The sequence below is a fragment of the Bufo bufo genome, chromosome 6, assembly GCF_905171765.1.
Source record: "Bufo bufo chromosome 6, aBufBuf1.1, whole genome shotgun sequence".
NCBI lineage: Eukaryota > Metazoa > Chordata > Amphibia > Anura > Bufonidae > Bufo > Bufo bufo.
The window spans coordinates 297,366,777-297,427,724 of record NC_053394.1 but is presented as its reverse complement, the minus strand read 5'-3'; the positions used below and the strand labels follow the sequence as shown (position 1 = coordinate 297,427,724).

General features: G+C 43.3%; 1 protein-coding gene across 1 annotated transcript; it reads right to left on the bottom strand.

Moving 5' to 3' along the window:
* Nucleotides 1-1,087: 1,087 nt before the first annotated feature.
* On the bottom strand, nucleotides 1,088-23,011 carry LOC121006122 (keratin, type I cytoskeletal 19-like). Its single transcript, XM_040439063.1, has 8 exons — nucleotides 22,447-23,011; nucleotides 16,192-16,274; nucleotides 14,393-14,549; nucleotides 10,615-10,776; nucleotides 8,775-8,900; nucleotides 7,003-7,223; nucleotides 5,267-5,301; nucleotides 1,088-1,610 (listed from the first exon to the last, which is right to left on the bottom strand). Exons 1-8 carry the CDS (start codon nucleotides 22,852-22,854, stop codon nucleotides 1,498-1,500), a joined length of 1,305 nt encoding a protein of 434 aa, XP_040294997.1. The 5' UTR covers nucleotides 22,855-23,011; the 3' UTR covers nucleotides 1,088-1,497.
* Nucleotides 23,012-60,948: the final 37,937 nt, after the last annotated feature.

Genomic DNA, 60,948 nt, shown 5'->3' with positions numbered 1-60,948 from the left:
AAAGAGTTTTGCAGGGTGACAGAAACCCTTTAAAGGTTTACACTCTTCCTCTGGGAAGGTCATCAATATCAAATGGGTGGTGTTCTGATACCCAGCACCCTCACAGATTAGTTGTTTTTGGTAAATAACAGCTGAAAGAAAAGCAGAGGGTTCTGTCCACTGCGTATTTTCTGACATTGGGGTGCTGCAGCTCAGCTCCCATTCACATAGGTATGGCCACTGCACAGTGGACAGAGACGTCTGTTTCAGGCTCCATCCACTGTTTTGTTTCTGGCACCGGCAACTGCTAAATACAGATGATCTTTGGGGGTGCTGAGTGTCAGATCCCTACCAATCTCATATTAATGACCTACCTGGAATGAAAAACCCCTTTAAGTGTGGATTTGTTATTGAGAAATTCCAGGGTGTTTTTGCCTACGATTATTTTGCCACACAGTTGTATTCTCTTAGTCATTGTTGCCCAATAGTTGATTTTTATCGGATTTATGATTCAATCTATAGTTAAAGGGATTCTGCAGTTTTTTTTAAAATGATGATCTATCCTCTAGATAGATCATCAGCATCTGATCGGCGGGGGTCCGACACCCGGGACCCCTGCCGATCAGCTGTTTGAGAAGGCAGCAGCGCTGGCAGTAGCGCCGCAGCCTTCTTGCTGTTTACCGCAGGCCCAGTGACTTCACGACTAGAATCACTGAGCGGGGCTAAGCTCTGTTAATTTGAATGGAGCTTAGCCCCGCCCAGGCCATTGATACTAGTCGTGACGTCACTGGGCTTGCAGTAAACAGCGAGAAGGCCGCGGCACTACTGCCAGTGCTGTTGCCTTCTTAAAAAGCTGATCGGCAGGGGTCCCCGCAGATCAGATGCTGATGATCTATCCAGAGGATAGATCATCAGTTTAAAAAAACAGCAGAACCCCTTTAAGCATTTTTAGTGAACTTCTATGTTTAATCTTTATTAAAGAAAAAAATACTTGACACAGCTTGTTTATGATGTATTTATTTATTGAGTGTCAACATTATTATTATTAAAGAGAGTATGTCATGTGGAAAATCAATTTCAAAGTAAGCATACCTCCATGTAAGGTAGAGGACACAAAGCATAATCATACCTTTCTAGTAAAAATCCAGCCCTCTTATCCTGAGAAATGCTTCTTTTTAAGCAAATACACTTTTCAGTGCACCATGGGTGGGGCTGCTCCATTAGGTGCACCTGGCTTTCTTTTACATCATCATTACAAGCCCTGAAACTTTAGGAACTGTCAACAAGAGGGAGAGGTGCTGGTCGAGTTATGGCAGAACAATGGTGGAACAAACAAATAGGCCTCACCCATGGTGTACCAAAAACCTTGTTTGCATAAAAGTTTTTCTCAGGATCAGAAGACATTTTCACAAGATAGATATATTTATGTTTCAGGACACATACCCTACATGGCGATATGCTTACTTTTAAACCAATTTTAGAGGTGACAGACTCCCTTTAAGAGTGAAATTCATCTTCTTATTTATATACACTTGGTAGTTTCTCCTCAACCTCCCTAACTTCGGTGGCCACCACCTTTCCGTCAATCACCTCTTCTACAATAGTCTTTATCTTTCGGCTTCTGTTCATTTCTAGAAAGAGAAGAATAAGAAATAGTGGATGTACAAATTATGAATGCCTAAAAACAAGCTTTAATCTGTACCTTATATAGGTAAATATATAAATCAATTGTAAAAAAATGTAACATAAAATAATGATAAACTAAGAATAATTAAACATAGAAGTTTATGCTCAGCAGCACTTCATGCACAGAAAGTTCCAAGATTTAATCAAATTGGGGAACAGCTATGGGTTGGAGCAATGGTGTTACAGCTCAAATAAGGTTAAGCAGTGTCAAACTTGGCTCCTTGGGGCCACCAGAAGAAATTATCCTCGGGGCCACCAGAAGAAATTATTTTCGGGCCCAAGAGCTACTTTATATCATGAATAAAGTCTGTAGAGGGGGAATATTAATTACCAATATTTATGCAAATATCAATAATTAATATTCATAAATAAGAGGAATAGTCTAGTGATGACTCTGCCTATTTATACCTTAAATAAAGAATAATACTTTCACTTTGCCTTACGCTAATCACTAACTAGCTGCAAGCGCCTAACTGAGCTAGCTACCGCTAATAACCACACGTTACACAGTAGGTATAATACAAATAATACAAGATATTTATTATCACCTACAGTACACAATACAGACCATAAATACAGCACTAAATACACTATTCAATCCCAAGTTCCACCCACAAACTAACTAATAAGCAGCCCACCTACACACATTAGCAGCCCACCCCACCTGGCTCTAACACTATCCCTAAGGGAACGGTGGCACTGCAGGGATGAATGCAGGCCACAGACACAGGGTTGTAGGGATAAATACAGGCAGGGATACAGCAGGGGTTGTAGGGGTTAATGGTAGGACATCAGGGATAGGGGTATATCAGGGATAGGGGTATATAATAGGGGTAGGTTGGGGCTACAGGTAGTTGGTGGTATGGGGCAAATAGGGGTAAATCAGGGTACTTTGGTGGGATAGGGTTGATAAGGGTTGGTGTAGGGTAAAATCGTTGGTGGTATATGGAGGGTTGGTGGTATAGGGAGGGTTAATAAATAGGGGTTATAAAGGGGTCTGTAGGGGCTACCGGTATAGGGTAGGTATTCGTTGGTGGGATAGGGTAATATGGGGAAGTAATATGGGGAAGTAGGGGTTAATCGTTGGTGGGGTAGTGGATACTCAGCCCATCCAGGGAATTCTCGTTGTCCAGGGGGGATGGCCTCTTGAGGGGGGCGGCTCGGCTCTTCTCCCTAGTGCAGGGGCCGCAGGATATTTATATCCGGCGTCCCGCACTGCCGCACCACCATCAGGGACACGTGGGCCGGCGCAGTGAGATGACGTCACTGCGCCAGCCCGCGCATCCCTGCACGAGTGTGTCGGGGCTGCGCCACTTTCTGACAGGCGGGAGAAGTCTTTGATCTCCTGCCTATAACACTTTGCATTCCGGGCAGCGCGATACTAATCGCGCTGCCGGAATGCACATAATAGAAGGAGGGGAGGTTTCTCGCTTCCTTCTATCATGCATAATTATCTCCAGCAGCCCTGGGGATAATTACTACAAAGGACTCCGATTCTATTGAATCTGAGTTCTTTGAAGCATGCAGGATGACCGGACTCTTGTCCGGTCATTCTGATGCAATTAACCGGATTGCATCAGTGTGAATGCTTGGGGCACATTCACACTGATGCCTCTGGTTTCAGGTGACATCAAATGGGGCCTATGGACTATGAGGGGACTCTAATTTATAAGGGGGCATATGTATAAGGGGGCACATCACATAAATATAAAAGGGCCATGTAAGGGGGCACATATATATATATAAAAGGGCCATATAAGGGGGCACATATTCCCCACAGGGGCCACAATGAGCCCCTGTGGACTACTAAGGGCAGATGTGCGCACATCATCCTATAATGTGCCTGTTAATGCATGCATATATATTATACATGCATGCACGTGTTTGCATGCATATATATATATATACAGTACAGACCAAAAGTTTGGACACACCTTCTCATTCAAAGAGTTTTCTTTATTTTCATGACTATGAAAATTGTAGATTCACACTGAAGGCATCAAAACTATGAATTAACACATGTGGAATTATATACATAACAAACAAGTGTGAAACAACTGAAAATATGTCATATTCTAGGTTCTTCAAAGTAGCCACCTTTTGCTTGGATTACTACTTTGCACACTCTTGGCATTCTCTTGAGGAGCTTCAAGAGGTAGTCCCCTGAAATGGTTTTCACTTCACAGGTGTGCCCTGTCAGGTTTAATAAGTGGGATTTCTTGCCTTATAAATGGGGTTGGGACCATCAGTTGTGTTGAGGAGAAGTCAGGTGGATACACAGCTGATAGTCCTACTGAATAGACTGTTAGAATTTGTATTATGGCAAGAAAAAAGCAGCTAAGTAAAGAAAAACGAGTGGCCATCATTACTTTAAGAAATGAAGGTCAGTCAGTCAGCCGAAAAATTGGGAAAACTTTGAAAGTAAGGGCTATTTGACCATGAAGGAGAGTGATGGGGTGCTGCGCCAGATGACCTGGCCTCCACAGTCACCGGACCTGAACCCAATCAAGATGGTTTGGGGTGAGCTGGACTGCAGAGTGAAGGCAAAAGGGCCAACAAGTGCTAAGCATCTCTGGGAACTCCTTCAAGACTGTTGGAAGACCATTTCAGGGGACTACCTCTTGAAGCTTATCAAGAGAATGCCAAGAGTGTGCAAAGTAGTAATCCAAGCAAAAGGTGGCTACTTTGAAGAACCTAGAATATGACATATTTTCAGTTGTTTCACACTTGTTTGTTATGTATATAATTACACATGTGTTAATTCATAGTTTTGATGCCTTCATAGTCATGAAAATAAAGAAAACTCTTTGAATGAGAAGGTGTGTCCAAACTTTTGGTCTGTACTGTATATGCATATGTCTCAACCCTTCCTCAACAAAGTCTAATAGGTTTTGAATCAAAGAAGTAGGCTATAGTGACAAAATATCGCCAAAATCAGCTTCAAATGTTTTGTTTTTTCTTCTCCTAGACCTTTGGGGCCCACTATGGCTCCACAGACTGGTTCAACCAGCGGAGCCTCTGCTACTCTGATCAGCCAGTTTACTGAGAGAGTAGTGGATGCATGGAATAGCCTTCCTGCAGAAGTGGTAGCTGCAAATACAATGAAGGAGTTTTAGCATGCATGGGATAGGCATAAGGCCATCCTTCATATAAGATAGGGCCAGGGGCTATCCATAGTATTCAGTATATTGGGCAGACTAGATGGGCCAAATGGTTCTTATCTGCCGACACATTCTATGTTTCTATGTTTCTGTCTGCTAATGTGAAGGATCCCTTGGAATCTTCTTCCTCTCCTCCTTTCCCTTTTTTGGTTGTGATCATAGTGAGTTATTAAGCTGAATTCTGACTTCTGGGTCGTGGAACCCCACTGTTGCAGAGACTAAAGGGTATCAGATCCCTGGTGCTGGCTCAAAAACAGAATCAGAATGCGCCCCACTTCATAGAGGAGAACATAAGCTTTCGAAGCAGCTGAATGCACTTTCATTTGTCCCTTTTGTTCTTGGGCAGCTAAGCCTCAGCCAGAGAGACGTGGAAGTGGCTGTCTTATCTCTTCTTACTTAGAACACATGCATGCTCAGCTGAATAATATGCATATTATTACCTTTTAGTCTCTCTTCTTCCTCCAATGTTACTATGCTGGTAATGAAAGACAAATATGGAAAACATATATTATTATTTTTTTTTTTTTTAATGTATTGTTGTGACATGCAGCAGATATAGGCATTGGTATTACAGTACTTCAATTCCATTGAGTTCAACATTTCATTCCTATAAAGCCCAATTGGTAAAGACTAGAGGTGACCCAATTTCTTGGAATTCATTTGGGTCAAAAATCAGTCAATGAAATTTGATTTGGGTCTAAAATCGATTCTACTGTACCTGTATCAGAGGTACCCAATTGCCTAGCCTTGACTTCTCTAGTCTTGCGTCTTTGCCATGTGCTTCAGTAGCTGGTGCAGGCGGAGTACAGGAGAGAGGATTGTCAGAAGTTCTCCTCTGTAATGCGCAGGCTAGTAAAGCGCACGGCAAAAGCACAACACTAGAAGTCAGGGCCAGATGTGATGACGTTTACACTGCCTGGCCGTGTCAATCAAAGTGCAGAGGGCATGGCAGCAGCAGGGAGGATGCAGCCTCTAAGAGTAACGACAACGCCTCCGTTGCTCCTAGAGGCTAATTTGCATATATAAAAAGTTTTTTACTCTGAAAAAAAAGCCACAGATGCTAGCTTGTGCTGATCTGTGCACATGTCGCAGGTTAGCCTGTTTCACTACAATGATTCTTGTGACAGAAGCATTTTAAGCCTAATACAGGTGCATTAACAATTTGTACCATTGGAAGTGCATAGTGGAATACATGTGCTGCTGGTGATACTGGGAAATATGCCTATAAAACACTTATGAACTATAGAAGCTTTGCAACAGGATTTTGGACAAAAGAGGCTAGTTCCTACACTGAGAAAAAGAGTTCTGTCTCTTTAAATGATCGTTGTTCAGTCCAAGGCCTGAAGTTATAAATGGCTCCATCAGCCCTGACTCTGAAGGTGGATTTTTACGGGGCGAGGAGAAGCCAATTGTCGGGAAGGAAGCGTTCCTTCTTGACAGTCAGACGCTCACAGCGATCACCTCCACAGTATGAGAACGAGCGATTGCTCATCCTCATACAGCTGCATTGATTCTAGGCAGCAGATCGCTGATTAGATAGCATCATGTGCTGCCCAGAAATGATGATTTACTTGCAAGCACTAATGACAATTTCACGGGGGATATACCTTTAGACGGGCAGATTGTCGTGAATGAGCATTTGCAGGAACGTTCATTCCTGATGATCTGCCGAATATCGTCCCATCTAAATCTACCATAAGACATACAGTACACTAACTGCTGTCCCTATGCTATCCCTAAAGATAAAACCTGACTTTCCGCCAAGTAATTCAACCTACCTAACTAAATAGATCTTCTTCACAATCCCCACACTGTCTTTAAGGTGCCCGGCGTGTGTGTGTTATAAATGTCAGAGACACGGCAGATACACTCTACCACATCAGTGGTGAACTTGCAATTTTACACTATTCGTCTGAAGCGAATTGCCAAAACTTTGGATTAATTTGGAAGAATTTTTGTGAAATTTGTGATGAATCGGATTCCATAAAAATCTATTCGCTCATCTCTTGTGAAAACCAAGGAAAAAACCAACCTTGAAGAACTTCAGGATATGAAAGAATGGTATTAGTTTGAAAACCTCCTGGCTCATGATGACCTTGTGCTCAGTGGAAAGTCACCTAACATACTTCTCTTTGGAGAATAGTGAATTCTACAAGTTTTGTCAGTCATATCTCACCTTGTTTCCTCCCCTTCAAGTAGACGACGGTAAGTGGCTATTTCCATTTCCAGGCGGATCTTTATATTCAGAAGAAACTCATACTCTTGAGATTGGCGTCCTATGTCTGTTCGGATCTGTAGCAACTGAGCTTCAGTGCTGGTGATCAATCCCTGTATTTGGGCCAGTCTAGCTGCATACTGAGCATTAATATTTTCAAGAGTGGCACTTAAAGCATTTTTCTATGGAAGAAAGATATCAGATGTTAATAGTTTGAATAATATCCTTGGGAAGAACAATGGAGATCCAAAAGATTCTAATACATTCCAGTAGAGATTCCATTTTTTATACTGGGCTGGATTTCAACATTCCTGATCCTTTGTTCCCATGGCAGAGGTGTCTGACAGTGACTTACAGTATGTGTCTCTTCCTATTGAAACTGCGTGATTGGTAGAGTTGAGTATGCAAGTGTATGGGAAGGTTTAGAAGAATATCTGCAAGCCAAATGAGCATTGAGCAGACAGTTATTGTATGTGTATGGACAGTTTTTTATGACTGTAGAACATCTCTATTAAATTCACAATCGAGTCAAGCTACATTACATAACACACATCTATAGATACTGTAATAGCAATAGGTTTCACATCACAGAGTCCCAAACAGATCACTGAAAAGTTTATTCGGATTTGCTTCGGCAGAATAGGTCGACCAATTTGATTCAGGTCTGAATCGATTCTGCCTGAATTAAAAAGGGCTTGTATGACACTCTAGGGTCTCTTAGGATAGTTTGGGATTTACCTCAAATTTCTGAATTTCGAGTTGAATCTGATTTAACATTGATTTGCGGATCTTTGGTCACAAAATCTCAAAACTTATATATTAGACTAGGCATGGGAGCTGGCTATATAGTGTTAAATAATAGTATATAACAAGTGTTAAAAGATTTTCAGAAAGAACCATATATGCAAATTAGGGGTGTAGCTATAGTGGAAGCAGGGGAAGCAGCTGCTATGGGGCCCAAACTCAGAAGGGGCCCACCCCGGAGGAGGACTAAAAGATTTTATCGTCGGGGCCCTGTCATTAGAATTATCTATCTAGTATTATATACAGTGGCAGTATATATTCTATCTAGTATTATATACAGTGTCAGTATATACATTGAAATGACATACAGTATATATGTGTACTGACAGAGTGGCTACCGGGCTTTGTCTGAGACAGCAATATTGACTAGCCACAATATACAGCTATTTCTAGTTATGCCTCTGATGCCTATAATACAGAGGCTGAAAGGAAGCTTAATGTGGCCCTGAAAAAAAATAAACATGGCCCCATGTTGTAGGCAGGTCCAAATTGACAAAAGGCGGGACAACTCAAGTAGGCAGGGGCAGCAATACCATATTGCTGCACAAAATACTGCTCCAGGACGATACACTGCCTCAACAGAACCAGGTTCCACAATGCATCCTTAAATAATGTCCCAGTAGCACAAAATACCTCCTTAGAAGCTGCCCCTCTGTGGTGGTCATTGCCAGCTGCCATATACTGTCCGTCTATTCCATTTGCCTCAGGATGGTAATACAATTGAATTCAGGAGGGCACCTGCAGCCGCCAACCAGGTACACGATAACTTTACACTTTGAACATTAATTAACTCTGGGAGTGTCAGATCATTACTTGCCTGGCTGGCGGCAATGAGGAGAGCTCAAGCGTCCCTCTGGGCATTAGCCCACTGAGAGGTTTCCCTGTAGGGTCTATGGAGCTAAAATCAATCCTAATGCTATGACCCGTACCTTGCTCAATTCCGACTGTAGCTCGATTTCCAGACCTTGTACGCTGCGTTGCATCTCTGTAATTGTGACCTTGGTTTGCTCCAGTTCAGTTGAATCGGTTACAATCTGAACATTTACACTTTCAAACTAAAAAACAAAAACAAAACAACAATGCAAATTAAAGAGAATAACAAATATTTCTCAATAAGTCTTTGTGGAGGAAGTTGATATGAAACATGATCTCCTGTATTTGGATGTTGAATTTGAGTCTTCTATGTAAAGTATGTACTGTGACTGTGCTACTGCCGCTGAGGGCATGAGGACCTGGTTAGTCACATGAGTTTAGCTGTGTTTAGCAGACAATCTAGAAATGAACTTGAAGTTTCATCATACTAAATGCAGTGACCCAGGGGATCACTGCTATAAGTTAATTGTTTTTCAAGAGTTAAATGTTGTAATTTAAAGTTAAAAGAACTTATCTGTTTATGCTATGTAAGCCAAATGGTTGTGTATGGGCGACAAACAGTTAACTCTGCCAGTGTTAGTCAAGTTTCCAGTGTGATGGGCTGGCCTCACCGCCTGGCTAATGGTGAGTCTTAGTTGTGAAGAGCTAGAAGCAAGACCTACATGTGCGAGCTCCTTCCAAGTAGGCCCAAAGAGAAGCCTCATCAAGGAAACACCATTCCTGAGACTGAAAAGGTGCCAGAAAACAACTTAACTGAAAGACTAATCCAGTATACCAAGAATAGAGTACCTTTAAGCTGTTCTTGTTATGTAATGTTGTGTAAAGTTATTTATTATGGTAATGCCTTGTAATGTGCCAGCATATTTCTGTAAGGATCTTTCAGGTTAATGATCCTGACTCAGCCCCTGTGGGAAATTAGAGGAGGGACTTAGTTAAGCCTTTAGCTCAGTCTAGACCTGAGGAAGTGAGAGAAGCTACATATGCTCACTGCATAGAAAACTAGGCCCGATTTCCCGATAACTGGAGTATTGGATAGCAATGACTCTCTTGTTCATCTCTGAACAAGAAAGTCATTGCTATCCAATACTTAAAGAGACAGAGAGAACAAAGATCTGAGAAGATCCAGAATCTACATGAGTCAGTCAATAAGGTATTTGCTGTTTAAGGTTGATAATGAATTTACTGCAGTGAGAGGAACATTGCTGAAACACCCTTCACTCTTTGACACAGTCCTGGCCAACCATGTCTCAAACTTGTATCCCTTAGATGGAATTTACATCCACTATTGCAGGAATAATATTGACAGCCTTAGATTTTGTACACAGAGAGAAAAACTTTGGAGAGATAGAGCGAAGAAGTACTATAATCACTAGGATATGCCCCCATTGTCTGATAGGTGTGGGTCCCACCACTGGGACCTGCACCTATATCGAGAACGGAGCAGGGAGCGCTATGACTGGAGGACCCCAGATTTCCCGGGGTTCGTCCACCACCAAGCGCTAATCCCCGCCTCTCCCATAGAAGTGAATGGGAGCATGACTCAGCAATGTAAATGACTCAGCAAAGCACAGAGCACAGCAATGTCACTGCTCTCTCTCTCAGAACTGCAAAAAAACTGCAGAAAATGGCTGCTGGGGAGGTTTCTTATATAGTAAGGGGTAGGCAACTTTCCTATTGGTTGCTCGGGATGTTGCTAAGCTCTGACAAAGATATTGCAGCCTTCTCATTGGCAGGAGGGTACTGATGAAAAAAAATCTAGAATATTCGCAAGTACAAAGATATAGCACTATATTCTACACCTTCGCGAATTCTCGAAGTGCCGATATTCCCGATGATAATTCGCGATTAGAATATCCGTGATCAACACTATTGGGTAGCTGCTGCATACAAACTTACCTGGCTTTCATAATGTTCCTTTGTCTCTTTCCTTGTCTTTTCCACAACACTTTCACATTCTACTCGCATATCATTCAATATCTTGGCCAGATCCACACCAGGAGCTGCATCCACTTGTACATTGACTGCTCCACCAACATGATTGCGGAGAGCAAGAACCTCCTGTACACAGAGAAACAACATATTTTACAAATGACATGACATTTCCCGCTCCAGAACATTTATAACAACCGAGGAACCTATATGCAGATATGTGCATGACCTGTTAATTATGCACCATTTTTACACTCTGTGGTTGCTATAAGAAAAAAACAAGCCGCTAATGTTTTACATTTAGAGACCCTATCCTGATTATGTCTTACACCAGGGTATGTTCTGTTGCACTTAAAAAACGATGCACCTTTGATAGCACTACTAAGTCAGGACCAGTTTTTATCTTCTAGATTAAAGGGTTTAAAGCTGAAACTGTAAAGTTATGCCTATGTTTTCAGTCATTGTCCGCAAGCAAAAACGTTGAAAGTGGTGGATTACTGAATATAAGGGGGGCGATTGACTAATTAAAATGTGTTAGAATTCTAGTACTTTGCACCATATTTAATAAGTTTTAGGGTGGGTGCACATCACGTTTTTCCCATCCTTAGTTTTAACGCATACAAAAAACCATGCCATACAGAATTATACCATACAGTGGCATTCGTTCACCATAGAGTTCCATTGTAAAAAAGCATGCGGTTTTTATACCATTGTAAAAAAAAAATATACAAGAATGTTGTGTGCTGTATCCCTTTTTTTGTAATGTATACGTCAAACGGAGGCATAAAACGTGATGTGAACCCATCGTTAGTTCGTTTTTTGACTCATCTAGCAACAGAGTGGCTTAATGGGAAAAGGGGTGAGGTTTATGGGAAAGCAGCATGGTTTAAGATGCAACAATATGCAGCAAAGTTCTGGAGCGAAGTAAAGGTGCATTTACACACGCAGAGCTAAAGCCGATTGTCGGGAAAGAATCGTTCATTCCTGATATTCAGCTGCTCATTCAATGGAGGTGAAGCTCTGCATTTATATGCAGCAATCACCTCCACAGTATAAGAATGAGGAATCGCTATTGCGATCTTTCGTCCTCATGCAGCTGATTCTGGGCATCAGATCACTGTTTAGACCAGGGATGGCCAACCTGCAGCTCTCCAGCTGCTGTAAAACTACAACTCCCACCATGCCCTGCTGTAGGCTGATAGCTGTAGGCAGTGTGGGCATTCTGATAGTTCTAGATTTGCAACGGCTGGAGAGCCTCGGAAGGGCCACGGAACGGAGTAACTGTCCGCATCTTTTGCGGATCCATTGAAATGAATGGTTCCGTATACGGACCGTATACGGAATCAAAATACGGCCCGTATACAGAACGCAAAAAACGTTCATGTGCATGAGCCCTTAAGTGGCTCCCTCACAGTACTGCCCTCTCAAGTGCTCCCTGACAGTGATGTCCACCTTAAGCGTCCCCCCACATATTATAATGCCTTCATAAATGCCCCTTCACAGATATGCTCTCTTCAGTGCCCCCAAAATTCTGCAGCGTGTGACCCCCATGGAGTGATTCCTCGTACTCCCCTTACTCACATTCCCGCAGTGTCAGCTTCCTTATCCAACAGAGATCTAGCGCTGGCAAGTGTAATGCAATGATGTCTGCTGCGCTGAACCATAGACAGCACAGTGCAGAGCAGACATTGCTCTATGTTATGCTCTCTGTGGCAGGTGCAATGACATCATCACTCCTGCCAGCATTCAATCATGAGCGGCAGGGGAACAGTAAAGAATGGAGTGTCTTGAGGTCACAAAGTGGCAGTAGTAGAGAATAGGAGACATGAAATTGGGCCTCTGGATGCAAAGTGACTGCCCTTGTTGCACCAAGGGATTAATTAAAAAACAGCTATTTTCTCAACATTGCGGCCACTCATGGAGACGAGACCAACAACATTACGCTCAGCTAACAAGTGTACATCTCGTGTATCAGCTGGATTAATGCTGAAATATGTGGTGACAGATTACCTTTAACCTGCCCCAATGCATACGAAGAAGTTACAAAGCTCATTATATAATCATTAAGCTTTGTTAAGAAAAAATGTAAATGGACTTAAAGGGTTTATCCCATGACTAATGTAAAAAAAAAAAATCAGACATCATATAGTACATGATAATCTCTTCCTAATAAAGCTAGAACCAGCCCTGTACCTCGCATGGACCCAGAGATCTCCACACTCACTGCTCTGCTAGATTTATATCAAGCTGACAGCTCAAGGGGAGTGTGTTTTCTGCTGCAGCTAAGGGGGCGTGTCTCAGCTCTACCTATCACAGCTCAGGAGGCAGTTGAAGGATGAAACTGAGCATGTGCGGCCTTTTCAGTAAGCAGGTCAAAGAAATACAAAAAAATAAAACTGCAGGTGGCACTATGCAGATATGCTTTATTGAATAACTCAGTGGCTAGGCAACATTTTTAATTACATGCTGTTACAAAGGACTCAGATCCAGGTGCTTGTTTGAAAGCCGCAGAATATTTTTCATGGGACAACCCCTTTAACAGTGACAGCATGAAATAGTTTGACAAAATTCTATAAATTGATTCAGACCATAACTTGCTGTATTATTTGAAGGGAATCAGAAATTATATGAAACTAGCAGAAGGACTTCACACGGGTATATTTCATCTATTTCATTTAATGTTTGTGTGTGTTGTTAAAAGATATCGACAGTATCTCCCATAACAGTGACCTCTACAGCACACCGTCCCTTTAACACTGAACTCCACAGTCCCCCACCCCTTAACACTGACCCCCCACAGTGCCCTGCCACTTTAAAATGGGACCTCCACAGCAGCCCATCCCCTTAACTTTAACCTCCACAGCAGCCCGCCCCTTTAACAGTGAGTTTCACAGCACCGCACCCCCTTAACAGTGACCTCCACAGTACCCCGCTGCCTTAACAGTGACTTCCACAACAGTTGCTCTTTTAATAGTGGCCCCTTCCCCCTTAACAGTAACATCCACAGTGAATGCCTATTTAACAGTGACTTCCACAGTGCCTGCACCTTTAACAGTGACCTCCACAGCGCCCTGCCCCTTTAACAGTGACCTCCACAGCGCCCTGCCCCTTTAATGCTAGAGCTACATGAAGACATGTGTTGCGCAACATTTTGTCTCAACAATATTTTTAATGATAGGCTATGGTGTCGCGTCACAGTCGCAGCATTTCACATGTCGTAGTGCAACACCATAGACTATCATTATAAAAATTGTTGCGCGACATTGGTGCGACACATGTAGCAGTGTAGTTGTGCCCTATGTGTCGTGCGACTTATTGTCGTCGTGTAGCCCTAGCCTAAAGCTGACCTACAGCAGTGAAGAAAAATGGCTGAGTTGTTATGGAAACCTGGAGTAAAGCTGTGTGTATGTGGAGACTATGGGCCTGCGAGCTTCTATTGGCTGATAAGGGACATGTGACCGTGTGTATGGCAGTTGGGATATGAAGAGAAAGACTTGCAGGCTTGTATTGGCTAATGCAGATACTTTTTGGGGAATATCTCAGGAACAGTACGTGCTAGAGAGCTGTGACCCCACAAGATTTCTTTCCAGGCAGCAAGGGATGTGTATTCCAAGTTTCGCTCAAATGGATGGTTAGTTTTTGAGTGATCACGGAACATACACACACACACACATATATAAGTCCTTCTTTATATATATAGATTATGTGCAGTTTTAACAGTAATGTCCTTATAAAACAAACTCACCTCTTCATGGTTCTTCTTGAGATAGCCCAACTCTTCTTGCAGTGACTCAATCTGAAGCTCAAGGTCACCTCTAGTCAAACTGAGGTCATCAATAACTTTACGTAGTCCCATGATGTCTTTTTCCACCCCAAACCTCAGAGCCTGCTCAGTTTCAAACCTACAAAGCATGAAAATCATAGGTTAACCAAAACCTTCATTGCCATCAAACATTTAGTATCATTGAAATGGAGAACTCTTGGAAAAATTGTATTGTTGGAAATCTCACAACTAATGGAACTGGATTGACTTTTTGAGAGACATATCTGTTTGTTAGCCCTATGATGCACAGTTAGCACGTAGGCAGATTTGTGCATAAAGTGGGAAGTGGTCACTGGATTAGCTCACTTTAATATGCCAGACAAACAAGCCACACCATCAGCTGATTGCCATGAGTACTTTACAGGAGTGTTCCTTTAATTTTGTAGATTAGATTTCATGCTTCATGTGGCACGGCATGACTGGGACTTTAACCAGTGCAGTGACGTCAAGTGAGCTGGTGCTTCACGTGCCAACTGTAACGTAATCTGCAACCATTTGATGGAAAATGTACTCATCATTTATTTATATTAGATTCAGCTCATAATTTATTAGGTATTGTCAGCTCTGTAGAATTCTAGAATATTGATAGAACATGTATTCCTAGCTATAATGTATTTAATGTTTGTCCGCCTAACATTGCATCAAGAGAGTACTCTCCCTCTATGCAACCTAAAGGCCCATGCACATAGCCAATGCCATGTTACCTATCTGTGTTGTCCAGATTATAATACAGTACCCACAGCCTGCTATGGGTCCACGGTGACTTTAATGTGCCACTATGTATAAAGACACACATAGGAATTTTTTGTGTAACTAATGGTGAATTTACACGTCCAGATAATCGGTTTATTGGGAACAAACGTTCCTGTGAACGCTCGTTCCCGACAATCTGCCCATGTAACGGTGCCGAAGATCACTCGCTCGTTCATCAGGTAACACTATCATTTGTGCAGGCACGCCTATTATCGTTTCTGGGCAGCAGATTGTGCTGTATAAATAGTGATCTGCTGCCCAGAAACAATGCAGCTGTATGAGGTTAGGCAATTTCAATAGCGATCCCTCTCCCTCATATTGTGGAGGTGATCGCTGCAGGTAAATACATCGGTCATCTCCACTGAACGAGCAGTCGACTGTCGGGAAGGAACACTCCCTTCACGACAATCGGATTTAGCTCTGCGCATGTACCTGCACCGTAAGACACAGAATATTCCATAAATGTCTGGTCTGAGAAGTTTCCATCTCTGGAACCTCCAATTGTCAAGAGGATAGAGGTCTCCTGACCTCATTTCCACAAGGCAAGGAGGCCAGTGATGACTGCATCCAGACAGAGGAAGGATGAAGAGATGACCCTGCAAGCTTATGGGAAACAAGTGTATTCATCTGTTTCTGTAACTTCTATGCATGGCCACCTCCACCTAATTCAGTGATGGCTAACTTCAGCCCTCCAGCTGAGGTAAAACTACGACTCCCAGCATGCTCCCTTCATTTCTATGGAGTTCTTAGAACAGCCAAGCAACTGTACTTCTTGGGAGTTGTAGTTTTATCACAGCTGGAGTGCCGGAGGTTAGCCATCACAGACCTAGTGAGACCCCAGTCTCTCGATACATCGGGTTTTGTGGAAATGCCTTAAATGTTGAAGATGGGGAACCCGATCAAAACTAGAAAACTGCACAAGGTGCATCTGGATCCAATATCATGAGAAATAGAGAAGACTTGCTTACTTCAGTCTGAAGTCATCAGCTGCCAATTTAGCATTGTCTATCTGCAGCAGAATTTGAGCATTGTCCAAGGTAGCATTCAGTATCTAGAAGAAGGCAATAAACATTCAATTCCTTGTAACCATAACATTTTCTTATTTCAGTACATTGGATACACCTGGGTTTGGTCAAAAATAACAAATGACAATTTAAATGATATAATGAGAAGGAATGAGTCAGTTTACCCAAATGATTTGCAGAAAAGTAAGTTTGTAGGTTTAAAGGGATTGCCTGCTTTGATTCCTATCAAATGGGTTGTTTCCTGTAGGCAATCCCTCACCATATACCTTAGGGTAGCTTTACACCTCCATTTATCAGATCCGGCAGGCTGTTCGGGCAAAAAAACAGCCTGTTGGAGTTCACTATAATGGGATACAGCCACTTTAAGATGAAATGACAGCTTTTGGCCAGACAAAAACATTGTATGCAATGGTTTTAGTCTGGCAGAAAACCGGCACTTATGCCGTAAACCAGCTGGAACCCCACTGGATCCCATTATAATCAATGGGAGCCAACGGTGAACAGTGGTATCCGGCTAGACTGGATCCCCTGAACTCCAGCATGTGTGAACCTACCCTTAGGGCATGTGGACATTGTTGATGACCTCCATCTGTGACCCACAGTAGAAAGGCCTGGCTCTCTGACAGACCTGGCCCATTAATGTATTATGAGTTTGGCTATTCATATGGATAGATGCTATGCAGTACTACAGATGACATGTATGACCAGCTACACAAATCTCTGGTGACCATCTGTAATGAATGGAGTATCAGGTGATCACTGGGATGGATTTACTTTTAAAGGAGTGGTTAAGGTTAGACAAAGTCTGTAATATGGATTTGACTATAAAACTGAGATGATGAAAAGTATTCAAAGATGGTTTGCAAAGGCTAGAGTCAATATCACCATTAATAACATTGATTGACTTCAGCACCAAGAAAAACCCAGGCAGATACCAGATTAAGCACACTCTTGTCAATCAAAGGTTGTGGTAGACATAGGGACCCACAATTGTTCCCCATAGTTCCATAATACATCTGCAGACAGTCCTGACTAGGATCAACAAATTAAAAGTGTTGTATCATAGTAGGCAAAAAGGGATGCTTTATTTTAGAAACAGCGCCATTTTGGCCCATGGGTTGTGTCTGGTAGTGCAGCCCGACCCCAGGTTAATGGAGTACTAGTAGCAGCTTATGGACAAAACTGGAAAAAAAAAGGTTCTGTTTTACATAATATACTGCACTTCACTAATCATAATCCTGAGAATATAAAAATTTTCGAGGTCAGGATTTCTGCCAAAAAAAGATCATCTTAAAACAGTAAATCAAATTATTTTGATTTGAAACTATTATAGTTTATTCGGTTGATCTGATGAAAGCATCTCTTGGAGCTGAGAAAGCGTGGAGACCAGTAATGACAATGCGAAGACAACCCCTGCCAAAGATGAAGTGTATCTGTGTGATATCTGAAATATTGGCAGGCAGCTAATTACAGTGCAGAGCCCGTATCGTTGATGCAAATATAAATGAAACCGCCGCGCTTCTGACAACAACGCTTTCTTACTTTCCCACTGTGCTATTTGTGGCAGGGCCGGGGTGAGGTGTAGACGGGTGGGTTACTATTTCTCAAATTTTCTTCTTTCCTTTCACAATGATCTTTTCACCGTGCTGTTCCCTCCCTTAATTGCTCTGCTCTTTGAATGCTACTTCCTTGTGTTTGATCATATATCAAAGTGCTGCCTATCCACCCCATGGGCCATGTGTTACTCATGTAATGCTGCTTCTGTACCATGTCATTTTATATGGGAAAACACCATCGTCATCAGCGAATTATTCTCAGGTATTGTATATGAAAAGTCATGTCGGAGTGTCATTGACGTAACCATTAATTCCATTGCGTAAGTAGTCAGGTCTAATTAGCTTAAATGGGTATTCCAGGATTTTAATATTGATGGCCTAAGCTCAGGAGAACAACTTTAAGAATTGGAGAACACCTTCAAGAATTGGTGGACTGTAACTTCCATCTCATATAAAACATTAAAGGGGTTGTCCTAAAATAAATAGCATTTTAACAGGTTTCCATAGCCTGTTTCCACTATAGAAAGAATCATACTTGCCTGCCCCAGCCGCTCCGTTCCTGCTTGCTGGCTTCTTTGTGTCCATCTTCCTATCTGTGGCTTGTTTATTTCCGCCATGGCATGAACATGGTCACTTTCTCTGCTGCAGCCAACCACTGGCTTCAGTGATAACGTGTGTCTCTTGTGGAAGCGTCACCGCTGAAGCCAGTCATGCCCATGCAGGAGAGGAAGGAAACATGCTGTGGACCAGAAGATGGACATACAGGAGCCAGCATGCAAGAGTGGAAGGGAGCAGGCTACCGACACCTGTGAAAAGTTATTTATTCTTAGACAAGACCTTTTAAGGGGGTTTCACCCTGCTAATACATTTCCCCTGCAAAGAAAGAAGGTTAAATGACAAAATGTTGTCTGTCTATAGCCACCACTAAACTAAAGGGAGCTCTGGAGCTTAACATATTGAGGAAAATGTATTAAAAGGAACGGGTCACCATGTAAATGAAGTGTAAACTGCAGGCAGTATGTTAAAAAGCAGAAGGAGCTGAGCAGATTGATGTATAATTTTATAGTCAGTGTAGTTTATGACTCCTATACTTAGGAGTCATGTGGGTGATTCTATTCACTGATTGTCAGCTATCTCTGTGTGCTTAGTCATGAAGAGCTAGCTATCAAACACTGATAGGACATGACTCCTAAATATAGAAAGAGCAGAGGTTTTAAATGAATAGATTATAATCTACGCTGACTATAAAACTATATATCAATCTGCTCAGCTCTTCCTGCTCTATAATATGCTGCCTGCAGATTGCACTTCATTTTCATGGTGACAGGTTCCCTTTGAATCCACGTTTTGCACATGCCTTTTAATAATGGTGGTGTATCTTGGGCAGTCTGTGTGCCAGAACTGAAATCTATGTGTGCCAGGAACAAAATCATACCAGTTTTCTAGTGAGTGGCACCGACTAACTACCTTGTACCACCCACTAAAACATAAAAACTATAAATCTAAAAAATAAAACCATATGCAGTAAGCTCCTAGACACCTAGCGGCAGCAATGCCAGGAACTGGCCCGGCAAAAACCACTGTGTCATTACAGTTACTATATTCAATGGGGCCGATGCACATTCTGGTACCTTCCGACAATGCTCGATCCAGAGAGCTCTGGTAGGCTGTTCTCTGCCGGAACAGCATTCCGCAACTCCTGCCGGCAGTGTGAAATTAGCCTCAGCAAAGAAAGTCTCCAAACTGGATACTCGAGAAACCAAATAGAGAAAAAAAATCTTGCTCAGTCGAAATCCAATAATCAGCTCAAAATTGGGATTATATATATATATATATATATATATATATATATATATATATATATATATATAAATATATATATTATTATTATTATTTTTTTAATTAAAAAAAATAAGTTTACTGTGTTGGATTAGTCAAGTCTCTCTTCTATGGTTTTTAAGAATTATTGATTTTAGTAGATGATAGATCAGTGTGGCAGTAATGTACGCACATTTCCATGTTTGTGTGAAAGATAGTTATAATAGAGCAGGTAAAGGTCATACAATTGTGAATGACTTAAGTTTCAAATCTTCTCTAGCTAAGTTCATTTATAGTGATTTATGCCATGCACTGGACTGCATGTGGGTCAAAGGTTTGTACAGGTGTGTACAGGAAGCTACCAGGTGACTTCATCAGCAGCTTTACTAACCATATAAGGTTACAAAAGATTGAAGAAGAGGGTGTGACTCTTGGGTGTACAGGGACACAGGTCATATAATACATTTTCCCTGTATTTCTAATCTGGTTGATTTTAATTCTTCATTAGATAAATCGGCCATTTGTAAAGGAGCTTTCCAGGGCTGTCACTAGTGCTGCACCTCAACCATAGCTAAGCCCCCAATTCAATGAGGCTGAACCAGCACCAGACAGAGGCACCTGGATTATGAACGTAAGTGAAGAGCTGTGGCACTCCCATGAGTATTGTGCCCTACTCCATTCAACTGGTTGGTGGTGGTTCCAGCCTCTACTGCATACACAAGAATAGGCCATCCATGGCAAAACCTGGAAACTATAAATTATGCACTTATTCTGCCACATCATTGAGGCATTTGGGTTGATCACTGTAAGACATTTAAATGAAAAGTATTTGCATGAGTCTAAAATGACTTTCTAAGAAATTGACCATAATGTCTATATATTTAGCTGTGAAATTAGGTTGAAGGATCTACCACTATGGATAACTGTATTTCGTTGCCCTGTATTTACATGTGGAATGACAACAAAGTTGAATCAAATCAAATCAAATTGTGGACTCTATATAGCAAAATAGTATAGTAAATATCTATCTCTCCTTTATCCATATTCTGCTTTAATAGGTTATAGCCAGTATCCATAAACTAGGGCAATTATTTTATACAATATGGATCTTCTATAACAGCTAGGATATTGTCCTGACCCATATTATTACTACTACATTTTATGCCATCACTTTTTATTGTGTGTCGTGTGCCATACCCTTCTAATCTGTTCTTATTAGCAAATATTGCTTGTAGCCAACAGGTTAATTGCTGATAAACATGCCCTAATATACCTGCAATAGATTCTCTATTTATAACACAAGTCTGTGCCAAAATTTCAGCTTAACGTCATGAGGTGGTTATTTTCATATTGTGAGTTGCCTCCATTTGGATCTTGTCCAAACTATTGCCATATGTTGCCTATCTCTTTCAGCCACATGCAAAGACCAAGCCTTGAGTAAGGCCAAGCATAGAGTCATGTTCCACTCAAGAAGTTTTTCTGCTTGTATTAGCAGAGGCACTGTATAGCTAAGGGACTGGTGGTGGCATATATTGAGAGGAAGCACCAACAAACACTGGGCTAGGGTAGTCAACGGAATCATTGCCTATAAAAGTATAGCTACTCCCTCACAATAGTTCCATAGTATAGTATGTCATGTCGTTTTTAGTGTCCAGATAACCATTGACAGACTACAGTATATACCTTCATTTTTATCTACATATATAAGGACTTTGGAAGAATTCACCCGCCAGTATTTTACCTATTCCGATTATTAATATATTATTGTCATAGCTATATATCATGTATCCACCACAATTATAATCACTCTTTTATTTTGTATGTGTTTTGAGATGTATTCCCTAATGTCAGTAGGATGGTAAGTCCATGGGCATCAGCTTTACCAATGACCTTAGAGAAGCTGGTTCTATGTTCTACTATGTTGAGCTGGTATCTAAAACACTCATGGTTGTTGACAATGGAACAAAATGACCAGATCTGTTCTGAACAGGACCATTTAAATCAATGAGGTTGCACTTAAAATGATGGTCTAAGATCACACAAGACACTAATGTGATCTTCTTAGGTATATCTATGACATAACAGAGTGGATTTTCAGTTAAATGTGAATTAACGGTATCTGTACTATTAAAACGATCTCATAGTAAACTCATTAGAAAATATATGTGTGTGTGTGTGTGTGTACAGTACTACTGTATGACAAACCAACCATCCAATACTGGAAACATTTTTATGGCCAGACCTTAAAGTCTATTACCACTATATGACAGCATATGCATAAAGGGGTTGTAACGCATGAAAGAAAAAAAGTGGTACGGTATTTTTCCAGAACCTTGTCTATAGGCTGTGTCTAGTATTGTTGCTCATACCCATTTACTTGAATAGAGATGAGTTGCAATATAAGACACGGCCAAACATCAAGAGGGGCATTATATCTGGAAAAATAACCAACCCTGTTTTCTAATCCCATACAAAGCCTTTAGTAAGCCATCTGCCCATTCTTTCCAGGCGAGATCCTTACTAATTACAGTATTATTTTAAACTCCATTCTACAGCTCAGTAGCATTCTCAGTGATTAATTGCTTAATTAATAATTTATGGCGTTTATTCAGGAACTACTGGCAGTATTATGCCAAAATCAACATGACAGACATGAAAAGACTTTCTTTGTTAAACCCTATGTACCTTTTGTTGCTCATTTTTCAAGAGATGGGCGGCTGGAACATGTTTGCATTTTATGAGCCATAATTATCTTTTTTTTTTAAAATGTCATGATTGTTTCATTCATTTTAAAGTGGAATTATATGAAAGTTTAATATCTCACCTGGCTTTTCAGCTGTTCAATCGTTTGGTAATAATTATTGTAGTCAGCCTCCACAATGCCAGAGTTTTTGCTGTACCACTCCTTAATCATCAGCTCTAGCCCTCCATTTTCCTTTTCCAGGGATCGTACTTTGTCCAAGTAAGAAGCTAAACGATCGTTCAAGTTCTGCATTGTCTGCTTCTCATTTCCAGCCAGTAGGACATCACTGTTGGTGGTAATCTGAAGGCTGCTACCCAAGGAACCACCAAAGCCTGAACTGGTTGAGATTTTAGTTCCATATCCACCAGCACCACCATAAACACTTCCAGCATATCTTGTGGATGCCGATTTGCTATAGCTTCCTGAAGAATATACTGGAGATCTGTCTACAGAAGTTGTTCTCTTGTAGTTGACTACACTGTAAGACATGGTGAGGCTTAACTTGACAGATAGTCTATACAGACTTGAGAAATGACTGATGCCTGGAAAAAGGTTACCGTGTGTATAATTCCTTATATCCAAGAACTACAGCTCCTCCTCCTCCATAAAAGCACAGTATACCTCCATTGCTGATAAGAGAGGCATGAAAAGCTAAGCAAATAAAACCTTTGAATCCTATAAAGCACATGCCTTCAGGTTCATTTGCGGAACTTAGAAAGTCATCTCACCTTGTTGTGTGTCTACAAATCTTCAGTAGTTGACTTACATAAATTCTGCTTGGTGCTTTCCCTGCATAGGCCATGTATTTCATTGTTTAATTCTTAGACTGAAAATTCTGAGGAAGTGACCAGACTGCAAATATAGAAGAAGTCAATCTTCGTTTTCGTCATTTGTTCCACAAGCATTCAGTCGATATGGCTATGAAAACCGTCATGGCTCAAAGCTCTTATAGACCTGTTATGTTTGGTTTTAGAATTAGAACTGAACACATTCATAACATATACTCCTTAAAGGGGTTGTACAAAATTAGAAAAACCCGGCTGGTTTATTACAAAATCATGCCCCACTTGCCCATGGGCTCTGTCAGGTATTGTAGCTCAGCTAACATTTAGGTTAATGGTGTAGTACCAAACACAGCTAATGGACTATGATGGCATTTTTTTCTGGAAGAAACTAGCCACAATATTCTAAACCAATTAATCACATCATGTCATCATTGCAAAGATTACTGAAACTGGGATATGTACTATTTTGCAGTTGTTCCTCTGGACACAGAATCATATGACAATTATAATGGAACAATGAGCCCCCTATACCTCTAGCACAATGGCAAGCTGGTGAGTGGAGGAGTCCCAACTGACATTGTCCCTAACCGATGTCAAGAGCAGTGGGAAGCTAGAGAGGACACATTTCATAAAGAAGTCTTTGAGATGGCAGCAGAGAGCTAGCCCCAAAAAAACTGTTTATGGATCATGTGTATAGCAACAGACTCCCATATAGCCTTGAGTAACGAGTAGGGATGAGCGAACCCGAACTGTATAGTTCGGGTTCGTACCGAATTTTGGGATGTCCGTGACACGGACCCGAACCTGAACATTTTCGTAAAAGTCCGGGTTCGGGTTCGGTGTTCGGCGCTTTCTTGGCGCTTTTTGAAAGGCTGCAAAGCAGCCAATCAACAAGCGTCATACTACTTGCCCCAAGAGGCCATCACAGCCATGCCTACTATTGGCATGGCTGTGATTGGCCAGTGCAGCATGTGACCCAGCCTCTATATAAGCTTGGGTCACGTAGCGCTGCACGTCACTCTGCTGATACAAGCGTAGGGAGAGGTTGCAGCTGCGACGTTAGGGCGAGATTAGGCGGATTAACGCCTCCAAAAGACTTCATTCAGTGATCGATCTACAGCTGTGGATCATTGAACTGCTTCTATTCAATTGCTCAGTGTTTTTAGGCTGCCCAGAGCGTTTTTCAGTCACTTTTTTCTGGGGTGATCGGCGGCCATTTTGTGGCTTGTGGTGCGCCAGCACAAGCTACCACCAAGTACATTTAACCATAAATAGTGTGGTTATTTTTTGCTATATCCTACATCAGGGTCAAGCTTTCATCAAGTGCATTTAACCATCAATAGTGTGGTTATTTTTTGGCCATATACTACATCAGGTGCAGGTTGAGCCTGTGTCACCCAAGTGCATTTAACCATCAATAGTGTGGTTATTTTTTGGCCATATACTACATCAGGTGCAGGCTGAGCCTGTGTCACCCAAGTGCATTTAACCATCAATAGTGTGGTTATTTTTTGCTATATCCTACATCAGGGTCAAGCTTTCATCAAGTGCATTTAACCATCAATAGTGTGGTTATTTTTTGGCCATATACTACATCAGGTGCAGGCTGAGCCTGTGTCACCCAAGTGCATTTAACCATCAATAGTGTGGTTATTTTTTGGCCATATACTACATCAGGGGCAAGTTGAGCCTGTCACCCAGCGCCTAAAAAATAGGCCTGACATTTATATTCCTCCAAATCAGTAATGTTTTAGCTGGTCAAGTTATTTTTAGTGACCGTAAAAGCACAGTTTTTGTTCTGGGTTGAAAAACAATTCCCAAATTTGCCATTCTCAAAATTAGTGGTTTCTGCTGTATCAGGCCTACTTTAAATCTATCCCTAAAAGGGTATATTAGATTCAAGGTGCTGATAGGGTCATTCTGAAAAACTTAACACACACGCTACAGTGCAGATCCAAGTCTAATTCTGTGATTAAACGTATACCTGTCACACAGCGCCTAAAAAATAGCCCTCACATTTATATTCCTCCAAATCAGTACTGTTTTAGCTGGTCAAGTTATTTTTAGTGACCGTAAAAGCACAGTTTTTGTTCTGGTTTGAAAAACAATTCCCAAATTTGCAATTCTCAAAATTAGTGGTTTCTGCTGTATCAGACCTACTTTAAATCTATCCCTAAAAGGGTATATTAGATTCAAGGTGCTGATAGGGTCATTCTGAAAAACTTAACACACACGCTACAGTGCAGATACAAGTCTAATTCTGTGATTAAACGTATACCTGTCACACAGCGCCTAAAAAATAGGCCTCACATTTATATTCCTCCAAATCAGTACTGTTTTAGCTGGTCAAGTTATTTTTAGTGACCGTAAAAGCACCGTTATTGTTCTGGGTTGAAAAACAATTCCCAAATTTGCAATTCTCAAAATTAGTGGTTTCTGCTGTATCAGACCTACTTTAAATCTATCCCTAAAAGGGTATATTAGATTCAAGGTGCTGATAGGGTCATTCTGAAAAACTTAACACACACGCTACAGTGCAGATACAAGTCTAATTCTGTGATTAAACGTATACCTGTCACACAGCGCCTAAAAAATAGGCCTCACATTTATATTCAGCTAAATCTGTCATTACTGGTGTGCCTGTATTAGTGTAATACGGTACCTAAATAGATAGCCAGACAGTGTTAGGTGTCTGTAAAAAAAAGGCCTGAATTTTAATTCAATACATTGGCCCGAATAATATTTTTCTTATTGTGGTGAACGGTAACAATGAGGAAAACATCTAGTAAGGGACGCGGACGTGGACATGGTCGTGGTGGTGTTAGTGGACCCTCTGGTGCTGGGAGAGGACGTGGCCGTTCTGCCACAGCCACACGTCCTAGTGTACCAACTACCTCAGGTCCCAGTAGCCGCCAGAATTTACAGGAATATTTGGTGGGGCCCAATGCCGTTCTAAGGATGGTAAGGCCTGAGCAGGTACAGGCATTAGTCAATTGGGTGGCCGACAGTGCATCCAGCACGTTCACATTATCTCCCACCCAGTCTTCTGCAGAAAGCACACAGATGGCGCATGAAAACCAAGCCCATCAGTCTGTCACATCACCCCCATGCATATCAGGGAAACTGTCTGAGCCTTAAGTTATGCAGCAGTCTCTTATGCTGTTTGAAGACTCTGCTGCCAGGGTTTCCCAAGGGCATCCACCTAGCCCTTCCCCAGGGGTGGAAGAGATAGAATGCACTAATGCACAACCACTTATGTTTCCTGATGATGAGGACATGGGAATACCACCTCAGCACGTCTCTGATGATGACGAAACACAGGTGCCAACTGCTGCGTCTTTCTGCAGTGTGCAGACTGAACAGGAGGTCAGGGATCAAGACTGGGTGGAAGACGATGCAGGGGACGATGAGGTCCTAGACCCCACATGGAATGAAGGTCGTGCCACTGACTTTCACAGTTCGGAGGAAGAGGCAGTGGTGAGACCGAGCCAACAGTGTAGAAAAAGACAAAGAGGGAGCAGTGGGCAAAATCAGAACACCAGCCGCCAAGAGACTCCGCCTGCTACTGACCGCTGCCATCTGGGACCGAGCAACCCAAAGGCAGCTTCAAGGAGTTCCCTGGCATGGCACTTCTTCAAACAATGTGCTGATGACAAGACCCGAGTGGTTTGCACGCTGTGCCATCAGAGCCTGAAGCGAGGCATTAACGTTCTGAACCTTAGCACAACCTGCATGACCAGGCACCTGCATGCAAAGCATGAACTGCAGTGGAGTAAACACCTTAAAAACAAGGAAGTCACTCAGGCTCCCCCTGCTACCTCTTCTGCTGCTGCCGCCTCGGCCTCTTCTGCTGCTGCCGCCGCCTCGGCCTCTTCCTCCGCCTCTGGAGGGACGTTGGCACTTGCCGCCCAGCAAACATGTACCACCAACACCACCACCTGCGTCACCAAGCATCTCAACCATGTCACACGGCAGCGTTCATCTCTCCATCTCACAAACATTTGAGAGAAAGCGTAAATTCCCACCTAGCCACCCTCGATCCCTGGCCCTCAATGCCAGCATTTCTAAACTACTGGCCTATGAAATGCTGTCATTTAGGCTGGTGGACACACACAGCTTCAAACAGCTCATGTCACTTGCTGTTCCGCAGTATGTTGTTCCCAGCCGGCACTACTTCTCCAAGAGAGCCGTGCCTTCCCTGCACAACCAAGTATCCGATAAAATCAAGTGTGCACTGCGCAACGCCATCTGTGGCAAGGTCCACTTAACCACAGATACGTGGACCAGTAAGCAAGGCCAGGGACGCTATATCTCCCTAACTGCACACTGGGTAAATGTAGTGGCGGCTGGGCCCCAGGCGGAGAGCTGTTTGGCGCACGTCCTTCCGCCGCCAAGGATCGCAGGGCAACATTCTTTGCCTCCTGTCTCCTCCTCCTCCTACTCAGCTTCCTCCTCCTCTTCTTCCACCTGCTCATCCAGTCAGCCACACACCTTCACCACCAACTTCAGCACAGCCCGGGGTAAACGTCAGCAGGCTGTTCTGAAACTCATATGTTTGGGGGACAGGCCCCACACCGCAAAGGAGTTGTGGCGGGGTATAGAACAACAGACCGACGAGTGGTTGCTGCCGGTGAGCCTCAAGCCCGGCCTGGTGGTGTGCGATAATGGGCGAAATCTCGTTGCAGCTCTGGGACTAGCCGGTTTGACGCACATCCCTTGCCTGGCGCATGTGCTGAATTTGGTGGTGCAGAAGTTCATTCACAACTACCCCGACATGTCAGAGCTGCTGCATAAAGTGCGGGCCGTCTGTTCGCGCTTCCGGCGTTCACACCCTGCCGCTGCTCGCCTGTCTGCGCTACAGCGTAACTTCGGCCTTCCCGCTCACCGCCTCATATGCGACGTGCCCACCAGGTGGAACTCCACCTTGCACATGCTGGACAGACTGTGCGAGCAGCAGCAGGCCATAGTGGAGTTTCAGCTGCAGCACGCACGGGTCAGTCGCACTGCGGATCAGCCCCACTTCACCACCAATGACTGGGCCTCCATGCGAGACCTGTGTGCCCTGTTGCGCTGTTTCGAGTACTCCACCAACATGGCCAGTGGCGATGACGCCGTTATCAGCGTTACATTACCACTTCTATGTCTCCTTGAGAAAACACTTAGGGCGATGATGGAAGAGGAGGTGGCCCAGGAGGAAGAGGGGTCATTTTTAGCACTTTCAGGCCAGTCTCTTTGAAGTGACTCAGAGGCCAGGTACAAATGTGGCCAGACAGGGCCCACTACTGGAGGACGAGGAGGACGAGGAGGAGGTGGAGGAGGATGAGGATGAAGCAGGTTCACAGCGGGCTGGCACCCAACGCAGCTCGGGCCCATCACTGGTGCGTGGCTGGGGGGAAACGCAGGACGATGACGATACGCCTCCCACAGAGGACAGCTTGTCCTTACCTCTGGGCAGCCTGGCACACATGAGCAAATACATGCTGCAGTGCCTGCGCAACGACAGCAGAGTTGCCCACATTTTAACGTGTGCGGACTACTGGGTTGCCACCCTGCTGGATCCACGGTACAAAGACAATGTGCCCACCTTACTTCATGCACTGGAGCGTGATAGTAAGATGCGCGAGTACAAGCGCACGTTGGTAGATGCGCTACTGAGAGCATTCCCAAATGTTACAGGGGAACAAGTGGAAGCCCAAGGCGAAGGCAGAGGAGGAGCAAGAGGTCGCCAACGCAGCTGTGTCACGGCCAGCTCCTCTGAGGGCAGGGTTAGCATGGCAGAGATGTGGAAAAGTTTTGTCACCACGCCACAGCTAACTGCACCACCACCTGATACGCAACGTGTTAGCAGGAGGCAACATTTCAATAAGATGGTGGAACAGTACCTGTGCACACACCTCCACGTACTGACTGATGGTTCGGCCCCATTCAACTTCTGGGTCTCCAAATTGTCCACATGGCCAGAGCTAGCCTTTTATGCCTTGGAGGTGCTGGCCTGCCCGGCGGCCAGCGTTTTGTCTGAACGTGTATTCAGCACGGCAGGGGGCATCATTACAGACAAACGCAGCCGCCTGTCTACAGCCAATGTGGACAAGCTGACGTTCATAAAAATGAACCAGGCATGGATCCCACAGGACCTGTCCATCCCTTGTGCAGATTAGACATTAACTACCTCCCCTTAACAATATATTATTGTACTCCAGGGCCCTTCCTCATTCAATCCTATTTTTATTTTCATTTTACCATTATATTGCGGGGCAACCCAAAGTTGAATGAACCTCTCCTCTGTTACGGGACCTCTCTCCTCTGCCTGGGTGCCTGGGCGTAAATATGTGACAGTGGCCTGTTCCAGTGGTGGGTGACGTGAAGCCTGATTCTCTGCTATAACATGAAGACTGATTCTGTGCTGACATGAAGCCAGATTCTCTGTTACGGGACTTCTCTCCTCTGCCTGGGTGCCTGGGCCTAAATATGTGACAGTGGCCTGTTCCAGTGGTGGGTGACGTGAAGCCTGATTCTCTGCTATGACATGAAGACTGATTCTGTGCTGACATGAAGCCAGATTCTCTGTTATGGGACCTCTCTCCTCTGCCTGGGTGCCTGGGCATAAATATGTGACAGTGGCATGTTCCAGTGGTGGGTGACGTGAAGCCTGATTCTCTGCTATGACATGAAGACTGATTCTCTGCTGACATGAAGCCAGATTCTCTGTTACGGGACCTCTCTCCTCTGTCTGGGTGCTGGGGCCTAAATATGTGACAGTGGCCTGTTCCAGTGGTGGGTGACGTGAAGCCTGATTCTCTGCTATGACATGAAGACTGATTCTCTGCTGACATGAAGCCAGATTCTCTGTTACGGGACTTCTCTCCTCTGTCTGGGTGCCGGGGCCTAAATATGTGACAGTGGCCTGTTCCAGTGGTGGGTGACGTGAAGCCTGATTCTCTGCTATGACATGAAGACTTATTCTCTGCTGACATGAAGCCAGATTCTCTGCTATGGCATGAAGAGACTGATTCTCTGCTGACATGAAGCCAGATTCTCTGCTATGGGACCTCTGTCCAATTGATATTGGTTAATTTTTATTTTTTTTATTTTAATTTTAATTCATTTCCCTATCCACATTTTTTTGCAGGGGATTTACCTACATGTTGCTGCCTTTTGCAGCCCTCTAGCTCTTTCCTGGGCTGTTTTACAGCCTTTTTAGTGTCGAAAAGTTCGGGTCCCCATTGACTTCAATGGGGTTCGGGTTCGGGACGAAGTTCATGTCGCGTTCGGATCCCGAACCCGAACATTTCCGGGAAGTTCGGCCGAACTTCTCGAACCCGAACATCCAGGTGTTCGCTCAACTCTAGTAACGAGCTGACTGTTGTGCAGCTATCCCCTCTATTTATACTATCTCTCCTTTAAAGATGCCTGCCGGGCTCCAACCACTTCCAGCCATAAAAAACTGCCAGGCAGTAGTGCTTCAGGATGAGCTGCTCGTAGGCAGACTGAGAGAGAACAAAGGAAGGCACTTGTCCATTGTCCATTTAGGAATCATTACTGTGGGTCACCATTTAGGCACTATTATGGTATGAGGAACTCTTCCTCACATGTTTACTAATATTGTTTGAGACAGGTGCTATGCAATTGCCTTACATCTTAATCTAGTTGATTTTATCAACTTTCTTAGCCTGGTTGATTTAGGAAGCAGTATTTTATTAGTTAGCCCTCCTTTAAATCTTAAAAGTTTCTATGCTTATTTGCCAGCATAGCAAAAGTTCTGTGCATTTGTTACTAGATTCTTGCATTATAGTTTAGTCTATATGTATTTTATCAGCATATTTTAGAACCTATGGTCTTGCTGTTTTTCAATGCTACTTGCAAGTAGTTGTGTTTTATTGTGGATTATAATTTCTGTTTGCTACTTGGATTTGTCTTGGCTGTCTTATGGGGTTATACTTCAGAGCCCTGCTGTGTCTTTTTTCTCCTTACTGTCATTCACTACCTTTACCTGAATCTATTTACAATCCTTCATCTGCTACATTTACCGACCTCAATCTCTTTCACCCATTTCTATCACCATTTGGTTCCTTTCACCTCACTTCATCAGTGAGTTACTATGTCTGTGTTTCTGTCTACAAGTGTTAATGCATGCTCCATATATTTTGCTTGAAAATGTCTAATTGGTATGCAATTCTGCCCTTATGTAAATCATGTGAGTATCTAAGGACCATTGTTACAGACACTACCTGTGTAGCCCTATTATTCTGTGTATTTCACTATATTTTTTAGTTCTTAAATACAGCAGTTACAGTAATGGAGCAGCAACAATCATAGCACTAAGGGTAGCAGTTGGGCGAGGAGTTTGTATAAGTGTTGGGAACAGGTGAGGAGGGTGCTGGAAAAACATGAAGTCATATGTCAGCAAAATCTACAAAGACAAGCCATGGCTGGAAAAAGTATTCCTGGTTGTCTGGGTTGGATGGAGAAGAGGAAACATGAAACTGAACAACTCCAATCAAAATATCACCTGTGCATATGCAACATTTTTACATTTATGTATCTAAAAACATTTCCCTACGTAGAGATAATTTTTAAAGTGTAGAATTAAAGAGTTTTTCAAGACTTTAAAACTGATGACCTATCTGCAGGATAGGTCATCAGTATCTGATCAGTGGAGGTCTGACATCTGGGATACCAATCAGCTGTTCGAGAAGGCAGCGGCACTCACAGTAGCCCTGTGGCCTTCTCTCAGCTTTTCCTAGACCATTGACAACACGTTTATTAGTCACGTGACCTAGGCGCAGCTCAGCCCCATGGGTCTGAGTCTGATACCAAGGACAGCCGTTATACTGTACAATGTATGGAGCTGTGCTTGGTAAGCTGTGAGAAGGCCACAGTGCTCACAAGAGCACCAGTGCCTTCTCAAACAGCTGATCGGCAGGAGCCCCGGGTTTCGGACCCCCACCGATCAGATACTGATGACCTATCCTGAGGATGGGTCATCAGTTATAAAGTCTTGGAAAACCCTTTTCATTATTATGAAGATAACAAACAAGATAACAAACAATGTTACAATGTTCAGGAAGGGAGAGAGACACTCATTAAACCTTTGTACTGGACCGACTAATGTGTTAAAATGGCCATTTTGCTATATTCAGAAACCAATAATATTAATATTATCATTTGTAGTGTAGCAACCTACTGATAGGCCCATGGTACTGATAGGAAAGGGTAAGGTTTTAAGTGACCAAAGGTGAAGAAAATGTATCCAGACACATGATGATATGATTAACATAGCCTGCTCTTGCGTCAAAGCCCTGTGAAAACAGATGCAACTGGCCCCAATAACGCTTTGGCTTCAGAAAATATAAGAGATAAACAGATGGAGGATCTTATGATCTCCTTACTGGATAATAATAGCAAATTCCTTTGCTCCTGGTATTGATAGTCATGTTTTGAATCCTCCCAAGACTCTATACTATAACTTTAATGCCCTAAGGATCCATTGAAGATCAATGTTTTTCAAGGATCAGATGAAATGGTCCCCCTTCTAATCACCTCTTTTTTCTTCACCTCTTCTTATTATTTCTTTATTTCTTTCTGTTTAGTATAGTAAAATTAAATTGCACTAACATTTATGTTAACTTGATGTTACCACCAATGTATTGATGCTTGGCTATGCTTTGCGTTCTTCAACTCTCATCAGTAGGAACTCAGTGAAACTGACTTTTCTCTTGTTTTGTCTTTTATTGTTGTAAAACTAAAAAAAAATTGACTAAATATCAGAATACTAAAAAATCTTTCAGGACTAAAACCATCGTAAATTAAACTTTTTTCCAATTTATGTGTTAGATCATGTGGATTATTCAATTTTTCATAAGACTCTGGGTAAACTAAAAAGTACACAAGTGGGCAAAGAATAGAAATGACTTTGTTCTCCATATATGTGTCTGATCTTGTACAGTATAGACTAATAATTCGCTGATAAAGAGTGATTAGTCATATAGAAGCTTTAATGTTCAACCTTGAGATAACAAATAATTTTTTTTTTTTATAGGAACCATAAAAAAAGACATAGGTTTGTTCCTTAATTGCTGTGAAACAAGTGTCAGCTTAACACATTCCAAGACTAATAAAAATATATCATTACATATCAGTTCCAGAGAAAGCATCAAAAACTATTCCCAGCCACCCACCCACCCACCCACACTACATTAAACACTTAGTAATTCGAACCCAGACACTGAATATTCTGAATATCATATTCTTTTAGATCTGCTTTGTACTAGAAACCAGAAAAGATTTCCAGGGCTGGCTTTTAAAGAAGGCAAAACTGACAATTGTCCAGAGGCCTCCAGCACAACAACCTAGAGAACTCTACCTTCCAGGTTCCTCAAGCGCTTTCAAGTCACTTGCAGCACCAAGAGTATGAAAACTATACTATGTGGTAGAATTGTTAATTTCTAACGATAATTTGTTTTGACTTCTGACTTCAGCAATTGGCATTTATCATGTAGAGAAAGTCAATACAAGGCAGTAGGAAGCGTACATATTAGTCATCAAAAAGTGACAGGTACCACGCCCCTTTTATTGTTTACAAAAACCCCTCTCGTCAACACGCCCCTTCCGTCCTTTTGACAGGTCCCCCACCTCCCTTCACCCCCCTCCCAAATCTGAATAATGCATGCCTGGACATGTCTAGAGAGCGGTTCACCATACCCCTTAATGTCAGTATACAAATTGAGCACAAACAAAAATCGTTAATTTCTAACGATAATTTGTTTTCCCTTAGTCCTAACAGCAGCACAGATGGGGTTAACTGCCCCTGTGGACTGGTAGGACCGGCGGAATTTTAATGAGCCCAAGAACCAATAAACGATCTTTAGCTCCCTGAAAGGGAGGAGATCACCCCCCAGCCCACCGTGTTTTTAACAAGCATAATGTATTTAGGGTGGGATATTTGTGTGCTGCTGTTAGGACTAAGGGAAAACAAATTATCGTTAGAAATTAACGATTCCCTTACGTCCTCAACAGCAGCACAGATGGGGAGATAGCAAGAAGAATCCCCTAGGGAGGGTCCTCATGCCTGGCAGAACTAAGAACTGTCTGCCCAAAAGCCGAAAACTCTGCCATCCTAGCATCTATCCTATAATGGGAGATGAAGGTTGACTCAGAGCTCCAGGAGGCCGCCTTACAGATCAACTCTAAGGGGAGAAGTCCTCTCTCCGCAACGGAGGTGGAGACAGCCCTATTAGAATGGGCTCTCACAAACTCCGGAGGATCTAGGGATTGGGAGACGAAAGCTTCCCTAATGGCCTCCTTGATCCAGCGACTAATGGTGGCTTTAGACGCTTTACGGCCTTTAGACTTACCGGCAAACAGGATAAGGAGATTCTCATCTATCCTGAACTCTCTGGATCTATCCACATAGACCTGGAGGCATCTTGAAATATCCAGCGGGTCTCTTGCTGGAGTATCAGAGGAGGAGGCTGAAAACAAAACTGGTAAAGAGATTACCTGGTTGATATTTTGGAAGGTAGGCACCTTAGGTCTGAAGTAGGGTAAAAACTTCAGGAGTACTCTGTCCTGTAAGAAAATAATATACGGGTGAATTGCAGAGAAAGCCTGCAATTCAGAGATTCTTTTGGCTGAAGCTACAGCCAGAAGAAAAACCATCTTTAAAGTTAAAAATTTGAATTCCACCTCCTCCAAAGGCTCGAAGGGGGGAGATGCTAGCCCCCTGAGCACTACTGAAAGATCCCACTGGGGGATAGGTTTCAGTATAGTAGGCTTTAGTCTTTCAGCTCCCTTCAGGAAGCGTTTGATGAGTGGGTCCCGAGAATGTGGCCTGTTGAGACAGGCCGAGATGGCACAAATCTGTACCTACAAGGTAGCTGGAGATAGGCCTCTATCTAATCCATCTTGAAAGAATTGTAGTATCGCAGGAAGGGGCGGATCTGCGGACGCCACCTGTTTGGAATCACACCATGCCACGAAGATTTTCATGATCCTGGAGTAGGCCTTCTTTGTAGACTCTGCTCTGGAATGCGACAAAGTTCTCAGGACCGACTCGGAAAGCCCTTCTATGTTGGGAAGGGACTGATCAACCTCCAGGCTGTCAGGTTGAACCTGTGCAGATCTGGGCAGAGGTGAGTGTCCCACGACACCAGGGTCTGCTCCGGGGGGAGTCTCCAGTATTGTCCCCGACTCATCTGAATGAGCTGGGTAAACCAGGATCTCCTGGGCCAGAATGGTATGATGGCTATTACCGAGGCCTGATCCTGACGAATTTTCATCAATACCCTCGGTATCATGGAAAACGGAGGGAAGATGTAAGCCAGCCTGAACCTCCATGGTATCGACAGAGCATCTATCGCCAGGGGGTTGTCTTCCCTGTACAGGGAACAGAACCTCAGCACCTTGGCGTTGAACCCGGTTGCCATGAGATCTACCTCTGGCGTACCCCATCTGTGAACTAACTGCCTGAAGATCTCCGGATGCAGAGACCACTCCATGGTCGGTAATCCTCGACTTAAGCGGTCCGCTATCATATTGAGGGAGCCTCGAATATGAATGGCAGATAGATGGGAAAGATTCGTCTCTGCCCACCCAAGAATTACCCCGATCTCTGACAGAAGGGGCAATGATCTTGTGCCTCCCTGCTTGTTTATATAGAGAACCGCAGTCATATTGTCTGACTGGACTTTCACTGCTTTGCCCCGGATCTGAGGGGCGAAGTGAAGGAGGGCTAGCCGGATAGCTCAAATCTCGCGAAGATTGGAAGAAAGGCGCCGCTCCAGAGGGGACCAAGATCCCTGTACTGGGGATCCGTCCAGGTGAGCGCCCCAGCCTACAAGGGACGCGTCTGTAGTCAATATGACCCAAGCTGGTTGGGTCATAGACTTCCCTGCAGGTAGCTGAAACCACCATCTGAGGGAATTCCGGGTTTGACCGGACAGGGAGCACAGGGAATCTAGCCCCGCAGGGCTGCCGTTCCATAAGTGTAAGACCTCCGACTGAAGAGGACGGAGGTGCCATAACGCCCAAGGGACTGCGTCCGCAGCCGCTGACATGAGCCCCAGCATCTTCATGAGAGTCCGGATAGAGACTCGACGAGGGACAAAAAGGACTCTTGCGAGGTCCTGAATCCGCGCTCTCCTTTCTAGAGTCAACCGGAGGGACATCTCCACAGAGTCGACCACGAATCCTAAATAATGGATTGAAGTCGATGGGCTCACATTCGACTTCTGCCAGTTGATAATCCAGCCCAGCCGGAGGAGAAAGGAGATTGCAATCTGAAGATGGTGGGTAAGAACCGGAACTGAAGAGGCTATAAAGAGCCAATCGTCCAGATAAGGAATAATAGTCAGTCCTTGAAGTCTCAAAGCCGCCACCACCGACACCACAACCTTGGTGAAGATAAGGGGAGCGGAAGAGATTCCGAAGGGAAGCGTGGTGAACTGAAAGTGCCTGCGAACCCCTAAAATCTGGACCGCGATCCTGAGGAATTTCCGGGAAGCGAAATGGATCGGGATGTGAAGATACGCATCCTTGAGGTCCAGAGTAGCCATGACGTCCCCAGGGTTGAGGATATGGCTGACTGACCTTATGGTTTCCATGCGAAACCTGGTTTTCCTTATAAATCGATTGAGGAATCTCAAGTCGCTGATCATCCGGAGATCTCCCGTCTTCTTGGGAACCAGGAACACTGGAGAATAAATCCCTAGGCCTCTCTCCCCTGCCGGCACCTCCTCTAGGGCTCCCTTGGAGATATAGTCCTGAATATAAGATTCTAGGATCTTTTGTTTGGCAGACCCGAAGTTTTGCGTGGCGATGAATCTCTCTGGGGGGAGAGAGATAAGATCTACCCGGTACCCGGCAGAAACTATGTCCTGAACCCAGGGGTCTGCGATCAACTGGGCCCAAGGGTCTTTGAAATGGGAGAGACGGCCCCCCACGGGAATCTGGGGGAGGGGTTCGGGAAAATCTAGAGGAGATACTGCAGGGGCAGCAGGGCTTATCCAAGAGCCTTGAGGAGGCCCATAGTCAGGAGGGTTTTGCCTCCCTGGTGGGTTTGCGGGAGCGTCTCGAAAATTTACGAGACGCCCCCCCCCCCAATCTCTGCGCCCAGCCTGCTGCCCTGGACGACCTCCGCCTTTCTTCTCTTGTCTGGGGCGCCCCCGAAAGGGCTGCTGGGGGAGACTCTTCCCTTTCTTGTCGGAGAGTCCCTCCATTATCCTGTCCAATTCGGACCTGAACAGCCTATCCGGTTCGAAGGGGAGCCCACAAAGATTGAACTTGGACGCGTTGTCCGCGATCCATGGCTTCAGCCAAAGTGGTCTGCGGGCAGCTGAAACTAGGGCCATAGTTTTGGCGGCCAGCTTCAGCTGCATCTGGGTGGAATCGACCAGGAAATCCATAGCCAGATTGGCTGATTTGAAGGCTGCCAGGATGTCATCTCTCGAAACGCTCTGGTCCACGTCCGTCTGGATCTGGTTGAGCTTAGAGCGTAGAAAGGAGGCTACTTCAGTGGCCGCAATTGAAGTTGATGCGGAGGCAGCAGCCGCCGCCGCGTAACCCCTTCTGAGGGTGCACTCTGCCCTCCGGTCTAGAGGGTCCTGCAGACTAGACCCATCGTCTGCAGGGACTAGAGTGCGCCTGGACAACTTGGCTATAGCCATGTCCACCTTGGGAACGGAACCCCACGATTCCACCAAGGGTTTAGCCATCGGGTACATGAGCTTAAATTTCCTAGTGAGGACTGGGCCTTTTTCAGGCTTTCTCCACTCTGTACGCATTACAGAGAGGAGGGTCTCATCCGCTCTAAAGACACGCTGTGTCCGTCCGGCGGGATCGGAGGACTCCCCCATGTCAACATCCTGGTCCCCCGACCTGATGGACTTCAGCAACTTCTGCGTTTTCTCTGGAGGAAAAAAGCAAGAAGTTAATTCTTCTTCCTCAGAAGAAGACCCCACAGAACAGGGGGTAGGTCTCTCGACCGGTGCGACCACTTCCATGGGAGTCTGAGAGGATCCTGGTAGCCTCTCATTAAGCAGACGCACCACTCCCTTAATGGAATCATCCACTTAGGTTTTTGTCCACTGGAACATTTCCTGCATCGTGGGTTCCGTGGATGCCGTGCGACAACTCTCACACCTGGAGTAAGGACAGTTGTCGTCTAGAGGTGTGTTACACTCGTAACAAGCCAAATGCTTCCTCTTGGCCCCAGACTTCCGCTGATCCGAATCCTTAGGGGAAGCCATAATTCTGTAATTAGAAAGAATAAACAGGTCATAACACCTACAAACACCAGGAGGTGGTGAAACAAGACCATATGGGCGCCCACCAGCACTGAAGAAATTAGAGCTGTGGAAGAAGAAAAACAACCCAAGCCAAGCAATATCACTAGAATATATCAAGGCACAGGGAACTCTGGAGCTAGCTTGTGAAAGCGATGCAACCAGAGCACTGAATGACAGGCTCTGGGCGCATAAAAGGAGGAAGCCCCACCCCCTGGGCGGGCCCTCGATCGAGACCAGCCCAGAGAGGTAATAGAGCCTATACTGGCTCACTTAACCCTATGTGTCTCCCTAAAGCTATCCCTGGAGTTCGGGATGTTCATAAGGAGACAAATTGAATAGAGCGGTGAGGTTTAGAAACCTCACTGCATCGATACGAAAAACCGGAAGTGACGTAGAGCAACCTAGTGCGCGTCACTTCCGGAGATGGCGCCGCACACACGCGGTAATGGAAAGAACGGGACACCGCACCGGCAGCCGGCGAGGGGCCTGACAGCAGAGAAGGGCGCGCAGCCGCAGTGCTGCGGGGGACGCCGCGGCGCCGCACACATGTTCGGGAACAAGCGGGCAGCCTACAGCGGAGGAAGAGGGGAGGGGGACACCCCCCCCCGACGGTACCCAGAGGAAAAAAAATAGCCGCAATAAGGCCTAATAATAAAGGCAAATAAGAGCAAAAAAAAAGGGCGATACTATTTGATTAAGGAATCAAAGAGCCCCTAAGCACTCTTCAGCTCCCTGAGGGGGAGCGACACGCCAGTCCACCTGTCCAAAGGACAGAAAAAAACACGGTGGGCTGGGGGGTGATCTCCTTCCTTTCAGGGAGCTGAAGATCGTTTATTGGTTCTTGGGCTCATTAAAATTCCGCCGGTCCTACCAGTCCACAGGGGCAGTTAACCCCATCTGTGCTGCTGGTAGGATGTAAGGGAAGAAGTGGATGTCCATCTGTGGACAAAAGGGGAGATTTATCATAGACTAGCATCTTACACCCATCTGTAATATCTCCTGAACTGCAGGAGGATGCACCTAATTTATGATGAGGTGCACAGCTCGTAGAAATCAGGCACATCCTCCACCAGTCTGGGCACCAAAACAGAAATCTCTGAGCTGCTATAGATTTCTGTCTTCATTTACTCCATAAAACTGGTGTAAATAAAGCTAAATGTACCAGGCCCACTGGCCCACTCCCTCCTTGCCTTCACCATGCCCACTTTCGTAAAGTGGCAAGGGCAGTGTACAAACACCACTTGCAACTAAATTTAATAGCAATTATGGTGTGTTAAAATAAGTTGCAAACATGGATGTGCAACTTTTTTAGGCCAGAAACGTGGTATGAGGGAAATGATAAATTCCCCCATTGTCTTAGCTTTGATGCCCCTGCTTCTTCCACTGCTAACCAGAACAGATCCAATGGCCAAGCATTTATGTTTATTGACATTGGTAGAGAGGGATAAGCAGCAGCTAGACACCTCCGGGTTTCACCTAGTATTCAATGAATTAGGTATGTTAAAATTCCAAATGTATCATCCATGTTTCCATTATAATCTATATTGGGAAAAACTTGGTCTCTGCACACAATTATCTAATGTGTATAACCAGCTTCATTATGGCACTGTTAGGGAAAACATGCCCACCTCTAAATGTTCTTTCCAATGGCCTCCACCAGCTTTGAAGCTCCTGAGCCCCAGTGAAAATTCTCTAAGAGGACTCCCCATCTGCTATATGACATAATAATGTTTTTTTTGCTATGTAACAGGACTGTGGTCCTTTTCAGGCACAGTTGCCTGGATAAGACTGGTCTATAGCTATGCTCCCCATCAGTTCCAATAAGTGGCGCGTAATATTGTATTTGCCCTGGAGGGAAAATGTGAAAACAATGACAATATCCTTTATTGATAACATCCAATTGCCTAAGTTTTTAGCTACAAAATACATTATGATCAGTTAGGCATCAGGGAAGCTGCTACGCAAAAGCAGTTCACCCATTTAAATGAGCTTGCATGGCTATTGCACGTGAATGATGTACCAGAAAAGGCCTACATTTCAAATTTTCATTGCTCTCAAAGCTGCCATTCCTGGGATAGGGGCCAAAACATTTATCACTGGAACACAACTCATAAAAAATATAATAAGCATTGTGTCCCTATGTTTTAGTAGATGATAACGAAAGCAATTATATTTATGACATCAGAAAGTCTAGTTTATAATTTATGGACTTTATATATGTGAATGTGAATAGATCTGGCTCACCGACAGATTGTAATGATGCGTAGTGATAACATTAGGGACAATGACTATCGATTGAATGTTTATCAACTCTAGTGGAGTTCTCAAAACATATAGTAGATAAGTAAAAGCCATGTATATTTCTTTGTTTTCAACAGATTATGTTACAGTATATTACAGTAATTGTACATAGACATGCATTAAGGGGCTTGTCTCATAGAGACAATACGTGGACATATTATATGCTTATGTTATATCAGCTGCCGCTCTACTCAACTCCCTGCACCTGCTCAGGTGGCCTGGTTCCTCTGAAGTTGTCTGCATCTTTCCCAATGGGAGGCCACGACCTATTTCCTGCTATCAAGTCCCCTTCCTTATGTCCGCAGGGCATGTGCCTGCTCCCTGGCTCCTTAAGAGCCCTAATTCAGCCTATTTCAGACCAGTGGCTAATGACTCTTAGATACTTAATTTACCTTTCCCTATGGGAGGGTGACTGAGCAATAATTTGTCTAGCTTGCTAGTTCTCTGCAAAAGTGTGTTGTATTCGTTTGTCTGCCCATGTACTGAATTCTGCCAATCTATTGGATTCTGCTGCCTGACCTGATTTCTGTATTGACCCTTCACTGCCTGTGCTGACCTCTGACTTTGTACTAGATTGCTTGTCTGCCCTGGTCTTGACCTGTCCCTGACTACAGATTTCCCGATCCCTTGGTGCTCCTCGTTAGTGTCTCTGACTCTACTGGGTCAGCTGTCAACCACATAAAAAAACAACAAGAGGTAGCGGCCCACTGGTTCCCCTGGCTGCATAGTCCAGATCCCTGTTCAGGGGTTAAAGGGGACCAGGGGACTGCCAGGATAACACCCCTAGGATTAGCCTAAAGTCAAATCTGTTGACATGCAGTTCCACACCCACTTCACAAGATCCAATTTTCAGGGACACAATGTAATACTACATTTCTCTGTGTGAAATTTTATGGTAAGGCAAGACTTCCCTGCTAAGTTTGTCTGAGGTGCCAAGAGCCAGACCTTTTGATCAGTTTTTCCCAGTGGTACCTGTGTGAAAGACAAACAAATCAGAGGTTGCAGGTCATCTCTATGGTGGTACATTAAGACACATATGTGCTTACCTGATCAGATTGTGCTATTATATAGGCACAAAGCTAATTTCAGCCATTGATTGGAGATGATGTCCTGCTGGCTGACCAAGACATGGGTCCACAGAATGCAGAAGAGGTCCTTCACGACAAAGATATCATCTATTCAAGTTCTTTTTATTAGGTCTCATTAAAAGTAACATGTTTCAGGGCATCAAGGGCCCCTTTTTCAATTTATCTCTCTTGCTGGAAAAAGGGATGCTTGAGGCCCCAATAAGTGCTCATTTGATTGAGACCTAATAAAAAGAACTTAAAGGGCTTCTGTCAGCCCACTAAACCGTTTTTTTTGTTTTTTGTTTACTAATAATCCCTACACTGCGAGCTCTGCATACATAAGTTAAATAATCATTTTTGTTCAGTAGAATTTGATAAAAAGCGATTTTTAAAATATGCAAATTACCTTGCTACCAGCAAGTAGGGCGGCTACTTGCTGGTAGCAGCCGCATCCTCCGACCCTAATGACGCCCCCTCCGCATTGTGATTGACAGGGCCAGGGAACGGAATCGTTCTCTGCTGGCCCTGCCTGTTAGCATTCAAAATCTGGCGCCTGCGCCGTGGCCGTACCTATCTTCAATCTGCGCAGGCGCACTGAGAGACGGCCACTCGCTTCGCCACTCCATCCTCAATGCGCCTGCGCCGATGACGTCACATCTACCGCCTCTCAGTGCGCCTGCGCAGATTGAAGATACGTACGGCCGCAGCGCAGGCGCCAGATTTTGAATGCTAACAGGCAGGGCCAGCAGAGAATGATTCCGTTCCCTGGCCCTGTCAATCACAATGCGGAGGGGGCGTCATTAGGGTCGGAGGATGCGGCTGCTACCAGCAAGTAGCCGCCCTACTTGCTGGTAGCAAGGTAATTTGCATACTTTAAAAATCGCTTTTTATCAAATTCTACTGAACAAAAATGATTATTTAACTTATGTATGCAGAGCTCGCAGTATAGGGATTATTAGTAAACAAAAAAAAAAACGGTTTAGTGGGCTGACAGAAGCCCTTTAATTGAGTATCTTCAGAGGTTCAGTTTCAATTATACAGGAGCCTGTGCAGCATGCCGGGGCTCCCTATGGAGGATGCGCGTGTGAGCATACTAGTGATAAGGTGCCGAGGATAGTAGTACTCACGGTTTAGTTGTCCCTTTGGGCCGGCAGTGCAGTGCATGGGAAGACAGCACGAAATCCTCCGGGGCACTCTCTGTTGCAGGGAACACCAGCCAGATGTTGGTTGAGGTGCCCTTGATGGTAATTGGTGTAAGGTGCTTTTGTGTCTGGGCCCCTGGTTCGTGATGCCAGCACCATTAGGTGCAAATGTTGGTGGTAGTAGTTGAAATGATGATATAGAATAAGGGAGACTAGAGCTTTTAACAAACTCCCAGTACTTTACTGAAGCTGTTTCACAGATCATCAAGGTATGCAACAGTCATTTTCATAAAGGCAGCTTTCACAGTGATTCACAATAGTTCTCAGAAGTTGCATAAGGAATCGTCCTCTATAACAATCAGTCTTTCTCTCTCTTATTTCTCCAGGTGGGAGGGATGAACTATCTCTGTTGTACTGTATAATGCTGTACTGCTGTATCCTCTTCTATGAATACTATACTCAGACAAATAGCCCTTTTGTCTTTAATTATGGAGGGTAGCTTGTAGCTTTGAATCTCTCCACCTGATGCAAAGGAGTCTGGAGTCTGATAAATGACAGTTACCTTCCTTTGTCAATGTCCTCATTCCCTCTCTGGGTTGCCTGGAGATACTGTAATCTTTTCCCTTTTATGGGCTGGTGCATGGAACTAACTATGGAGCTTTTATATCTCTGCAAAATGGCTGCTGAGGTTCAGCTTGTCCTCAGACATCACACACTCACCTTCTTCTTCCTGCACTGTGCACTGAGTGTGGGGCGAAGTTAGCCCTGGGAGGCTTGTTAGAACCTCCCTTTCCCTATGCAACTTTATGAGAACAGATTTACAAGCACAATTTACATGAAACACAATCACAACATTAAGCAGTGTGTTTCAGGACACTGCATCCCCCTCTTCTTTAATGTAAGTCGCCCTCAACGCACTCTTGCCACGATGAGGCATCACCTGAAAAATACAAAAAAGAGAATACATTCATATACGCAATACCAATAACCCCTTCCTGCGTTTTTTCTTCTTTGGCTGCAAGAGAATCGGGTTAGGCAAATATATCAGGAACATCACAATATAGAATGGATGACAAGGGCCGTAGTTTCTGTTGTAACTGGGGAACTGGGGCGCTGACCTGGCACAGCGAACAGTAAACACCAGGATAGTACATAATGTAAAACAAAAAGGGAAACTTCTCAGGAGGCTCACAGGGTATGAGTCCGTTCCCTGGGCATGAAGCATATTGGTTGTAGAACATCACAGAGGGCTTTAGAGTGTCAAAGTCCATTTCCGGGCACGACTTGAATGTTGCAAAATAGGGCAAAGGAGTCTTTAGAAAGTCCTTAGAGCAAGGCAAATAATCAAGGTAATGAGTCTCTTACTCTGGCTCTGTAGCTCCAAATAATGCAAGAATGCAATCACAGTTGAACTGGAAGGGCTGAAAGTCTCCTCCTCGGCTGCTGCTGTAGGAACTCCCTATAACAGACAGACGGCTGACCTTTAGTAATCCGATCGGAGGCTCTATAGGCCTTGGTTCAAGGTCACTTGGTACATCTTGAGCTTCTGAGGATACTTCACGAGGTACTTCTTCTGGCTGAAAGTTAAGAAACCACTGTAGGGGATCTGATTCCAATAATAGTTTTGCAATAGACTGTGTTGGTTCCTCTGGATCAGATGATTTTTCAGACACTTGCTCTGTGGAGGGAGTTTCTTCTTGGATTGGAGCTTCGTCCTTCAAACGCAGCTTGAGACGGTTGCGATGCACTCTTTGTGGTGCTCTGTTCTCTTTGGTGATTTCGTAGATATCAGTCTCAGGATTGGGAATAGCTGTGATGACATAGGGTTCTCTTTCCCATTTACCATCCAGTTTACTAGTCCGATGATTATTTTTCACCCAAACATGCTTACCAAGTTGTAAAGGTTCTGCTTTTGCAGACTCATCATAGTCTTTCTGTTGCTTTTGACGTACATTCGCCATGCGGATTTGGACAATCTCTTGTGCATCAGCTAGGCGTTTTTGATGTTCACTGACCCAATCTGTTTGTGGTAAAGGATTGATGGAATCTAGAACTTGCAAATCCAAGGTGAGATCTGCAGGTAATCTTCCTTGACGGCCAAACATAAGGTAATATGGAGTGTATCCAGTAGAACAATGGATGGTGTTGTTGTAAATATACATCAATTGAAGTAGTAGAGTTGGCCAATCAGTTCTTTTAGCAGGTGGTTCAGCTCTCAACATCTCAATCAAGGTTTGGTTCATTTTCTCGCAAAGTCCGTTACCTTGAGGATGGTACAACTGTTGTTCTTATCTTCTGACAATTGTGAAGTGAACATAGTTCATGGAAGAGTTGGGATTCAAAGGCAGATCCTTGATCTATGAGAATATTTTCAGGTCATCCATAGGGCAACAGAATATTCTTCCAGAAAATGTTTGCAGTGGTTTTGGCTGTCAAGTCTTTAACAGGTACAGCTACTACAAATTTAATGTAGTGAGCAATAATTGTCATGGCATAGGTATATCCTGAGCGATTTGGTTCTAGCTTTATGTGATCAATGGCCACTATTTCTAGAGGTTTTTTGGTTACAATGGGATGTAATGGTGCTCTTTGGTCATGTCTCTCATTTCTTCCAATGGCACAAGTGGAACATTCTCGACACCAATTTTCAATATCTTCTCTCATTCAAACCCAATAAAATCTTTGGCGGATGGTAGCTCCTGTTTTTTGTACACCAAAGTTCCTGACCTATCGTGGTACATTTCAAGGACAATTCTGGCATCTCGGCGTGGTACAATAATTTGATACAGCCGATCATTTGTTATGGGATCTAGGGTTCTTCTCATTATTAGTCTCTTTTGCATGAAGAGTTGCTTTCTGTGTCTCCATAGCTTGAACAGCTCTGGATCTACATTCTTTCTGCTGATTCTTTCTGGTGTTCTTCCACTAGTGAAGAAATCTTGTAGCTCACCTAATACTCTGCTCTCTGCTTGCAACTTGATCCACCTTTCTTTCTCAACTTGGGGTTCTGCATTTCTCTGCTGTTGGAAGTTGAGGACTTCTTTACCTTGGCCTTTGATAGTGATAACATCTTGTTGAGCAAAATGTTTGTAGAAAGCTGTCATCTCTACTTCTTCCCAAATGTCTTCCTGTTCAGTAGGGTCTTCTCTGGTAGGTAGATGGGATAAGGCATTTGCATTTTCATTTGATTTGCCTGTTCTGTACTTGACTATGAAATTGTAGTTGGCAAGACGTGAGGCCCACCTTTGTTCTAAGCCTCCTAACTTGGCTGTGTTGAGGTGCGCCAGTGGGTTGTTATCAGCATAGGCCACAAATGGTGTTGCTGCAAGACAGCCCACACAAGTGCGAGGAATTCCAGCTTGAAGGAACTGTAGTTCTGGTAATTTCTCTCGGCACCTCTAAGAGATCTGCTAGCATAAACAATTACTCTCTCCTTACTTTCTTATAGTTGAGACAGGACAGCTCCCAGGCCTTTCTTACTGGCATCAGTGTAGAGATGGAATGGCTGTTGGTAATCTGGATAGCCTAAGACAGGTGGTTCGGTCAACTTTTTCTTCAGGAGTTGGAAAGCGATATCTCTGTCTTCATTCCATTCGATTGGTATCTGGACTTTCTGGTACTTCTTGGGATGTCCTCTCAGGAGTTCTTGTATCGGCTCAGCAATCTGGGCGAAGTGAGGGATAAAACTTCTCACCTCTTTTACTGTGGTAGGAGTAGGCCAATTCCAGACTGTGGCTATCTTCTCTGGATCTGCCTTGACGCCTTCAGAACTGACAATATGTCCCAGGTACTTGACTTCTGGTTTCAATAGGTAGCACTTAGAGGGTTTGATCTTGAGTCCATGCTTGAGGAGGACTTGAAAAACTTCTGCAAGATGTTTTAAGTGGTCTTCATAGGATTTAGAGTAGATTATGACACCACCTAGGTATAACAAGTTTTAAAGTTCTTGTGGCCTAAACAGCTTTCCATTAATCTTTGGAATGTTCCAGGTGCATTGCAAAGTCCAAATGGCATATAGTTACATTTAAATAGGCCCATAGGGATAGTAAATGCAGTTTTTTCGCGATCTACAGGAGCCATGGGTACCCGCCAGTACCCACTGGTTAAATCCAGAGTAGAAAAGTAAGCTGAGGATCCTAATGCTGTCAAGGACTCCTCGATTCTTGGTAAAGGATAGGCGTCCTTGTGGGTAATTTAGTTAAGCTTCCTGTAGTCCACACAGAACCGAATGTTACCATCTTTCTTTCGGACAAGGACTAGAGGTGCAGCCCATGGACTATGGTTGTCTTTGATGAAGTTTGAATCTTTCATCTCCTGGATAATTTTTTTCACAGATTGGTACATAGTTGGTGGTATAGGCCGGTACCTTTCTTTAACCATTTAACATCAGGGCCATTTGCCCCCTTCCTGACCAGGCCTAATTTAGCAAATCTGACATATCTCAATTTATGTGGTAATAACTTTGGAACGCTTTTACTTATCCAAGCCATTCAGAGATTGTTTTCTCGTGACACATTGTAATTCATGATAGTCATAAATTTGAGTCAATATATTTCACCTTTATTTTTGAAAAAATCCCAAATATACCCAAATTTATGAAAATTGCCAAAACCCACTTTTTAAGGACCAGTTCAGGTCTGAAGTCACTTTATGGGGCTTACATAGTGGATACCCCTATAAATGACCCCATTGTAGAAACTACACCCCTTAAGTTACTTAAAACGTATTTTACATACTTTGTTAACCCTTTAGGCGTTCCATAAGAATTAAAGGAAAATGGAGATCAAATTTTTAAATTTCACTTTTTTGGCAGATTTTCCATTTTAATCCATTTTTTTCTTTAACACATCGAGGGTTAACAGCCAAACAAAACTCAATATTTATTACCCTTATTCTGCGGTTTACAGAAACACCCCAAATGTGGTCGTAAACTGATGTAAGGGCACACAGCAGGGAGCAGAAGAAAAGGAGCGCCGCATGGTTTTTGGAAGGCAGATTTTGCTGAACTGGTTTTTACATGCCATGTCCCATTTGAAGCCCCCCTGATGCACCCTTACAGTAGAAACTCCCAAAAAGTGACCCCATTTTGGAAACTAGGGGATAAGGTGCCAGTTTTATTGGTACTATTTTTGGGTACATACGGTATAATGTTTTGATCATTCATTGTAACACTTTATGGGGCAAGGTGACCAAAAAATTGGTTGTTTTAGCACAGTTTTTATTTATTTATTTTTACAGCGTTCACCTGAGGGGTTAGTTCATGTGAAATTTTTATAGAGCAGATCATTACGGATGTGGCGATACCTAATATGTATACTTTTTCTTATTTATTTAAGTTTTACACAATAATAGCATTTTTGAAACAAAAAAATGATGTTTTAATGTGTCCATGTTCTGAGAGCTATAGTTTTTTTATTTTTTTATTTTCTTATGTACAGGCGAATTTTTGTGGAATGAGGTGACGGTTTTATTGGTACCATTTTGTGGGACATACACCTTTTTGATCACTTGGTGTTGCACTTTTTGTGATGTAAGGTGACAAAAATTGCTTTTTTTGACACAGTTTTTATTTTTTATGGTGTTTATCGGACTGGGTGGATCATGTGATATATTTATAGAGCCGACCGTCACGGACGCGGCAATACCAAATATGTCTATTTTATTTAATTTTTTCTATTTTTAAATTTTTTTTTTAATTCCTTACTTGGGGATTTTTAGTTTTTACATGTGAAACCTTTTTTTATAATTTTTATTTTTTATTTTACACTTTTCGTCCCCCATGATGTCATACAAGAACTGTGGGGGACATTTAACTTCACTTTTTTTTTTTTTTTCACTATTGATTTCTCCTGTAACTGGGGCTGACATAGTAGCCCCAGTTACAGGGGAAATACACCCCCAGAGAGGCTGTACAGCACTATACAGTGCTGTACAGCCTCAGTGCAGGGCTGATTGAGGTCTGCAAAAAACCCGACAGCTTCTGCACATGACCGCCGGGCCGGAACAGGAAGCGCATAGCGCTTCCTGCACTATATACACAGCACTCGGTGAGCGCTGTGTAGACAGTGATCTAGAAGGCAGGGACACCTGGGAACTGTCCCTGCCTTCTCTAAGGGTTGCAACCCGATCTGCAGCTGCACGATTAGCGTGCAGCTGCGATCTCTGAATAGACGTTCCAGAACGTTCATTCAGAGATTAACTGACCGCCCAAGGACGTTTATAGTCAATGGGTGGTCGGGAAGTGGTTAAATGATAACTATCATATTTTCATCAAAAAATCTATTTGCTTTATGAATATATTGCTTTATGAATAATGCAGCAGCATTATAATGCAGCAGCATTATTCATAAAGCAATCTTTAGTTTCTTCACTTACCACTGTTTTCCTTGAGTTTTCCCCTTAGTTACAGCTGTTTCGAATCCTACATTATGAGGATCTTCTTAAGATGGCTCCTCTGCCAGTTCTCTGAGGTCAAAACTGCATTCCCTCAGGTCACATATAGTGTTGATCACGAATATTCGAATTTCAAATTTTTATCGCGAATATAGGTACTTCAAAAATTCACGAATATTTTGAATATAGTGATATATTTATTCGTAATTTCGAATATTCCATTTTTTTTTTAATCAGTACACATGATCCCTCCCTGCTTCTAGCTTGTGGGCCAATGAGAAGGCTGCAGTATATATGACTTTAGGAGTAGTGTTGTTTGCGAATTTTTATTGCGAATTTTTCAACTTACAACTATTAGACAAAGAAGATTATAGCACTATATTAGCTAAATTGCTCTATATTGTTTTTTTTTTGGAATATTCGCTATATTGCTAAACCTTCGTTTTTTCGAATATTCGTAATATTCTAAAACAAGAATATATAGCAATATATAGCGAATATTCGAAAAAAAACGAATATAAAGCAATTTAGCTAATTTAGTGCAATAATCTTCTTTGTCTTATTAGACAAAGAAGATTATAGCACTATATTAGCTAAATTGCTCTATATTCGTTTTTTTTTTCGAAACGAAAAAATAGAGCAATATATGGCTTCCATTTGCCGAAATCTGCTAATCGGATATCAACAGATAAATTGACGCACTGTCCAAAGTGTAACATGCCGGACACTGATGTAACTCATGGGTTGTGGGAGTGTGCTGCGGTGCAAACTTTTTGGAAGGCTCTCCTCGACATGTTGAACTCAAAATGTGACTTGAAAATTAAGATGGATCCAGAAATTTTATTATTCCATGTTGGGAGGGATGAGATGCTTCCAAAAATCCCATCAGCTTTCCATGTTCTACTTTTGGCCTCTAAGAGGTGTCTACTGAATAACTGGTTGGTACCAAAAGTGCCTAGTTTAACAGAGGTGATACAGCAGACTAACAATTGTCTGACACTCAAGAGAATAGAGGCAGAACAAACCAAAACGAAACTTACGGAACCTTTTTTTTAAAAATGGAGACAGTATATGGAAGCTTTATTGTCAGAACAAGAAATAGCTACACATATTGCTCCGTTTATATATACAGAGTGGTACTTGAAATTGGGAACATCAGATAAGTGGTATCAACTTCATACAAAACATTCATCGCAGCTGTTAGGATTGGGAAGATAGGTATGGCCGGAGTATCTAGACCTCAATTCCGCATCTATGTGACATCTGTATGCATAATTAGTGAGATTTACATTGAGATAGTATCTGAGATGAGGGGTGGACGGGAGGGGGGAGAAAGTTGCGGGAGTTATTAAATAAATAAATAAAAAAAGAAAGAGACATGAGAAGAAAAGGTTTGGTGGAAAAGGATAACTTTTGCCATGTATGATTATATCAACAAAATGATGGAGACTGTTATGTACTGGTCATGCATGTTATCACAATGTGTATTGAGATGTATGTCTTTTCTACCTGCCTGCTGTTTTTTTTTTTACCTGTGCTTTTCAATAAAGAGAAGTTTAAAAAAAAAAAAAAAGAGAGGTTGTCCAGCCTTTTCTTTGAGAAGTTCCGATAGCACTTTATTTCATATCAAAGTTTAAAAACATCCAGGTACAGGTAGTATTGGTCTACGTGTTTCAGGCAACAAAACAATTACAGCCCTTACTCATGACCATTGAACACACATTGAATCTTCACATTTATAGGAGGAGAAAACCGCACCTGGACCAATCAAGGGATCATGCAGCCACTCCCTCCTATAAAAATATATAACAATAAAACACTAGTTGAACTTAAAATAATCTCATACTTTATATGGAGAATACAGGGAATTTAGTGTTCAGTATTGAAGGATCAAATCTAACCTTTTATTTAACCCTAAGGGTTGGCGGCTTTCCAATCTAAAAATCCAAAAGGATTCTCTTTTTAGAAGTTTTCTTCTTCTGTCGCCGCCTCTTGCTGGTTTATTGACCCTTTCAATACCTTGCACAAGCATATCTGATGTATCGCCACCGTGAACTACCGCAAAATGAGAGCTAGCCGCAGAGACATTGCTGCTTTCATGGTGCGGTATGTCAGATACATGTTTTCTTAGGCCTCTTTCACACTTGGTTTGTCCGGATCCGGCGTGTACTCCACTTGCCGGAATTACACGCCGGATCCGGAAAAACGCAAGTGTACTGAAAGCATTTGAAGACGGATCCGTCTTCAAAATGCTTTCAGTGTTACTATGGCAGCCAGGACGCTATTAAAGTCCTGGTTGCCATAGTAGGAGCGGGGAGCGGGGGAGCAGTATACTTACCGTCCGTGCGGCTCCCGGGGTGCTCCAGAATGACGTCAGAGCGCCCCATGCGCATGGATGACGTGTCCAATGCGATCACGTGATCCATGCGCTTGGGGCGCCCTGATATCACTCTGGAGCGCCCCGGGAGCCGCACGGACGGTAAGTATGCTACTCCCCCGCTCCCCGCTACACTTTACCATGGCTGCCAGGACTTTAGCGTCACGGCAGCCATGGTAACCATTCAGAAAAAGCTAAACGTCGGATCCGGCAATGCGCCGAAACGACGTTTAGCTTAAGGCCGGATCCGGATCAATGCCTTTCAATGGGCATTAATTCCGGATCCGGCCTTGCGGCAAGTCTTCAGCATGCTGCAGTATTTTCTCCGGCCAAAAAACGTTCCGTTCCGAAACTGAAGACATCCTGATGTATCCTGAACGGATTTCTCTCCATTCAGAATGCATTAGGATAAAACTGATCAGGATTCTTCCGGCATAGAGCCCCGACGACGGAACTCTATGCCGGAAGAAAAGAACGCAGGTGTGAAAGAGCCCTTATCCGGGTTTTTATAGTATTTGTGGTGCATCCCACGTATTGAACTGAACATTTAGTACATGTAATCAGATAGATGGAATATGTTGTATAGCAATTTAAGAATGATTTTATCGCAAAACTTTGGCCAGTGACACAGGATTCAAATGATTTGGATATTTTCATATATCTACAGCAAATACACACAGAATGCCCACATTTGTAATTACCCTTGGTGGATAACCAAGTGTTTTGGAGAGGTGATGACTTTTTTGGAACATACTTGGGCTAACTGTATTTGCGATTGTAGGAGCTTTGCGTGCTGCGAATTTTATACCAGTTAAAGCTACCTCACTCTAGTTTTTGTCACATGCTAATACTGGAAAGTGTTTTTTAATAATGTTGCAAATCTGTGTGTATTCACTGCTGAACTGCATGACAAAAACATTCTTTTTTATGTGATCCGTCCGGCAGTTTTTTTGAATTTTTCTGACATCACTGTTTATCAATTTGTCCCTGTTCATGCCCAAGACTTCTTTGCGGTGTTTTATCATCAGCTTTTCAGGATAAGCTCTGCTAGACAATCTGCTGATAATATCTTTAGCCTCTTTTTCATATATGATTTGCTGGCTGCAGTTTCTCCTGGCTCTAATGAGTTCTTCTTTAGGTATGTTGCGAACTGTGTGAGAGGGATGGCAGGACCTCGCGTGTAATAATGTATTACCTGAGGATGGTTTCCTATATGTGTTTGTGTGAATGGAGGCTGCGGCGGAGTCTCCCCTCAGGTGGAGATCTAGGAACACAATGTGAGAGGTATCAGATTGAACAGTGAATTGGACACCATTCACACAAGTGTTGAGATAATCGGAGAAAAGGGGTATGGCCGCCACATCGCCAGACCATATGAAGATCAGGTCGTCAACGTAACGGCCATACCACCTGATATCCTCCACAAATGGGTTGGTGTCAATGAGGAGAAAGCTTCTCTCCCACCATGCCATGAAAATGTTGGCTATGGAGGGAGAGAACTTGTCCCCCATCAACACCCCCGATGTCTGGAGAAAGAACATCTTATCAAACATGAAAAAATGCCGCCTGAGGAGGAAGTCCACCGCAAGCCACCACAAACTCAGTAAGTGTATCTGTAAAGTCTCCAAAATTATTTAGAAACCACAATAGGGAGGTGGTGACCAAATTATGTGGAATACTGGGGTATAAGGCAATCACGTCTGCTGTTACCCATGAATAATGATCAGACCACTTTAACTCTTTTACGGCTTGTAAGACTGCCTTAGTGTCTCTTAGGAAGCCTGGAATGTGGGGAATTAAAGGCTGTAACAGCGAATCTACCCATTGGCATGAGTGTTCTGAGTGAGACCCTATCCCCGATACAATGGGTCTAAGGGGTGGGGGAAAAATCTGTTTATGTACTTTGGGAAGGGCATGTAAAATAGAAATAACAGGGTGGTCAACATAAATATAATCCACTTCTTTTTGGTTGAGGGCACCAATATTTAGCCCTCGGAGTAATAACTCCTTAGGTTCTGCCTGAAAAGAGGGGAGCGGATTGCCAGGAAGGATTCTATAGGTTTTGTCATCCTGTAGCATCTGGTGAATCTGGAGCCTATATAATTCACTGTCCAAAATGATAACCGCTCCCCCTTATCAGCCTGTTTGACCACAATGTCATTCCTATCAGCTAATCCCCAAAGGGCCAAAGATTCATTTTTGGAGAGATTGCTCATGCTGGAATTATTTTCATTGGAAGCAACTCTTTTGCTCAATAGTGTTGATCGCGAATATAGGTACTTCGAAAATTCGCGAATATTTCGAATATAGTTATATATATTCGTAATTTCTAATATTCAATTTTTTTTAAAATCAGTACACATGATCCCTCCCTGCTTCTAGCTCGTGGGCCAATGAGAAGGCTGCAGTATATTTGAATTTTTAAACTTACAACTATTAGACAAAGAAGATTATAGCACTATATTAGCAAAATTGCTTTATATTCGTTTTTTTCCCGAATATTCGCTATATTGCTATAACTTCTTTTTTCATGGGTAACAGCAGACGTGATTGCCTTATGCCCCAGTATTCCACATAATTTGGTCACCACCTCCCTATTGTGGTTTCTAAATAATTTTGGAGACTTTACAGATACACTTACTGAGTTTGTGGTGGCTGCGGTGGACTTCCTCCTCAGGCGAAATTTTTTCATGTTTGATGAGATGTTCTTTCTCCAGACATCGGGGGTGTCGATGGGGGCCAAGTTCTCTCCCTCCATAGCCAACATTTTCATGGCTTGGTGGGAGAGAAGCTTTCTCCTCATTGACACCAACCCATTTGTGGAGGATATCAGGTGGTATTGCCGTTACGTCGACGACCTGATCTTCATATGGTCTGGCGATGTGGCGGCCATACCGCTTTTCTCCGATTATCTCAACACTTGTGTGAATGGTGTCCAATTCACTGTTCAATCTGACACCTCTCACATTGTGTTCCTAGATCTCCACCTGAGGGGAGACTCCGCCGCAGCCTCCATTCACACAAACACATATAGGAAACCATCCTCAGGTAATACATTATTACACGCGAGGTCCTGCCATCCCTCTCACACAGTTCGCAACATACCTAAAGAAGAACTCATTAGAGCCAGGAGAAACTGCAGCCTGCAAAGCATATATGAAAAAGAGGCTGAAGATATTATCAGCAGATTGTCTAGCAGAGCTTATCCTGAAAAGCTGATGATAAAACACAGCAAAGAAGTCTTGGGCATGAACAGGGACAAATTGATAAACAGTGATGTCAAAAAAATTCTAAAGAACTGCCGGACGGATCACATAAAAAAGAATGTTTTCGTCACGCACTGGCCAAAGTTTTGCGATAAAATCATTCTTAAATTGCAATACAACATATTCAATCTATCTGATTACATGTACTAAATGTTCAGTTCAATACGTGGGATACACCACAAATACTATAAAAACCCGGATAAGAAAACATGTATCTGATGTACCGCACCATGAAAGCCGCAATGTCTCTGCGGCTAGCTCTCATTTTGCGGTAGTTCACGGTGGCGATACATCAGATATGCTTGTGCAAGGTATTGAAAGGGTCAATAAACCAGCAAGAGGCGGCGACAGAAGAAGAAAACTTCTAAATAGAGAATCCTTTTGGATTTTTAGATTGGAAAGCTGCCAACCCTTAGAGTTAAATAAAAGGTTAGATTTGATCCTTCAATACTGAACACTAAATTCCCTGTATTCTCCATATAAAGTATGAGATTATTTTAAGTTCAACTAGTGTTTTATTGTTATATATTTTTATAGGAGGGAGTGGCTGCATGATCCCTTGATTGGTCCAGGTGCGGTTTTCTCCTCCTATAAATGTGAAGATTCAATGTGTGTTCAATGGTCATGAGTAAGGGCTGTAATTGTTTTGTTGCCTGAAAGGCGTAGACCAATACTACCTGTACCTGGATGTTTTTAAACTTTGATATGAAATAAAGTGCTATCGGAACTTCTCAAAGAAAAGACTGGACAACCTCTCTTTTTCATTCTTGTTTTAGAATATTGCGAATATTGGAAAAAAACGAAGCAAATATAAAAAAAAAAAAAGAATATAGAGCAATTTAGCTAATATAGTGCTATAATCTTCTTTGCCTAATAGTTGTAAGTTTAAAAATTCACATATTACACGATCATTACCTTGCCGATTTTTCGAGTAAAAAAATCATAGAATAGAACGAATATTCGAATTTGCGAATATTTAACGAATATTCTACTAAATATTTGCGAAATATCGCAAATTCGAATATGACCCCTGCCGCTCATCACTAGTCACATACACACTTGCTGCCTGCCAGCCAATCAGATTGGATTACTAAGAGACACGCCTCCTCACTCTGAAGCCTAATGCAGGCATGCAGTGTGAAGGACCGCCCCTCTGTCTTCCTAGCCGGAGACAGATAAGCCATGGCAAGGGACAGGAGACATTAATGAAAGCTGCTATTATAAGGTAATTACAGATCTTTTGGCAATCATTGACAGACTAACTCAGGTATACATGCCTAGCTCTAATAAACTAGCAAATAAAATAAAAATATGAAAGTTATCCTTTAATTGGAGGGTGTGAACTGGTAGGGATGGTGTGCTTGATTACACTTACCTCTCCATAATCTGAAGGATGTTTACTAAAGGCTTGATGATGTTCCTTTACGACTTTTAAGACTCCTTTAATTTGTTCCCCAGGTGTAGAAGTATCTCCCACATTGAGTTCTTTCCACCATGATGTATTTGGAGTATGATCTTGAATATTCAACTTCTGAGCAGACTGTTCAGTCGTAGCTGCAGGTACACTGATATCATCTTCAAAAGTGACTTGTAACAACTGAGCAACTGGGCAGTGCTTGATCAAAGTTATACTGCTACTACTTGAGTTCAGAAGACAAATTGGCACTTTACTTTGAGAAACAGTCACTAGGCTTCTTGCAGCTTGGACTAGAGGATGGTCCTGTAGGCTGATTCTACTAAGGCTTGTTAGTCTTGAACTTGGATTCCAAGAGCGGCTTGACACCATAGGAGAGTTTCAGTATTGGGTTTCAGTATCATTGGTTGGTTATCTTTGATGCAAGCACAGCAAATCTCTCCTTTCTCATTAGCAAATTTCTATTGTGCACTTAATACACGGATGGTCTGTTGTATTACCTTTTTGGAGGTAGGTGAAGAGGTAGGCATAGACTTGTGCAAAGCTTCAAGCATTTCAGTATAACAGTTCCTAAGGACGTTCATTCCTAGGACTACTGGAGGGTTGTTATCTTCCCTGACTTGTACAACAATGATACCTTGTTGGGGTAGTGTGGTTCCTCCCACTTGAAGAGTTGGCTCCCAGTATCCATGCACTGGCACAGGTTTGCCGTTGCTTGCTATAATGCTCAGCCAGGATTTTGGTGGCTGTGTCAGCTGGTTTTGGTCCCAGTATTTCTCAAAGGCAGTCTGTCGGATAGTTGTGACTTGAGATCCGGTGTCCAATAAGGCAACAAAGGGAACCCCATTGATTCGGAGAACCACTTCTAGACGGAAGCCTACATATCTGGGCATCCAGCTGGGATCTTCTGGACCTACTGCTCTACCTCCCGAGAGGCGGTCCTTGGCCTCGGGGGTCGACCTTTTAACTGACAGCACATCATTTCTGTATGACCTGGCTTATGACAGTATCTACAAATGGGTCGCTTCGGCTCATTAAAGCAGTCAGTGGGACGTCTACCAGAATTTCTGGGATAAGTCTCTTTATAATCAGGAGGGAAATGTTTCCTTGGTAACGGTGTCCAGCAATAAGGGTTTCTCCTTTTGTTCTAGTTTTTGGCATACTTTCTCCAGACTTTTGGTTAGGAAGTTAACTTGCTCTGTCAAGGCAGCGACTGCATCAGGAACCGGAGCTTGGGCTTCCTGACTAACTATAGAGTGATATTTTGGAGATGTAGTTGGCTTATACACAGACATTTCAACAGGCTTCAGTGTTTTTCTCTCTGAGCTTGGCCAGGATTTCACTTCTCTGAGGGCAGCTCCTTTCAATTGTGCAATGAGGATTTCCATTTGCTGTTCTGCTGACACAGGGTACAATCTGAATATAGCCAACAATAACTAATTTTTATTGCGAATATCGGCACTTCGAGAATTCATGAATATATAGAATATAGTGCTATATATTCGTAATGACGAATATTCATCTGAACACATGATTCCTCCCTGGTTCTTTCTTATGGGCCAACGACGTCATTGGCCCACAAGCAAGAAGCAGGTAGGAATCATGTGTTCACCTCAGATGGAAAAACAAATGACGAATATTCAAAAAAACAAATATATAGCACTATATTCAACATAGTGCTATATATTCATTTTTTTAAATATTCGTCATTTTTTTCCATCTGAAGTTGTGGCGAACATCACCACTTATAGAATGTCTTTGTATATATCTTGCTCTTACTGTAATGTTTACTATGTTAAATGCATTGCTTTTCTGTGCCTCTTCCCCTCCCCCTTTTTCCTGTCCCATTGTTTCCCCAGCAGGGTGTTGTCTCTGGGACACTGGGAGACCAGTTTAAACTAGCTGCTCTGTCCCTCCTCAATCTCCCATCAGCCCTTGCTATTGTCTGGCCCCACCCATCCTTGTACCATAGTAATCTATGTGCCCTATTGTATGTAAATGAGGCTGTTGGGGGGTTTAAAGTAGGTGTGCTATGCCTAAATAAAGTTAGTTGACTCCCAGAACTGTGTTTCGTCCGGTTACTGGGGGGATTTGGGAATATTGCCTATTTTCAGCGCTCGGTGTGGATTACCTTACTTTATCAGCAGAGATATTGGGATTTAATATTGCAGCTCCGCTACAGAAGTCATGAATCATGACTACAGATGGAAAAAAAATGATGAATATTCTAAAAAACTAATATATAGCACTATATTCATATATATTTTTTTCCATCTAAAGTCATGATTGTCACGTAAAAAAAAAGAATGTAGAATATAACGAATATACGAATTTGCGAATATTTGACGAATATTCTACAAAATATCACGAATTTGAATATGTCCCCTGCCGCTCATCACTAGTGCTCTGTAAGGCAGATTATGCTCTCAAACAGTCCCGCTTAAGGTTACTTCTTCCCAGCGGCACTCACTCTGACATTCCTGGAAGATTCTCAGGTTGCAGGGGAATTGGTACACTATTATATTTGTTCTGTGGAGAAGGGCTGTTGATCTCCCAATTTTTTTTTTGTTCACCCTCACGTAGTCTTGCGTCTCTTGCGTAACGGTACGTCATGTGTATATCTGATCACCGCGGTGGGCGGTGATCGGAACTGGGTGCCTGCTGAAATCAATCAGCAGGCACCCTGGGACAATGCGGGGGGCTTGGGGGGTTCTGTGACCATCCTGTATCGGCGATCGCGGCAAACCGCAGGTCAATTCAGACCTGCGGTTTGCTGCGTTTCCGGGTTATTCGGGTCTCTGGTGACCCGATAACCCGGAACAGGATGGTGATCGGTGGTGTGATAATACACCACCAATCACCATCCAACTAGAAGTTGTCGCCCTCGGCAACTCTCCCCATACAAACTCATCCTGGGCATAGCGCTGTGGAGGCACACCAGCATTGGGCCTCGCTGACCTTCTCAGATTGGGGGTTTCAGAAACACTGGGGACATCAGGCATATTTGACAAGAGAGGAGCTGTTGATTGCTCAGCTGTCACGGATGTAGTAGGAGAGAACACCAAAAGACAACAAGTTGGAAGGGAAAAGACACTAGGCCTCACCGCTAGGGAAGGAAAAGGGTCACCACCTATGAAACCCTGCTCCTGGCCCTATCTCCTATCCGTATGGGCACCTCTCGATGGTAGAGATGTCCATACACAGGAACCTAGAAAACCCTGGTGGCCCTCAGATGCCGTAGACTTAATGACAGGGCAGAGACAACCCGCTCCTTCCCTGGTGAAGGAACCAGCGTCTCACAGGCTTAGTAGTCTTGGTAACCACGGGCGAGTCTAGAGTACCCTTCGATCAGGAGGGGAACATAGAGACAAAAAAAGAGGGTATGGGGGGCGCACAATAGGGTAGTAGGTTCAATACAAACTTAATTGTTAAACAAGTAAAGGTGCTCACCTTTTTAGGTTGTGTAATAATAGACACAACTCTATTGTAGGTATGTAAGTGAAATAGAGACTTTCCCGATCCGTGAATGCAGCCACAGAAGAGGTATCTTTGGGATCGGAGGCCCAATCCCCCAAAGGATGCTTGTAGAGAAATAAGTTTCTGATCAGGCGCAAACACAAAGGATCCGATCCGTCTCTTAAAGGTGAATCTTCTTTAATAGCATAAAAGGTGTAGAACAACGCGTTTCGGGGCCCAAAATGTCCCCTTCATCAGGTTAACAGTAGTCACCACTACTAGGTGACTACTGTAAACCTGATGAAGGGGACATTTTGGGCCCCGAAACGCGTTGTTCTACACCTTTTATGCTATTAAAGAAGATTCACCTTTAAGAGACGGATCGGATCCTTTGTGTTTGCGCCTGATCAGAAACTTATTTCTTCACAGGCTTAGTAAACAACAGAGGGGGGGGGGGAATACAAAACACAACAAGCGGAACACTTAACTTCTAAGGATGATGGATAATCAGGACTTCAACTAGAACCACACTCCAGCTCTTCCAACACCAAATGAAGCTATCCAGAGCAAGGAGTGATGAGTGAAGTCAAACTAAATAGGGGGAGGTAAAGGTCACATGATCCACACCTGAACAGGAGGTGTGGACATACAAGCAACACACAGACAAAGTGAAACCAAAAGATGCTGTCAGATCACTAATGAGCAGATAATCTTTCAGACCTTCTCAAACCTGTCACTGGTGTGACAGTACCCCCCCCCCCCCTTCTACGGGTGACCTCTGGGCACCCAGGACCAACCTTATCAGGATGAGCTCTGTGGAATGCTCTCACCAGACGACTAGCATTAACATCGGTCGCTGGAACCCACATCCTCTCCTCTGGTCCGTACCCTCTTCAATGAACGAGATACTGGAGGGATCTCCGGAGAACTCGGGAGTCCACAATCCTGCTGATCTGAAATTCCAAATTGCCGTCCACCATGACAGGAGCGGGAGGCAAGGAGGACGACTCAACAGGTTCAACACATTTCTTTAACAACGATTTAGGAAATACGTTATGGATTTTTAATGCCTGAGGAAGTTCAAGACGGAAGGCTACA

Bases quoted from the DNA above. Each gene is read 5' to 3' on its own strand.
- LOC121006122 (XM_040439063.1), bottom strand. From the start codon at position 22,854: ATGTCTTACAGTGTAGTCAACTACAAGAGAACAACTTCTGTAGACAGA. The intron at 8,901-10,614 runs GTAAGTTTGTAT...TTTGTTTTTTAG, and splicing joins AGGAACATTATGAAAGCCAG to TTTGAAAGTGTAAATGTTCA. The intron at 5,302-7,002 runs GTGAGATATGAC...TTTCATTACCAG, and splicing joins CTTGAAGGGGAGGAAACAAG to CATAGTAACATTGGAGGAAG.